The sequence below is a fragment of the Medicago sativa genome, chromosome 7, assembly GCF_051527215.1.
Source record: "Medicago sativa cultivar Bolivia chromosome 7, Bolivia_mono, whole genome shotgun sequence".
Classification (NCBI taxonomy): domain Eukaryota; kingdom Viridiplantae; phylum Streptophyta; class Magnoliopsida; order Fabales; family Fabaceae; genus Medicago; species Medicago sativa.
In genome coordinates, this window is record NC_140755.1 from 17,743,723 (window position 1) to 17,815,811 (window position 72,089).

The 72,089-nt window shown below is 36.9% G+C and overlaps 2 protein-coding genes and 1 pseudogene across 2 annotated transcripts; 1 reads left to right on the top strand and 2 right to left on the bottom strand.

Annotated features, from left to right (window-relative positions):
- Positions 1-318: 318 nt before the first annotated feature.
- LOC146904719 (uncharacterized) lies at positions 319-8,546 on the bottom strand. Its single transcript, XM_085727293.1, has 2 exons — positions 8,018-8,546; positions 319-5,444 (listed from the first exon to the last, which is right to left on the bottom strand). Exon 2 carries the CDS (start codon positions 5,395-5,397, stop codon positions 3,907-3,909), a length of 1,491 nt encoding a protein of 496 aa, XP_085583419.1. The 5' UTR covers positions 5,398-5,444; positions 8,018-8,546; the 3' UTR covers positions 319-3,906.
- Positions 8,547-22,958: 14,412 nt separating this feature from the next.
- LOC146904720 (uncharacterized) lies at positions 22,959-25,135 on the top strand (annotated as a pseudogene).
- Positions 25,136-45,850: 20,715 nt separating this feature from the next.
- LOC146904721 (uncharacterized) lies at positions 45,851-49,618 on the bottom strand. Its single transcript, XM_085728351.1, has 4 exons — positions 49,390-49,618; positions 48,616-48,804; positions 47,089-47,573; positions 45,851-47,012 (listed from the first exon to the last, which is right to left on the bottom strand). The coding sequence occupies exons 1-4, from the start codon at positions 49,616-49,618 to the stop codon at positions 45,984-45,986; spliced, it is 1,932 nt and encodes a 643-aa protein (XP_085584477.1). The 3' UTR covers positions 45,851-45,983.
- Between the last annotated feature and the right edge of the window lie 22,471 nt (positions 49,619-72,089).

Consider the following 72,089-nt stretch of genomic DNA (forward strand, 5'->3'; position numbering starts at 1 on the left):
GCCACAAATGTCAAATTTATGCTGACAAAATTCATGTGTGTCGCGTCATTTTTCGGAGGTCAAGGCTATTTGATTAGCTTATTGACTCACTAATTTATTTCACGACCGAACATTTAATTTTTAAGAAAAAGGGAAAAAAGTTCAAACACCCCATATTGAAAAGATTTAGGGTTCGGGGGTTAGTTACATAAAGGGAAGGTGCTAGCACCCTTTATGTCCGTAGTACTCTACGGGAACCTCTTGGTTTTATTTAATTAATGTGCTATAACTTGCTTATTTTGAAAAAATTGAATTTTGAATAGTTAAAAAAGGAAAGACCTAATTATCTACATTTTATTGATTTGGAAGGACGAGTGTCCTCTGCCTACGTACCCATGAGGGATCAAAACCTCGTAGTTCGGGGTTAAAAAACTGACGTTTGATTGGTTGTGTATTTTTTATTAGTTTGAAAAAGGTCAAAAATTGGGGGATGACAGATGCCCCTATTTAAGTTTCTTCGTCCGGAGATTTGAAGATGGAATCTTTGATTCGATCGGACCGGAGAGACTTAAATATAAAGTACACCAATTTTGGACCTAAGATGCTATGAATGCTCGTGAAATGCTTGTATGAATGCAGGACAACAAAGATGACTTGACTGGGATAAGAAAGAACAATGGGATACCCAAGTTCGTTGAAGAAAGGGATCCGACTTTGCTGGGGAATGTAGTTTTACTGGGGAAAAGATTGTCTACTACCGTATTGGTTGTGTGGAGACAAAAACTTTGGGGTGACATCTCTTGAACGATAAACTAGGGACGACACATTTGAAATTGAATTTGAAATTGATTAGTGACATCACTAGAACAGCCACGCTGGGGATGACACTTTTGAAATTGAAATTGATTAATGACATCACTGGAACAACTAACGTTGGGGACGACACTTTTTTGAAATTGAAATTGAAATTGAAATTGATTAGTGACATCACTAGAACAGCCACGCTGGGGATGAAACTTTTGAAATTGAAATTGATTAATGACATCACTGGAACAACTAACGCTGAGGATGACACTTTTTGAAATTGAAATTGAAATTGATTAGTGACATCACTAGAACAGCCATGCTGGGGATGACACTTATGAAATTGAAATTGACCGGTGACATCACTAGAACAGCTAACGCTGGGGATGACACCTCTGAAATTGAAATGGAAATTGATTAGTGACACCACTTGAACAGCTAACGCTGGGGATGACACTTTTTATAAGACAAGAATTTTTCGCAAGCTATTCGCTTGACACACAGGTAACAAAAGATGTTTGCAAGCTATTCGCTTGACACACACGATGACAAAAGAGGGTTGCAAGCTATTTGCTTGACACCAAGGTAACAAAATAGGTTTGCAAGCTATTCGCTTGACACCAAGATAACAATAGAGGTTTGCAAGCTATTCGCTTGACACCAGGATAACAGTAGATGTCTGCAAGCTATTCGCTTGACACCAGGATAACAATAGAGGTTTGCAAGTTATTCGCTTGACACACATGATGACAAAAGAGGATTGCAAGCTATTCGCTTGACACATAGGTAACAAAATAGGTCTGCAAGCTATTCGCTTGACGCACCATGAGTGAAGATCAAACTGAAGGGATACGACAAAACCAGACTATGGGTGACTGATGCTACCATGTATGAATGATGTTATGTATATATTGTGTATATATGAATGTATGAATATGTTAAAGTATTAATGTATGAATGTATGAATGTATGGATGTAACTTGTATGACTGTGACAGGTGACTCGATGAAACAAGACAAGACATGTAAGATGAGAGGTGGACTGACATCGCAGTACAAACACTCGGCAAACTTCCTTGGAGATGATACTATTGTGAACAAATCGAGCCGTTGATCGGGTGAAGCTCGATAAAAGGTAGCAACTGATGCCTCCTAGGGAGCAAACCCATTGTTTAACCAAAAGTCTGGAAGAAATCGCCATTTGTAAATCAGCGCGGAGTGCTTTTCCCCTGGCATGCTTCAACAGTCATGTTTCTTGTATATATATTTTTTTTTTTGAAAAATCCCTAACTTTTGCCTGGACCACCCTTTCGGGTTTTCAGTCCACCGGGAATATATTTCTTTTTTTGTGCCCCTAATTTTTGCCTGGACCGCCCTTTCGGGTTTTCAGTCCACCGGGACGCTCTCTATTGCCTAAGCCGTCCTTTCGGGTTTTTCAACTTAGCGAGCTTTTTTTTTTGTATTTTTTTTTTTGTATTTTTGGACTGTGACAGCATCTTGCACAAAGCAAAGGTCCTCTTCATTGTGCTTAGCCATGTTTCCCTTTCGGAGTGTAACCGTTATCGAAGCAGATGCTGATGTACGTTTCAACTACTCATGAGTTCAAATAGGGTGTGTTTGTTGTTCACACTTTTCAAAAGATGTAAAAAAAAAAGTTTTGTATTTTGAAAATTTTTGCTTCAAGTATTGTAATCAAAAATAGAAGAAAATTTTGCAAATAAAATAAACGAGAGTTCCAAATAAATGGTACAGGCTCAAATTTGATGAATTGAGTGGTGGCCTACCAATGGCGTGACTCCACAGATCTTTGAAAAATTTGGAAAATGGTAAATATATTGGAAGGTACATTAAACACAATAACCGTTATGCTCCCTGACAACTTTGAATGCCCCAGTTCCAAGTCTTTGATCTGCAGATACTTCGAATCGGAGGTTCTTTTGACGACTGGAATGCCCCAAGTGGATTGTACCTGACCGGATGCAGTTACTTTGTCTTTTGATCCTTAACTTTTGCATAGAACGCCCTTTCGGGTTTTCAATCTATCAGGATAATCATTTTTGTTCATGTCTCTAATTTTTGCCTGGACCGCCCTTTCGGGTTTTCAGTCCACCGAGACGCTCATTTTTGCCTAAGCCGCTTTTTAGAATTTGCAACTTATCGAGCTTTTATTTTTGACAAAGTATTTCTTGACTGCACCGACATTCATAGGACGTGTGAGTTTGTCACCATCCATAGTTGTAAAAGTCACTGCACACGAGCCTTCATAATTAGGCGTCTACTTGCCCCTGGAGTCTGGTTGGAAAGTAGTACAAAGTTACCTTCTTGAAATTCATGGGGGACGAACCTTTTTGTTAGAAGATTGTTTCAAACCTCTTTTGATATATTCATTCAAGGTCGTCATGCCTTTAAATTCGATCAAGCTTGGACTTTAGCAGAACTCCTATTGACGGGACTTCGACCTTCACGGGAAGCACGACCTCCATGTTGCATATTGGGGAAGGAGGGGGGGTTGCCCCTGTTGAAATGTGTACTGAAGTACGATATCTGAGCAAAGAGAATGGTAGCACTCCGAGCCAATCTTTGTAATCGAATGTCATCTTCTGGACAACCTCCTTGATATTTTGTTTACAGCTTCAATGGCTAAGATGCCCCAGTATGTGAGAGATCTCGTCGGGAATCTCTTCATTCTCCTTCTTCAGCTTCGGACAAAGGGAACTCACGGTTGGAAGAGAGTACATGGTTAATGTGTTCAACGGGTTTTTTAATGCATGATTTGATTATTGATATAAACATTATGATTATGCAGATACGTGGAAATGATTAAAGGGAAATTTTTTTGGTTTTTTGTATTACCATTTTTCCAGAAAAAAAAGCACAAAATAAAAACAAAGTCGGGATCAAAGCGACTTTTTTAATGATGAAAATACATAAAGCAAAAAAAGCCCTAAACAAGTTCACTTCCGTCTCGGGTGGGACGAAAGGATTTTTTTTTTTTGAAAAACATAAAGCAACAAACAAACATATTAATTGAACAGATGAGTAATAGAAATAAACATCAGCAACGACCCGATTGCAGATTAAACATTTCATGTGTCAACCTTAGATACCAAGATCCGATAGCGGATTAACTTTCACATTCAAATTCAAACTCTTCGAAAGGTATAAGGTTTTTTCGGATCAACTTCTGAACTATCTTCTGCAACGCAAAACAGTGCTCGATATCATGACCTGGTGCCCCTTGATGGAAAGCACAACAGAGATCCGGCCTGTACCGGGATGTCAATTTTGCTGGCACTGGAGGAGGTGCCTTAGTGTAGACCAAATTCTTTTCGAGTAATTTTGGAAACAACTCTGCATACTTCATGGGAATCGGATCAATCTGTTTCCTTGAAGCCTGTTGTCGAGGCTGTTGTTGACATTGTTGAAATTGGGGTTGATAACCCGGATTTTGAACAACATTTATGAAAGGAATATCAACGACAGCAGGGTGATAAGCCAGATACTGTTGTTGAGGCTGACTTTCCACTGCATTCATTTCTTGGTCTTCCTCCTCTGAACGGTCAGCGGGAACACTTTCTTTGACCAGACGTCCTTCTCGAACCCCTTCTTCAAGACGCATTCCCGTAATCATCATCTTTGCAAAGTTGTTGGGAGCATTTCCAACCATTTTCTCATAATAAAACTGATCCAGAGTCTTCAAGAAAATCTCAGTCAATTCTTTCTCTTCCAGAGGTGGACGAACTTGATCAGCAAAATCTCTCCATCGCTGGGCATATGCCTTGAAAGATTCATTATCATTTTGGGTCATGGCCCGGAGTTCGTCTCTGTCTGGGGCCAAGTGCAAGTTGTAGTTGTATCGTTGGACGAAAGCATTACCCAAATCTTTGAAAGTTTTGACATTAGCACGGTTTAGGCCCATGTACCATTTCAAAGCGGCACCAGTCAGGCTATTTTGAAAGCAGTAGATAAGAAGCTTATCATTGCCGACTTGAGGAGACATCTTTCTGGCATACATTGTCAAATGGTCCTTAGGGCAAGTATTCCCTTTGTACTTCTCAAAATCAGGGACCTTGAATTTGCGTGGTATCACGACATTTGGTACCAAGCAGAGATCATAAGCACTTTCCCCAAACAGTTCTTCCCCACGGAGAGCTTTCAATTCCAACCATAATGCATCAAACTTCTCTCTCAGTTCTTCTACCTGATTATATGCAACCACGCTTCCTGGTTGATAGATAGGTTCATGAACCAAAGGAGTTGAGTAGGTCATAGCAGCTTGAGGGAACAAAGGATCAGGTTGAGGGATGGGCATTGTTTGTTGCACAAAAGGAGCTTGAACCTTAGAGACACCAGGACAGAATACTTCACCAGAATTCAAAGGTGTGCTCGAGAGATAACCTTCCAGCATAGCATGTTGAGGAGTACTAACAAACACTGTTGAAATCGGGGTAGTGGAAGCAACCGTCTGAGCTTGAGTACTGACAACTGGAAGAGACAATGGCTGACCCTGTGCAACCGTCATCAAAGATACTAAGTTCTTCAAAATCTCATTTTCGGCCCGGAGGGTTGTCACCTCTTCACGAAGCTTGTGGTTCTCTTGTTTAAGATGATCCATTCTGATTTGCTCGAGTGTTGTAGATGTGAGTAGACTGATGGATTGACCTTTTGTACGCAGAAACAAAGTATGAGACACGGACTAGAAACTATGATTGCAAAATGATGCATGATACTTATGCAGAAATATTTATTTTATCGAAGGATTTGTCAAAGTAATTGTAAACATCATAAGGAACATTGTTTCATTTGATGATTGAAAATATTACAAACAGTCCCTTTTTGAGAGCAAAAGCAAAACTGAGGAAAAAGTTCCTAGCAAAGCTAAAGACTAGTTAAGACTTTTGAAGATGTATTTATTGATGTTAATACCTTTATCTAAGTCCTTCGATACTGATTTTTTTTTTAATGAATGAATGCATGTATGCATGGTTATGCTAACACAAACGGTGAAAATATGGTGAGTTTAAGTCCACATGTTGGAGTCAAGGGTAACAACGCCATTTTGTAAGGACTATGGTTTCATTTGTAATTGTAACAAGGGTTCTACCAAGTTCCCAAATTGCAACTACCCTTATGAATATATTGGTGTATAGGAATGCTCCTAGTCCAATATCATCCACAAGGAAGTCTAGTTTGAACGTAGTATCTCGTGACAACTAAAGTCAAGAATGCTCTTGGTTTAGCCACCGCACTACGTCCTAAAAAGGCCAAGATGTGTTAAGGGTTACTAAGGTCCACGACTTCACGGGACACTCACATTGAAAGTAATAACGTCGACATGAATGCTCATGACAACAAGAGTACTACCTTCCGTGAGGCCTCCGCCGAGTAGGGTTATCACATGTACACATGGTCCAAGAATGCTCTTGGTATGGCACTATGATTATACCCCATCCTATCTTATGTTTCTCTCAAGTCCGGGTTAGGACTTATCTCACCACTCACGTTAAGAAAAGAAGAAAGAAAGAAGAAGAAAGAACATATGTACATGTATTTCCATCTTTTATTTTTTGATTTTTTTAAGCAAGTTATAACACAAAAATTAAATAAGACCAAGTTAGGCTCAACCCTCTTAGGGGGTATCCCCCAGCGGAGTCGCCATTTCTGTCGCGTCATTTTTCGGAGGTCAAGGCTATTTGATTAGCTTATTGACTCACTAATTTATTTCACGACCGAACATTTAATTTTTAAGAAAAAGGGAAAAAAGTTCAAACACCCCATATTGAAAAGATTTAGGGTTCGGGGGTTAGTTACATAAAGGGAAGGTGCTAGCACCCTTTATGTCCGTAGTACTTTACGGGAACCTCTTGGTTTTATTTAATTAATGTGCTATAACTTGCTTATTTTGAAAAAATTGAATTTTGAATAGTTAAAAAAGGAAAGACCTAATTATCTACATTTTATTGATTTGGAAGGACGAGTGTCCTCTGCCTACGTACCCATGAGGGATCAAAACCTCGTAGTTCGGGGTTAAAAAACTGACGTTTGATTGGTTGTGTATTTTTTATTAGTTTGAAAAAGGTTTTAAAATGGAGAAGCCAAATGGCAAAATGAATTTGTTTGTATTTTTTATGTTAAAGAAAAATGACTTGAAATATGATTAAATTGATTGAAGTTTGATTAAGGAAAGAAAATAAAAAAGACGTCACTTGATTTAAGATCAAGGTTTATTTAAAAAATATTTTTGTGTTTTGAACTATTTGCATGTTTTTTTTGTTTTTTTGAATAACTAGAATAAAATTAAACTAACGGAGCATAAAGAAATAAAAGCGTAGGTACCCTATGGTGGCGTTGGACCACCACAAGGACCTTTTACCTAAAATCTAGCAACATAAAGAAAGGCATACACGCACACACGCACACATGCACCTAACTATTACATTAAACCTAAAATACATGTTATGGTCTGCGAGAAAATAAATATGCATGATAATATTTACATCGAGGCCTAAATATACATTCTAAAATATGCGACAAAATAAATATGCATGAATTATTTACATCAAACCTATATGTACATTCTAAATTCCATATGATAAGAAATAAATGACACAAACTAAATATGTATGCAATAGATAAATGAATGATAGATATGCAGCCTAGTCTAATAAATATAAGAATAATAAAACGCAAAAGAAATAATAAAATAAAATGCAAGACGAAATTAAAATGCATGAAGAAATAAGAATAAAATGATATGATGCAAGACGGGGGGTGTAGGGATTAAAAGGGGGCGTACAGAATAGTAAAAAAGGGAAGTTGGGGCCTAAAGAAGCAGATAAGCGCACTGGGCTTTAAGAGGAACCGGTTTTGGGTTTAAAAGCGGGTCGGGTTTATGGGCGGTTCGGTCAGGGCCATCAGATTAGGATCTGACGGCCTAAGGGAATGAGAGTGCATGACAACACCTACACTAGCATGCATACAATCAAAAGGACCTATAAACATGTGGTAAGAACACGTTTCTACCCATTTCCCTTGGTCTTTCTCTCTCTTCTCATATTTTCTTTGTCTCGGCTCTCTCTCTCTGTTCTTTCCTTCATTCTTTTCTTATTTTTTTTTACGATTTTCTTCCTTCTCCTAAATCCCTTCTATTTCCTTTTGTATCCTAAATTCCAAAGTAATTCACAACCACGCCTAAATCTACAATACTGAAAAAAGAAAAAAAAACATATATATACCCTTTTCTTAGATCCGGTTTGACTAATGGTTGTGGTGATGGTGTTGTTTGAACGCCGGCTGAACTCGTCGACGGTACTGCTGCGTTCGTCCGTGATCTCGGCTTCGTCCCCGTTTGAGTCGGTTCGTGTTGCTGGGTTGCGGCTTCGTGTACGGTGGGATTGATGTCTGTTTGCGTCGTTTCTCGATCCGTTCCCTTTGTGGCTGAGATTGCCGAAGTAAGCTGTGGTTTGGAGGCTTGTACGACCTCTGTTTGTGTGGCCTGCGCGAGTTTGGTGATTGGTTGGACTGATTAGGATTTTGTTTAGGTGTAATGCGATTGCTTGATGTGGTTTTGAGTCACTGGGTTTTGATTGGAAATTTGAAAAAAAGATTCTAGTTTTGCGATGAATTGTGCGTGAAAAACAAATGTTGTTTTGCAGGTTTATGTGTCGTGAAAAGATGTGTGTGGAGATTGTTGGGAGAATTGCAGGTTGATGTATTGAACTGTGTGTGTGGATTGGTTGTAAATTGTTGAAGGTTATTGTGAGTTTTTGGCCCCCGAATAGCGTCTGGCTTTATAGTGACATGGTTTTAGGTTAGGGTTTGTTCAAAAATGCATAAACTTGTGCTTGGATTGAGGATTGGGATGAAATTTGGTTCCTGGATTTATGTTGCAGATGAGGCCGTGGACTTGGATTGGATGGGGGGAACGCGTAACAGCTATTTTTGGATTGAAACTTGGACTTATCATGGACAAAAGAACTAAGTAATAATAATAAAACAAAAGGAAAAAAAAACAAGATAAAGGCTAATCGTAATAAAAAGGTGAGGTTAAAAAAAATGAAGACTAATAATAATAATAAAATTAGAAATAGAAAGACACTAATAACAAATAAAAAAATACTTTTTTTTTTAAAAGCAAAATTAAAGTTAATTTGAAAATTGGGTAAAAGATGGAAATTTAAACTAAAAAATAAAGAGACCGACTCGGAACCAAAATGAGGTATTTTAAAACACCTCTCTGCCGAAATTTTTACCGAAAAGTCAAAGACTTAATCAGGGTCAAAGGGCGTGTGTCGGTGTATCAATGTACGATCTTTAGGTCAAAAATTGGGGGATGACAATGTGCCTCCGCATGCCCTCAATGTTATCTCTTCCCCATGACCTTTCTCTATGTGGGGCATTGACATGATCGGAAGAATTGAGCCAAAAGCTTCCAATGGGCATCGTTTCATTCTAGTGGCAATTGACTATTTCACCAAATGGGTTGAAGCTGCTTCCTATGCGAATGTGACCAAACAAGTGGTAGTGATATTTATCAAGAATAACATCATCTGTCGATATGGTGTTCCTAACAAGATCATCACTGACAACGGTTCCAATTTGAACAATAACATGATGCAAGCTTTATGTGAAGAATTCAAGATTGAACATCACAACTCTTCTCCTTATAGACCTCAGATGAATGGTGCAGTTGAGGCCGCTAACAAGAACATCAAGAAGATTGTTCAGAAGATGGTCACTACTTACAAAGACTGGCATGAGATGCTACCCTTTGCCTTGCATGGTTAACGTACTACAGTGCGCAGTTCAACCGGGGCAACACCATTTTCTCTGGTATATGGAATGGAAGCTGTTCTCCCCCTGGAGGTGGAAATTCCATCTCTTCGAGTGATCATGGAAGCAAAATTAACTGAGGCTGAATGATGTCAAAGTCGGTATGACCAGTTGAACTTGATTGAAGAGAAACGCATGGATGCTATGGCTCATGGACAGTTGTATCAGGTGCGAATGAAGAATGCTTTTGACAAGAAAGTCCGGCCTCGTGAATTCAAGGAAGGCGAGCTTGTATTGAAAAGAAGGATAAGTCAGCAACCTGACCCAAGGGGCAAGTGGACACCTAACTATGAAGGTCCTTATGTTGTCAAGAAGGCTTTCTCTGGTGGTGCTTTGATCCTTACACACATGGATGGTGTTGAAATTCCGAATCCTGTAAATGCCGATATAGTCAAGAAATACTTTGTCTAAAAATATGAAAAGAACAGCGTGGTAGGTCGAAAACCCGAAAGGGCGGCCTAGGCAAAAATGCGCTTCCCGGTGGATCGAAAACCCGAAAGGGCGATCCAGGCAAAAGTTAGGGACAAAAAAATATATATGAAAAAGCTCGCTGAGATTGTACGCAACTCAGGCAAAAATGAGCGTCTCGATGAGCCGAAAACCCGAAAGGGTGGTTCATGCAAAAATGAGATTGATAATGAAAGACAAGTAACTATATCTGGCAAATCACCATCACCCCTTGGGACATCTGCAGCTGTCAATGATCGTCTTCATCAGAGGCTTCTGTACTTGTGAATTCAAAATTTCTATGAAATGTAGCGGTCATCGTGTTCAATGTACCACCAACCAATAAAATTACCATTTTCCAAGCTTTGTAAATCCGTGGAGTTATGCCTTTGGCTGACTCTCACTCTTCTACATCAATTTGAGCCCGTGCTGTTATTTGAAACTCTACTTTCTTTCTACTTTCAATGTTGTGTACAAAATATTTTCTTTCTATTTGATAATGTCAACGTCTGAAACAAACATTTTTGAAAATTGAAAAATCTTTTCCGTCTATTTTGAAAGCAAACCTGAGCAATAGGACACATTCCAGTGAAACATGCATGAATAAATGAGTGTCAATGTCTATTTCAACACATGTTACAAGCAGGTGGTTCCCCAGGATGATCTGTGGTCAATGGCAAGAATGAAAAAACAGAATGAAAATGGAAAAATTGAAAAATTCAAATGAAAAGCTCGCTAAGTTGAAAACCCGAAAGGGTGGCTTAGGCAAAAATGAGCACCCCGCTGATTGACAACCTATGAAGGCAATTCAGGCAAAAATGGGGCAATGAAAAGAATTTATTCCCGGTGAATCGAAAACCCGAAAGGGCGGTTCAGGCAAAAATGGGATTGAAGAATGAAAAATGAAAGAATGAAAGAATGAAAAGCATTGACCACAAATGCGAACATCCAATGTTTACCCAGAGCTGACACGCCTAGCAATGGCGACTTGTATCAAAGAATCTTCCAAAGTTCCCTCTTCTGCAAGCGTTGTATATGTAATGTGAGATATTGCCCTCAGCCATGGTTTCGATACGTCTCTCAACGACGGTCTCTCCAAAGAGGATTCCTGTGTACATGTTATAGCACGAGCCACTAAGTGCCCAATATTCCAATATTTTGTCTGTCTCTGTGAAACTTTCCCGCCAAACTCTAAACCAATCATGCATTTCCAAGCATTCATACATGCATAATCACGCATTTTATGTGCTCATATATTCAATGGTCTTGTTATACCATAAATACATGTTGCATTTCCAATCTCAATTTTAATTCAACTCAATCTCAATTTCCAATTCAATTCAATTTCAACTCTCAATCCAATGTCTATGTCTATGCCTATGTCTATGTCTATGTCTCTGTTAAACTCTCAATTCAATACCATGTCTATGTCTATGTTTGTGTCTCTGATTATTCTCAACTTTCAATGCCTATTTCAATGTCAACTTTCAATTCAATTCAAATCAATGCTAATCCACTCTCAATTTGCTTTTGGGCCAACAATAATGGTCATGTCTATCTTCAAATTAAGTCAATGTCAGTCTACCCTCAATTTGTATCTTGTTAAATCCAACCTCCAATGTATCTTGCTATATGTCTTCTAATTGGTCAAGTGGCTAGTTCGATCCAAAGAACAGCTTGTACCTGCTTATATGCCTGTGTTTCTGGTCAAACGACAAGTTCGATCCAAAGAACAGTTTGTACCCGGCTTATGTTTTGTTATCGGTCAAACGACAAGTTCGATCCAAAGAACAGTTTGTCCCTGCCTGCATGTTGCGATATTGATCAAGCAGCAAGTTCGATCCAAAGAACAGCTGGTATCTGCCTTTTTGCCTATGCCTCTGATCAAGCAGCACGTTCGATCCAAAGAACAGCTTGTATCTACCTTTTTGCCTATGTCTCTTGATAGATATCTGGCAAGTGTACCAAAAACTATCGAAGTAGTAATAAATATCGATCCACAAGGACTGTGTTAGTTTCAATTATAACAAGTACGTTATACGTTAGGATGTGTAAAATTTATATTTGGTTGCCCTAGGCAGAAAAAGTTTGTTTTAATCAGAGTTGATTAAAGTTGAAAGAGTTTGAAAGAAAATTATGTCGAGATGAATGGTTAAGCCGGTGAATCCACTATTGCTTTATATGAAAAAGTCTACCTCTCTCTACTCTCAATTACTACTCAGTTTTTACGATAAATTAACTAAGTGACTTTGATCAATCTCTCGCATCAAAGCCCTTTCCTAAGTTATAACCCTATTAATCTCTTAACGTGATTGAATAACCGCGGAAGCAATATTGGAACGGTAATTCATGTATCATAACCCTCAATTTCCTATCTCTAGGTTCCTAGTGTTGAGTTAAACAAAATTACTATTTCAGGATTAAAAGCTAGGGCTAGTAGTCATTCAATTCCTAAGATCAATTCATGTGATTGCAAGAAGCTAGGGCTAGTAGTCATACAAAACAATAATCATGAAAAGCAATAAACACAAGTAATTCTGAATAAAAACTGAATTGCATTGATTATAGAGAGAGTTCAACTACAAAATCATATATTACAAAAGTTTCATCATGGCTTAACCAAACTAAAGGTTTAGCTACTCATAGCTAAACAATCATAAAAAATAACAAGAGAAAACATACATAAATCTAACCAACGGAGTGTTGGTATGAGATTCAGGGCTCGTTCCTTGGTCTCCTGTCGTCCTTGATGCTCAAAATCGTAATAATAATCAGTACCCAAAACCCTTGCTAGCAGCTGGATATTTATAGAAAGAAAATTAGGGTTTCAGAAAAGCCCATCATCGTGCCACGTTACGGGCTGGTCGTGGCACGATGCTTCATTAATCCTACGTGGCAGCAGACAAAATCAACCATCGTGGCACGTTGCATGTTTCTTCGTGCCACGAAAATTCCAGTGCTGAATCCTTTGTCCCACGCTTCTTTCAACGTGCCACGAACGTAACCAACGTGGCACGATGCTTCATTCTTGGGCAATTTTCCTTGGTTTCTTGAAGTTTCTTCTCTTGAGCACTTGTTCCTGTTTTAGCTTGATTACACCATGAAATCATTGCAGTTGACTCTCTAAATGCTATAATAAAGACCTAATTATGACTAAATAACTAGTGTTGATGCACTGTCATCATCTCTGATCAAGTAGCAAGTTCGATCCAAAGAACAGCTTGTATCTACCTATATGTCTATGTTTCCGGTCAAGTGACAAGTTCGATCCAAAGAACAGCTTGTACCTGTCCTGTATTTCTATTCCCAGTCAAGCAGCGAGTTCGATCCAAAGAACAGCTTGTACTCACCTTCTGTTTGTATTACATGGTCAAGTGGCTAGTTCGATCCAAAGAACAGCTTGTACCTATCTTTTGTCCCCTGGTTTGTCTACCTTGTTAATGTCTACCTAGATCCCCAGTGATATGACATGCTCTGTAGACTCGAGTTGTTTGTCTTGCATTCATAATCAAAATGTTGCATGGCATTCATGATTTTGCAAATGTGAGAGCGTATTTTTATGTCCAAAAACAGTGCAAATGTTAATATTTAAGTATCTTCGTCCCGTCAAATCAAAGACTTCGTCTCTTGACTCTCCGGACAAAGAAACTTAAATAGGGGCAGCTGTTATACCCTAATTTTGGACCTAAAAATACTTGCTCAAAATGTTTTTTTCTCTGACATGTGTCTATTACTATTGAATGATTGCCAATTTGATACCCTAATATTTTACTATGTTTTAGCTGCATGTTTTACTGTCTTTGTTTTGAAGAAATTTTCAATTGTGACTTTGTCTATGTTTTCTTGCATTTCAAGCCATCCGAAAGGTTTTCTTGCATTACAAGTCATTGGAAAGTCCCTCTGAACAATTGCACCTTTCTCTGCATCTTATTTCAATGTTATTTGCAAAAAATTCATAAAAAGGGCATTTTAGTCATTTCATGCATTCAAATTCACTTTAATCCCTGAAAATTGTCTCTGAGTCTTTTCAATTGGTTTGAATAAACTCTTGCTTTAATTCCTTGTCAAAAACCATTTTAAAATTGCATTTCAGTCATTTTGAGTCATATTAGTCCCTAGGGGCATTTTGGTCATTTCACACAAATTCTTGACAGAGAGAGGTTACTTTGAAGTACCTCATTTATGTAGTTGGTTCATTTTAGTCCATTTTGTGTTTTTTATTGGTTTCACTTTACGTTATTTCCCATTTACCAATTTTAATTCAATTTTATTTTCAATTTTCATTTTAGTCCTAAAATTTCTAATAAGTGCATTCTTAGTTTTTTTTAGTTTTGCAGTTTGGTCCTTTTATTTTCAGAAATTGCATATTAGTCCTTTTTCATTTTAAGTCCTTTTTCGTTTTTAATTGCAGTTTTGTCCTTTAACCAGTTTCGCATTTTAGTCCTTAAGTTTCAAATTTTTGTTTTTAGTCCTTTCTTAAAATTGCAGAATGGTCCTTTTAGTTTTTAAAATTGCAGAATGGCCCAAGTCCAGAATTTAGTCCAAGGTAAGTCCAGAATACGTGGCAAGCATCCATTGGCTATCAAGTACACATGTCACCTATATAAAGGCCCAATCATCACAATCCCAATCATTCAGTGCCAAATCATCACAAACACAAAACTGTTTCTCTCTCATCTCATCAAAGATCAAAACCCTAACCGTTTCAGAAATCATCAAGAACAGTGAAGAATTCAACCAAACCCTAACTTTTCAGAAACAAAATTGAACTGAATTTGCAAGAATGCACAACAGTTCTCAGTGATTCGTTGCTGAATCTTCATCATCGAACTGGTTTCCTTCGCAATTCCAGTGCGAATTCATCACCAACGGTGACGAACTCAAGCACGATCACGAAGGAATCAAACTTGAGAAGAAGAGGAATCGAAAAAGAAGAATCAAATCAGAGAAGAAGAAGAAGAATTTCACCGGTTCATTTTCAGTTTTCAACAACAACAAATCACTTACCAGAAGCTCAGAGAAGATTCACGAAGGTTCTCTTCATCTTCTCACTCGAATCTCCGTTCAAACTCAGGTAAAACTCATAAAACCTTCTCGTTTTTGTTTCAAAGCTTCATCGAAGGTTCACAAACACAAATAAACGGTGAAACGAAGTAGATTAACAAGTTCTAAGACTTGTTCTTTCGAAAAAGATTGAAAAAGATTGAAAAAAGAAGGAAACCGAAGCTTCAAACGTAGATCTACAGTGTTTCACCGTTTATTTTTCAAATCTGAGTTTATATTCATGTTCAGTGTGAAAAATAGAGTAGTTTAGGGTTTAGATTCATGTAGATCGAAGGAGGTTAGGTTTCCGTCACCGGAATCTTCATCGGCGGTGGTCAAACCCGCCGGAGAAGACGACCAGAATTCTAGAGAGAAGGGAGAGAAGTCTGAGACTTAGAGAGAGAAAGAGAAGTGGGAAATGAGGCTGGACCGGCCTCTTGTGCTTATAAAAGGAGCGTGAACCGGACCGGTTCGTTTGAACTAGTCTGGTTCACCTCTGGACCAAGCGTTTCCACCCTTAGATCTAGGGTTTAGGCAGATTCGGATCAATCCAACGCTCCTGAGCCTTTCTGGATAATCCAGATCCATTTCCCCTTTGGGCTTGGGCCTCTTTCTGTGCAGACCTTATGTTTTTGTAACTTTCTTGCTATTCACACACTGTATCCTACTTTTTACACCCCTGCATGCTTGTTTTTGTACTATAAAATTCCTAAAAAATTTGTTCAATGTTTTCTTGTTATTTTCAATAATTTTTGATGTGCTTTACATGTCAATCTTGATAAAAAATACATGAAAATAATTTGTTCCTTGTTGATTCAATTCTTTTCCATTTCTTGATAAAAATCTTGTTAAAAACTTCTAAAATTTTGTGAACTTCCTTGCAATTAGTTTTGACACTTAAAACTTGTTCCTTATGATATTTTGGCATGTTAAAATTGATAAAAATATATGTGTAGCTTGCTTGTGATTTTTGTGTTACTTTATGTCAATTTTTTGTGATTTTTTTGCATGTTCTTGATTCTAAAATCTCACTATGATCTATTGATCCTTGATATGTGAATTTACAATGTGTATGCCTCTGATTTGGTGCTATTCTTTACTGTTTTGAGGATTGATTTGTTAGTTTCTTGTTTTACAAGTCATGTGAATATCTCTATGTGAAAACAAAGTGTGAAATGTGCTTGAAATGTGTCATAATTCTTGGTTTAATATTGTCTTATAACTTTCATGTCATAGTTGAAATAAAACATTTTGAAAATTGTCATGGCATGAAAATTATAGGCCTTATGTTTATGTGAATCTTATGACAAAGTTTAAGCACATTTTACCACTTTTGTGTGCTAGGAACTTGTTACTTCTTTGTCAAGTTTCATTGCTTTACTATGCTATTTTACTTGCTTCTATTTCAATTCCTATTATGTCTTATGCTACTAACCCTTTCATTTCATGTTTCATTCATCCATGAGCATCTCATCCTCCATCTTATATTTTTAGTTTTTGTTTCTTGCACTTTAAGTTTTGCCAAGGCTTAGCATGTAAAACTTAGGGATTTTGTAATTTCTTTTATGCAATTTAAATTCTTGCAAGACCATAGCATGTAAACTAGGGCATATGTAAAGGACAATGGACTCTAATGATGTACACCGACACAAGCACCAACACATGCACACACATCACATGGATACTTTAGATGTATGCTTAGGGAATGTATGCTTTAGATATATGCTTAGGAATCACGATACTTAGAAAAATTCTCTTTTCCAAAAAACATGAACAACTTCACTCAAATAATTTTCCAAAGAAACCTTGGGATCAGAATCCCATTAAATTTTCCCTTTATTTTCTTAAACAAAAACCTTAATGAATTTTTAATCATACTTGAACTTCATTTTGCAAAATAACTAAACCCACCTCACATTTTCCAAATCTTATGCCCTTGAGGCCTCTCTCTCTTATTCTTCAAAATCCCATTTTCAAAATTAAAATCAACCAACAAAAACAAAAACATTTTTTGGAAGAGAACTACATGGAGTTTGATCCCTTAAAAGGGTATGTAGGCAAGAAGTCAAAACTTCTCCAAGTCCAATAAAATAAAAATCCAAACACATTCCTCTCCCTCCAATTCTTAAACTAGCAAACCCATAGGTGTAAATAACATTTTCAAATAGCATTTAAAAATAAAGCGCGCGCGTAGAAAGTAAAGACGGTTCCTATAGGATACTATAGTCGTTATGGGTGCCTAACACCTTCCCGTAGCGAAAACAACTCCCGGACCTCGATTCTCAAGGGTTTTTCTTATTTTTCCCTTCCCAAGAAAAAATAAGACATCAAAGGTTAAAAATGTTCAAACTTAATCAATGTTTGACACCCGAAAAACCAAGATAAAACAAAAGTAAATAAAATAAGTACGTTAATTTCCATTGCATTGCATATATTCTCTTACTATCATTTTTAATTTTTATGACAAAGACAGAAATGAAAATAGGCATGTTTCAAGACATAATGATATGTTTTTTTTAACGCTAGAACATGTTGTAATTGTCGTTGATGAGAATTAGAACAAATGACGTGTCATTATGCAACTTTAAAAGGAAAAGCTGCACTTAAAATGCATTAAGAGGTAACATTAAACTTCAAAGTAAAAACATGTCTCCAGTGAGATACGCTTTGTTAGTGTTGTCTCCACTGCACTTCTCTATTCATAGTCTTTTGTTGTTGTTTTTGAAGCAACACAAGTCAAAATTGCTTGGAATTCTGTGATGACGAGTTTAGCATCAGGGTGCAAATGACATGGACGAGGCAATTATTTTTATAAAAGTTTCTTAGACAAATAATTTATTTCAAATGGTTCTGAGATCAGTTATCTCTCTTTTTCTAAAAATGAAAAGCTTATGCAAAGGAAGTGGAGAGAAACTACTCATGTTATTGTTGAAGATGTGAAGAAAAACAGTACTTCACTAATAAAAAATAGGGATAAGGGTGATACATTTGAAGACTATTACACATTAAGAAATTTAGCACATTCCAACCTTGATGACAATGTTGTTTTCGAAAGGTGTGTCTTTAAGGATATAGTAAAGGCTGAGTAGAGTAGTTTAAGTAGTTAAGAGGTACTTTTTTAGGATATAGTAAAGAACAAACTAAGAGTTACTAACTCTACGATACCATTCAACATTTTCCATATTTTTTAGGCTGATATGTTTAAATATAAAGGATTCTCATATAAAGCTAATATTTTTTCTTTCTCTTCAACGTGCACACATATGCATGCAAGGGTGTTAATATTAAATTCGTGACTTTACATTTAATATGAAGATCTGCATATCGGTGACGATGACTTGAAGAACCTTTGTTTGATTGAAATTGAAATGCTGCTTCAGGAAAACAGACAGTCGCTTAATGATTTCAAATCTATGCCCAGGCCAAACGCAGCAGACATGCCAACTTTCACAAACAAGCTTATCGTTGATGATATAAATTACAACAAAGATGAACTGGAAAAGACACACATTGATATGTTACTGATGCTGATTGATGAAAAAAGATGTGTGCATGACAAAATCATGGAGTCCGTTGATTCTGATGACGGTGGTTTCTTTTTCTTATATGGTTACAGTGGTACTAGAAAAACCTTTATATGGAAAACATTGTCGGCTGCTGTTAGATCGAAGGGGATAATTGTATTGAATGCTGCATCCAGCGGTATAGCGACTCTTCTATTACCAGGTGGAAGAACCGCGCACTCGACGCTGATAGTCCCTATTGAGATTAATGAGGCATCATCGCTTACGATGGAAAATGATAGTCCTAGGGCAGACCTGGTGCGTGCTGCAAAGTTGATAATTTGGGATGAGGCTCTAATGCTGCACCGATAGTGTTTTGAGGCAGTTGATCGATCAATGCATGATATCATGTCCAAGAATGATCCCCTAAACGAGTTTAGACATTTTGGTGGAATGACATTAGTTTTAGGTGGTGATTTCAGGCAGATATTGCATGTTGTCCGAAAAGGAACGAGGCAGGATATTGTTGATGCCTCAATCAATTCATAAAAGATATGAGCTTATTGTAATGTGTTGAGGCTTACTGTTAATATGAGGTCGGGTGCATCTTCGGTACCTGCATAGGAGGACGAAATTGTTAATTTTGGCAATTGGAGATGGCAACGACGCTTCGGATGAGAATGGTGAAATGAAGGTAGAAATTTTTGAAGGTTTGCTCATATCGGACACAACAAATCCGTTGATGTCACTTATAGACTTTGTGTATCCCGATTTGAATGATAACCTTGGTGACCCGCTATTTTTCCAAGAAAGGGGAATACTCGCACCAACGCTTGATTCAATTGAGAATGTTAACGAATATATGATGTCACTGATTCTAGATGAGGAGAAAAAGCATTTAAGCTCTGATTCTGTTTGTCTATCGGGTGAAAATTCTGATGTTCAAAGCGAGTGGTTCACAACGAAATTTATTAATGGTACTAAGAGCTCTAGAATTCCAAATCACCGGTTGAAACTAAGGGTGGGATGTCCAATTATGCTGATGAGAAACATCGATCAGGCCAATGGACTGTGTAATGGTACGAGGCTGACAGTTACACATCTAAGGAAGAGCACGATAGTTGCTACCGTAATTACAGGAAAAAGGGCAGGTACCAGGGTATTCATTCCCAGGATGAATCTTATTCCGAGTGATCCACGTCTACCCTTCAAATTCAGGCGCAGACAATTTCCATTGACGCTTTGTTTTACAATGCCAATAAATAAAAGTCAGGGTCAATCTTTATCTCGAGTGGGAGTTTATCTTCCTAAGTCTGTGTTCACGCATGGACAACTCTATGTCGCTGTCTCTCGAGTTACTTCTAGAAAAGGTTTGAAGCTGCTCATCTTGGATGAAGATTATAATGTTTGCAAGGAGACCATAAATGTTGTGTATCGTGAAGTTTTTCAAAAAGTATGATCATTGGTTATGTTTAGAATTGTTGTTGCTATAATTTAGAAAACAAAAGTTGCAAATTGTTTAGAAGCCTTTTTTTTTAATTTCTTTGTAACGCGTACTGGTCATTGCAGGAAATGCAATTTCAATATAAGCAGATCCTCCTGCCATTGACTTTTAATTGACGCACTTTTCAGGTATAACAATACGTGGAACTTTTTTTTACATCGTTGTTACCCTAAAATACAATATTTACATTAGACCATTGATTTTGTAAAAAATAAAAACAAATAACAATCGGCGTTTCTGTAGCCCAAACTATACTTATACACACCCGTAAAAAATTTAACGTTTGCATTCACAGACTAGGTGTATACATCTGACACTGACTATTATATAAAAAAAATACAAATTTTTTAGTTTTTATCATTAATAAAATACATTATGTCAACAAATAATAATATACAATACGTTGACGTATTTTTGCAAAAATATTACATATGCTAAGTTTAACAATTAGTACCTCTTATACTACAAATAATTAGTATAAGTATAAATCCAAATACTTTAATCGTTATGTGCAATGTTTAGATATTTCAAAATATATACAAAATTAAGATGATATTTTTTTTCCATATCAAATTTAAATTATAACCACACTTATAAATTTAATATAACATAATATAAAATATATACATTTGATCAAAAAAGTTTTTTATTTCCCGTGCTTGGCACGGGTCACTATACTAGTTGAGATAATTAACTACATATCAGCATGACAGCATGTGATTGCATATCACATTTACCTCCTAGAAGCTTTCCTGAACATATTTAGCTTCTGTAATATCTTTTGTACATAATTAGCTCCTAGAATATCTCTTGTGCATAATTACCTCCTGATTCTTTGTAACGGTAGTATGTGTACACTGTGTATAAATGACTCTGCTCACTGTCAATGAAAAACACAACTTTGCCTTCTACCAATTTTTTATGGCATCAGAGCTGTTGAGGCAAAATCCCTAATTAATTTTAAAGATGATAAACTTTAAATGATTAAAGGATTAAATGGACTTTGATTAATTCCTTGGTATTTAACTTGTGCTCTTGAGTGTTTTACTAAGACAGGAACAGGTTTAAATCATACCAAATCAAAGGACATTTAAAATCATGAACTAAATCTGAGTTCAGAAAGTTAGTTCAGAAGGTTGTTCAGAATGTTGATCAGAAAGCTGAACGTTCTGATGGAAACCCAGAAGGGTGTTCATAAGCAAACCCAGGTTCATCAAGAACGTGAAGAACATGCTAGTACATTTGACATAAATGAAAGGTCCAGAAAAGTACATTTGCATGGGCCTATCAACAAATAAAGGCATGAACAAGGAATCATGTGTAAAGGATCTTTAATGTTCATCCAAGACTATGAACATTAAAGTACTAGGAATATTCCAATGTGAATTTAATCCTAGATGTTGCATTCATTGCACTTCAGTTATGTCCTTACTATTAGGATTGATTACATTAAAAGCTAGTCTTACAAATCATCCTAAAGTAAGCACAAATGGAACATTCTGATGGTCAGAATGTTCATGTCTGCGCATGCTTCAGCCAATGAACAGTGTAGTTGGTGAAAAGTTAGCAAGCAAAGCAAAAGAGATCTTGCATCAGAGATAACCTGACCTCTGAGCTGTAAACAAGCATATTTCTTTGAAGCATGGGCCTGAAGTTGCAGATCCACTGCTCTCTCTCTCTCTCTCTCTCCTGCACAAAGTCCAAGACAGATTTGGTGTACTTTATCCCACCTTTTCCAGCAAAACTGGATGCATATGGAAAGGCTACTTTTTGGAGGATAAAACTCATACAAATCTCATACCACGTGCTGGGCAAGCCCAGATATTCATCCAACATTCATCCATGATGAACCCAGATGAAGAACATCATGAATATCCAACATTCTGATGAAGAACACAGCAACATTCTGATGTTCATCCTGGGAACTCAACAACATTCTGATGGTCAGAATGTTCACCCAGATTTTCTAGTAAAAGCTTGTGGGGCCCAGGACACGTGGCATAACACCATTGGTCACCTTACAACGGCTATATGAGCCCAAAAACTCTATAAATAGAGATCAAAGGCTCAGCATTACTTGCACCATTGCAAAGCATACAAGAAAACAACTTAATTTGTTTGAAGCTCTTGCAATTCAATTGATCATCACTGAAGGCTTTCTTCTTACCTTCTTTATAGTGTAAATCAATTTTCTCTCTTCCTCTCTGTTATCTTATTCACAGATAACTTCTTCCTTCCTCTCTTCTTCTGTTTGTCTGATTCACAAACATTCAAACTTTCACACAAATTGTAACAAAGTCTCATCTAGCTTTAGGGGTACTAAAGTGTTAGCTTGAGCAAGAATTGTAAAAGTCTAAGTGGGTAACTTAGCAACAAGGTGCAAGCCTGCTGAGGCTTAGAGAATACAGGTTGTAAGTGTTCAGGTGAACACAGATTGTAAGGTGCAGGATTTGAGAGGTTATCTCAAGCATCATAGTGGAAAAATCTCACAAAAACTGTGAGGAGTAGACTAGCCCACATTGGGTGAACTACTATAAATCTCTGTGTGTTCTTTCCTTCTTCCTTATACTCTTTTACTTACTGCAAACACAAACACACACAAACACAGTTACTTTGCTGAAACTGTTTTTACACTCAAACATCAGAACGTTCTGAAGTCTGCTGTTAACTTAACCATTCCAAGATTTCTCTTGAGAATTATTTTTTAAGTTACAGGTTATTTTTAAAGGGTCACAGTTCAAACCCACCCCCTTCCTTGTGACTATTTTATCTACTTCAATTGGCACCAGAGGCTGGTTCTAAGGGTTTGAACACTTAAACAAGTGTTAGAGAAAAGATTCAGGAAGTATGTCTAAAGTCAAGTACATAGCTGAAGGAGGATCATCAAACAGACCACCTCTTTTTGATGGCTCAAACTACTACTTCTGGAAAGGACAGATGGAGCTCTTTCTCAGATCTCAAGACAATGATATGTGGCAAGTCATCACAGATGGAGACTTTGTTCCAACAACCAAAGAAGGAGCTGTCAAAGAAAAGAGTTCATGGTCAACAGATGAAAAGGCTCAGGTATTGTTAAACTCTAAAGCTAGACTCTTTTTATCATGTGCACTAACCATGGAAGAAAGTGAAAGAGTTGATGAATGTAAGAATGCTAAAGAGGTATGGGATACTATGAGAATACATCATGAAGGTACATCTCATGTCAAAGAAACTAGAATTGACATTGGTGTCAGAAAGTTTGAAGTCTTTGAAATGAGTGAAAATGAAACCATTGATGAGATGTATGCTAGATTTACTACAATAGTAAATGAAATGAGATCTCTTGGAAAGGCATATTCCACTCATGATAGGATCAGAAAAATCCTAAGATGCCTTCCTAGTGTGTGGAGACCTATGGTCACTGCAATCACTCAGGCCAAGGATTTAAAAACCATGAACCTAGAAGATCTCATTGGTTCACTAAGGGATCATGAAGTTGTACTTCAAGGAGACAAACCAGTAAAGAAGGTAAAGATACTTGCCTTGAAAGCATCTCAGCAAACTCCATCAGTAGCTGATGATGATGTGCAAGAACCACAAGAATTAGAAGAAGTTCATTAAGAAGAAGCTGAAGATGAACTTGCTCTAATCTCCAAAAGAATTCAAAGAATGATGTTAAGAAGAAATCAGATCAGAAAGAAGTTTCCAAACACCAACAACAGCACCAGAACTGAAGCTGACAAAAGCCAAGTCACTTGTTATGGCTGCAACAAAACTGGACACTACAAAAGTGAATGTCCTGACATCAAGAAAGTGCAAAGGAAACCTCCCTTCAAGAAGAAGGCAATGATCACTTGGGATGACTTGGAAGAATCAGAACCTCAAGAAGATGAAGAAGCCAACATGGGATTGATGGCTCAGTCAGATGATGAAGAAGAGGTAATTATCTATAAAACTGACTCTTTTTACAAAGATCTTGAAAGTAAAATAGATAGTCTTTTATATGACTCAAACTTCTTAACTAATAGATGTCATTCTTTAATCAAAGAACTTTCTGAAATAAAAGCAGAAAAAGAAACACTTCAAAACAAATATGATGAATCTAGAAAGACAATACAAGCTTTGCAAGATTCTCATTTTGAAATGTCAGAAAAACAAAGAGAATTAAACAAAAAACAAAAAGGCATTTTATCTATACCTTCTGAAATGCAAAAGGAAAATAAACTTTTGAAAAAGGAAGTTGAAAGATTAAAAAATGATCTTACAGTTTTTATAAAATCTACAGAAACATTTCAAAATATTTTGGGATCCCAAAGTAACATTGCTGAAAAATCTGGTTTAGGTTTTAAAAATCCTAGCAAAATCATTGAAAGTTTTGTACCTAAGAAAACTGAGATTAAAATGAAATGTTCTTATTGTGATAAGCTAGGACATAATGAATCAGTATGTCATGCTAAGAAAAGACTTATCAGGAAAAAATAAGATTAATCTTAGTTCAGAACGTTCTCATCTCAGTAGATCAGAAAGTTCACAAAAGGCTGAGAAGGCTAAGAAGATATGTTCCTACTGTAACAAATCTGATCTTACAAGACAAAATGTTACAATAAGGAAAGATCTCTTAGAAGAACTAACCCTCAAGGACCCAACATTACATGGGTACCTAAAGTTTTTATCTTGTCAAATGTAGGTCCTGCCTCAGGGTGCTAGAACAAAGGCATGGTACCTGGATAGTGGTTGTTCTAGGCACATGACAGGTGACAGGAACTGTTTTCTGACCTTTGAAAAGAAGGATGGAGGACTGGTAACATTTGGAAATAATGACAAGGGTAAGATCAGAGGTAAAGGTACTATAGGTAAGCCTAACTCTGCTAAAATAGAAAATGTTCAGTATGTAGAAGGTTTAAAACACAATCTACTTAGCATAAGTCAATTGTGTGATAGTGGATTTGAAGTGATCTTTAAACCTAACATATGTGAAATAAGACAAACCTCCTCTAACAAACTGTTTTTCACTGGATCAAGAAGAAATAATTTGTATGTTTTAGAACTAAATGACATGCCTGCTGAATCCTGTTTTATGTCTCTTGAGAAAGACAAATGGATCTGGCACAAAAGGGCTGGTCACATAAGCATGAAAACCATTGCAAAACTTTCTCAACTTGATCTAGTTAGAGGATTGCCAAAGATTAGCTTTGAAAAGGACAAGATCTGTGAAGCTTGTGTTAAAAGTAAACAAGTAAAAAGCAGTTTTAAAACCATTGAATTTATTTCAACTCAGAAACCTTTAGAGCTTCTTCACATTGATCTCTTTGGTCCAGTTCAAACTGCAAGTCTAACAGGCAAAAGATATGGTTTTGTTATTGTTGATGATTTTTCCAGATTTACATGGGTTCTGTTTTTAAAACACAAAGATGAATCTTTTGAAGCATTTCAACACTTTTGTAAAAGAGTTCAAAATGAAAAAGGTTCTAATATCATTACAGTAAGGAGTGATCATGGAGGAGAATTTGAAAATGCATCCTTCAGAGCATTCTTTGATGAAAATGGTATTAAACATAATTTTTCTTGTGCAAGAACTCCACAACAAAATGGAGTTGTTGAAAGGAAAAATAGGACTTTGCAAGAAATGGCTAGAACAATGTTAAATGAATCAAATGTTGAAAATTATTTTTGGGCAGAAGCCATTAACACATCTTGCTACATTTTGAATAGAGTTTCAATAAGAAAGGTCCTCAATAAAACCCCATATGAACTCTGGAAAAACATTAAACCTAGCATATCTTATTTTCACATATTTGGCTGCTATTGCTACATTCTGAACAATAAAGAAAAATTGGGTAAGTTTGATCCTAAATCAGATAAAGCTATCTTTTTAGGATACTCTACAACTTCTAAAGGTTATAGAGTGTACAATCTAAAAACCAGACAGTTGAAATTAGTATGCATGTCATATTTGATGAATATGATGAACATTCTCAACCAAAAGAAAGTGAAGACACAGAAGTGTCAGCACTTCAGAATGTTCCCAGTCAGAACACTGAAACTTCAGCAGAGAAAGAAGATGATCAGAATGTTCAGGATTAAACCTTCCAAAGTCCACCCAGAAGTTGGAGAATGGTAGGAGATCATCCTGTAAATCAAATCATTGGAAGCACAACTGATGGTGTGAGAACCAGATTGTCCTTTCAAGATGCCAACATGGCAATGATCTCTCAAATGGAACCCAAGTCAATCAATGAAGCTATTATTGATGACTCTTGGATTGAGGCCATGAAGGAAGAACTTTCTCAGTTTTAAAGGAACAAAGTTTGGAACCTGGTTCCAAATAATCAAGAGAAAAGCATCATTGGAACAAGATGGGTTTTCAGAAACAAGCTTGATGAAAATGGTAAGGTTGTCAGAAACAAAGCAAGGTTAGTTGCTCAAGGTTACAACCAATAAGAAGGTATTGACTATGATGAGACATTTGCACCAGTGGCAAGGTTAGAAGCCATCAGAATTCTTCTTGCATATGCTGCACATAAAAGCATTAAACTTTTTCAAATGGATGTTAAAAGTGCATTTTTAAATGGATTTTTAAATGAGGAAGTTTATGTAAGCCAACCTCCTGGCTTCTTTAATGAAGAAAAACCAAATCATGTTTTCAAACTCACTAAAGCACTCTATGGTCTTAAACAAGCTCCTAGAGCTTGGTATGACAGACTTAGCACATTTTTGATTGAAAATGGTTTTTCAAGAGGAAAAATTGATACCACACTTTTCAGAAAAACACATAACTCTGATTTACTTATTGTTCAAGTTTATGTGGATGATATTATTTTTGGTGCCACCAAAGAAAAAATGTGTGAAGAGTTTTCCAATCTTATGCAAAGTGAATTTGAGATGAGCATGATGGGTGAACTTGGTTTCTTCCTTGGTTTACAAATCAAACAACATCCAAATGGAATTTTCATTAGTCAAGAAAAGTATGTCAAAGACATTCTTAAGAAATATAAAATGAATGAGGCAAAAATCATGGTCACCCCTATGCATCCATCTTCAAGTTTAGATAAGGATGAGAGTGGAAAATCTATTTCTGAAAAAGAATATAGAGGCATGATAGGTTCATTATTATATTTAACTGCTAGCAGACCTGACATAGTGTTTGCAGTAGGATTATGTGCTAGATTTCAAACATGTGCATGTTGGAGTAAGCCCTAATAGCCAATCTATATTGATTGGGTTTGGCTTTGTATCATGATATTGATATAAATATATATATATATATTGTGAAAATATAAATTATAAGGCGTTTCTTTATTTATTTTGTTTTGTTTCAAAATAATAAAGTCCCTAGAATAGTTAGTCCGTTTAATGGAACATTAAGTATAACTTAATTGTGAGACCCCGTTAAACATAAGGAAACTATTCTAAAAGTATCCGTAGTCAAGCTTTATTGAGAAGTGGGATATCATTAAAGCATAGAGACTATTATGTGGGTAGACTGATGATCACATCTCACATATCATGGATAAAGAGTTATCAAGTCTTCACATAGATATAAATATTAGGAGTAATATTTATATTGGATTGACCCGCCGTGAGAATACTACATAGTAAGTTATGCAATTGTCATAAGATATTCTCACAATGATAATAGTGTATATCGCTCTTAGACCTGAAACCACTATGATCCCTAGATGTGGACTCAAGTGCTTTGTTGCCATTCTAACGTTGTCTGTAAAAGGATAACCATAACGTTGGTTGATGGGTACTTGATGAAGCATGCTGAGGGACATGAGTGTCCTAGATGGGATTTGTCCCTCCTCATAAACAAGAGATATATCTTTAGGCCTCTTGATGAAATATGACTGTAAAACTGCATGGCCATGCCGAACTAAGTCAATATAAGATATTGGACTTATTCGTTATTCAGTATATTTCGGAATCAAGGAATATAAATATTGATCTATACAAGGGTGACAATATCTATGCCTTGGGATCAATAAAGATATCGAGACAAAGGAGTAAGTGTACACATGAGTATTATCATGGAAAGGTTTCGTCAGATCACTTGACATTCTTGTCACTTGGGTAGCAATGATGTGTTGCTAGATACCGCTCATTGTTTATAATATTAAATATTAGATTTAATATTATTGCCAACGTGACTAGAACCTATAGGGTCACACACAAAGAACAGTCAAAAGAGAAATATATAAGTATGACTTACATAAGGGGTGCGTTTAGTAAATAACGCTAATTAGTTAGCAAAATTACTAAACTCGTTGTTGGGCTTACGGAAGCCCAATAGTGACTTATGACTTGCAGAGCACACTAGAAGTTCTATAAATAGAACTCTGGTGCTGAAGTTTTTGGTTACACGTTTTTGAAGCAACCCTTTTCTTCTCTGCACTTCCAATTCATTGGCTAGCACTGAGTTTTGGAGGAGCACTGTTCGTGTGGACTTGCTAGAGGCTTTGCTGCTTGCTGCTTGCTTGGCTGTGATCGAGATTCCAGTTTCCATTTCCAGCTTTCAGATTCCACAGTTCAAGGTAACAATCGAATCACTGATTCATGTTTGAATTTCGTAATGATCCAAGGAAAGAAAATCGAAATTCTTCTTCTTCTTCTTCTTCTTCCGCTGTGTATGATATCTTTCGATTTTCCTTCAGTGGTATCAGAGCCAATTACGAAACCATGAATCGGATTGCTTTGTTACTGCTTTATGTTTTAATATGATTAAACATTTTGAATCGGAATTAAATAATAAAGAGAATTAAAATTGGCATCGTATCATGTTTTCTGTGCATGGCTTTTCGATTTGTTTGATGTTTCAGAAACCGTTTCTGGTGAAGTATCGACATATCGATTATACATATCGACGGGAACATGATTGGAAACAAATCAAATTAGATTATCTTTTAAAATTGTTTTAAGAGATAATAATATTTTCGCAAATATTTGATTTGCTAATATTTTGATATTCTATAAGGAATTAATTTGGAATGCAAATCCGTTAATAAAATAGAATATTAAGTGTTAATATTTTATTATTTAAATTTAAATATTAATTAAAATTGATTGATCAATATCATATATGTGATATATGATTTTAATACAACATCATTATATGTGATATATTGATGATATCATTCGTTCAATAGGTTTTATATAATTGATTGTGAATTTGTAGTCAACTCGTGAGATTGAGCTTCGAATACCGATTCTGGTGAAGCATCAAAGATCCGGTTGTCCATACTGAACAAAAAATTGTTAAAACTATTGATGTTTGATTGTTGTATTAGGATACCTAACTATACAAGCGTTGTATTATTATGGTTGTATCATTCGATCAATTGTTTTCAAAGAGATTGTTGTGAATTTGAACAATTCGTGAGAGTGAGCTTCAATATCCGAATCTGGTGAAGCATCATAGATCCGGTTGTTCATGCTGAACAAACAATCCTTGAAAATATTTATGTTTAATTAAATTTATTTAATTGAAGAAAGGTAGTAAATTTAAAAGATCATGATTTTGAAAGAGTTTCAATATCAGATATGATTTTTGAATTTGGTAATAAAATATTTGCTTAATTTTAGCCCTGTAATTTGTTTTGGAAACAAATTGATTGCCTAAATAAAGCAGATTTAATTATAATAATTATTGAGTGTCAATATTACTATAATTAAGTAAATAAAAATTCTACCTTTTCGATTGTTTTTCAAAAGTTGTTTGAAAGGTAATAAACGATCCTAAATTGATAGTTAATTTAAAAGATCATGATTTGAAATAGTTTCAATGTCATATATGATCTTTTGAAATTATTTAATCGATTTGCATGACTTTAACTTGATTTGTTTATAATTTAAAAGAATCATGATTTGAAAGAGTTTCAATATCATATATGATCTTTTGGATTTGATCATAATATTTGCCGAAACGATTTGGGTGTTCATAAACGTGTCAAGTGTTGATGCGAAATACGCAATCTAGAATATTTTGGAACACAATCTGAGATATTTTGGTATGCAATCTAATATATTTTTGTACTTGATCTGAAATATATTTTGGTACATAATATAATATATTTTGGTACTCAATAAAATATATTTTGGTACATAATATGAGATATTTTTGTACTTAATATAATATATTTTTGTACTCAATATAATATATTTTGGTACTCAATTAAACCCCTAGCTAATCTGCGTAGTGTGATCATATGTCAAATTTTAATTTAATTTATTTAATTATAAGGTATAATTAATAATAATAAAAGTGTGTTTGTTATTATTATCATGTGAATGATTATGGCCTTAGTCCTTTTATTTTATTTCTTTTGGATATTAAAATACGGCCTGCGTGTCGTGCCTCTTTCTTATATCTCTATTGTACATTCTCTTCTCATCCACTCCCTCGTATGTAAAACGAGTTTCTTTCATATGTAATGTAAATAGAATGCAAAGAAGTAATAGGGCTCATTACGTTAGGATAGTCCTGGAGGTCAAGCTTGGAGAAGCAGGGCCGTTTCAAGGATTAGTTTAGATTCTCTCATTGGCTTGAGAGAGTCATAGCGTTAGGATGGCCATAATCATGTCACTTTTATTATTGTATAATCGTTATGCATGTTATGATTGGAGTGCGAATATATATGATATATAAGCCATGGTGAGGTGAGATCAAACTTAATAAAAATCCTTCAATTCAAAATATTAAGTTTAATGCTTTCCAAAAGTTTAACACCCTTCAAGACTAATATCGAAATGTGTAGGTTTCGCCTCCGCGAGGTGCACTTTCTATACTAGTAAGTTGCGGTGCGGTAATCCAATTTACCCAAGTGTTATTCTTTTGGGTTTAACTTAACTAAATTAATTTTAATAACATTAAAATAAATTTAGAAGCAATGTTTGGGAACATCTATATGATAGATTAGAGTAAGCAGTTATTCACTCAAATGATTTGAAAGTTGTATGAGATACAATTGGAAGGAGTTCCTACCTAAATAACTGAGTTTTGAGTACAGCCCCTGTTGAGTTAAAGCAAGGTGAAATATGGATTTCAACCCACTAGAAAATCTTCCAATGAGATTTTCTGATTCAAATGTTGAAGGTCATTTGTTTTGAGTAAAATAGTGGGAGCATATTTAATTAAAGACCTAATTAATTATGTTTTTATATCATGATACAATTTCATTTTATTTTCTGTATTTAGAATTTCTTCGGCATATATAATTTTATTATACTGTTAAATGTTCTTATGAAGAACAAAATCTTCAGAAAAGAGTTTCTGAATTGGTACAAAATTTAAGAATTGTTCTTAAGAATGAGAAAAACTGTATATTCTCGAGCAGTTATTTCCTAGCAACTTTCTATGTCTATATTCGAAAAACAACGCTTATCAGAAGCATTGGGTCAAATGAGTAGATATAGGATATCTCATAGTGGTAACGACGATGGAGAATGATATGATCATTCAACCTCAATGTTATAAGATGAATAGTTTAAGCCTATCAAGTAGATGTACATGGATAAGAATAAAATTCAAATTCTGTTTTTTCTACCTTTGAAAGGTTAAACACGGTTGCAAAAAGGGGAAGCAATTATTTCAAAAGTTGAAAAACAAAAATTGCTCGTAGTTTTGAAAGGGTCAAAATATAAGAAAGAAGTAAGGCTTCTTATTTACCCATGTAGTTATAGAAAGTTAAATTTCTACTTCTTCATCATAAGTATATGATACTTGATGATTAATCTCATATTTGTTGAAATATAGAGAGTTTTAAAGAAGCAGAACATTAACTGTAAGTGAAGTTCACCTACGTCTGGAATGGAACAAATTGTTTCATTGACTATAAGAGCTTATGCTTGGACTTAAACTTAACTTGATATGGAACCAAATAATTGTTATTAAATTCCATATAAAATAGAAGCATTAAATCATAAATCTTGTATTGACAAGAGAATGATTGTGTAGTTGAATAATAGACAAACGTTGTCCTTGTTATACCCTAATTTTGGACCTAAAAATACTTGTTCAATTCTTCCTTTCTTGTATCTTAAGTCATTTGAACTGTCTCTGATCAATTGCATCTATCCTTGCATTTTATTTCAATATTGTTTGCAAAATTCACACAGAAGGGTATTTTAGTCATTTCCTATGTCAAAATCTCTTTCACTCTTTAAAAATTTGCTTGAGTCCTTTCAATTAGTGTGAATAAGTCCTCATTTCAATTCTATGTCAAAATCCATTTCAAAAGATTACAGTTGAAGTCATTTTGAGTCAGTTTTGCCCCTAGGGGCATTTTGGTCTTTTCAAGTGCCAAAGCTCTGTTTAAACTCTTAAAATTGTCTCTGAGTCTTTTAATTTCGTTTGTATAGGCTCTTGCTTTAATCCCTTGTTAAAAATCCATTTTTAAATTGCATCTGAGTCATTTTCAGTCGTTCTAACCCTAGGGGTATTTTGGTCATTTCACGCGAAATTTCGGCAGAGAGAGGTTACTTTGAAGTACCTCATTTAGGCCATTGGTTCATTTTAGTCCGTTTTGTCAGTTTTAATCATTTCACTTTACGTTTGGTCAAATTACCAATTTTAGTCCAATTTTTATTTTAGTTTTTTTTAAGTCCTCAAAAGTTCCAAAAATTGCATTTAAGTCCTCTTTTCTAATTTCAAGTTTTATTCTTTAAGTTTTTTTGTCTATTTCGATTTTTTTTTAGTCTTCTTAAGTTTTATTTCCAGATTAGTCCTTTTTCGTCCCAGTCACAGTCCAGTACACGTGTCAGTGTCTTATTTGTCCAGAAAGTTTGTTACAAAGTTATGCCACATGTCATGCTCATATTGGTCCAGGAATTTACACATCAGCTATAAAAGCTGACTCAATGGTCAAAGTCAAGGATCACCATTCACTTTCTGCCAACTCAATAACACAATCACGTTTCTCTCTCCCAGATCAAAAGGATCAAAACCAGAATTTCACAAGAACACGATGAAGGTTTGAGCAATCTTCAAACCCTAACCGCTTCTCAACAACGCAATCCAACACAAATTCGTACAGAATTCATCATCAATTACACCATTCAACAACAAATTTCACCAGAAAACGAATCAAACAGCCTCAATCCAATAATCACGCAGCAAAAATCATTTCGAATTGGATTCTTTTTCGAAGTTCTCAGAGGTTCTTCGCAAGAACCTTCATCATCGAACTAGTCCCTGCAATTCCAGTGCAAATCCAGTGGATTCACACGATCACAAGGACGAAGAGAGTGAGAAGAAGAAGGATCAGAAATTTTCTCAAAGATTTTCGTTCGAATCTCCACTAAATCCAGGTATATTCAAAAGAATCTTCTCGTCTGCACTTTAGATCATCATCGAAGACTCAAGATTAAAAATAAACGGTGAATCGAAGTGAAAATTTCGAAGAAATTCAAAGAAAATTCGAAACGAAACCCTAGATTGAAAAAATCATGAAGATTCACCGTTCGTTTTTCAAATACGAGTTCAATTTCGTAATCAGAGAAGAGAATAGAGTATGTTAGGGTTTCGTTTCATGAAAGTTGAAAACATAGAACCGAATGATTCAATCCTAGATCTACTCCGATCTAAGCTTGTTTTCAAGAAAACGTTTTCAAAATCATAAAGAGGAGAGAAAGAGCTTTAAGAAAATGTATTTAGTTCTCAGATCGGAGAAGGTTGAAGCTCCGACGCGGCGGCGCCACCATGGGCCACCACGTCGGAGGAGGAAGGTCTCGTCGGAGAAGAGAGAGTCATTTGCAGACTCTCTCTCTCTAGTTTTTGTCTTAGAGAGAGAAGTGGAGAAGGGAAATGGGGGATGGACCGGTTCAAGGCCTTATATAGGCCAACGAACCGGTTCACCCATAGTTCAACCCATGGTTCCACCCTGACCCGTCCTTAGGCCCAATTCCATGTCTGTTTGTGTGATTTGCTATGCGCCCCCCCATTCCTGCATGTTTTTGCAATTTTCTTGCTATATACACCCCTGCTTGTCCAAATTTGTTCACAAAAATTCTAGAAATTTTTATGTGTTCTTGATATTTTTTTCTTAACAGTTTTGTGACTTTTTTTTGTGCTAAAGCCTGAGAAAAATATTTGAAGCTTTTTTACCATTCTTGATAAAACTAGTAATTTTCTTGTACTTTTTAGTCCAAAAAACCTTTAAAAAATTCCAAAAAAATTCATATAGGCTTCTTGATAGTTTTGTAGCATTTTGTGATAATTTTCACATATTAAAATTGGTGACAAATAATGTGGTTAATTTTCTTACTATTTTGTGATATTTTGTGCTAAAAATGAATGAAAATTTGCTTGATTTCAATCCCAATTGCTTGATGAATATTTGTGACCTATACCACTTGATCTCATAGAGTTTTAGCCACTGTTTGTGTTCGATATTAATGCATGAGTGTGAATCTTGATTAGTTACGTAGCTTACAAGTTATTTGTGTAGTTAAATAATGCAAATATACTTAAGTTTGCTTCCAAAATGTCAAGTTAACCATGTTGCCTTAATTCCTATTCCAAAATTTAATTCTAAACCTTTAAAAATGTGTTGGAGTGTGAGAATTATAGGTCATATGGCTCTTGCATTCTATGAGCAAATTTTAGTCATGTTTGCACCCATTTTGCCTTTATTTTGAGTTGTTTTCTATGCTTTGTGCTATAGTGTCTTTCTTGCTTTATTCCTTTTGATATTATCATGTGTTACTAACCATTTCATTTCATGTCTCATATTCTTCATAAGCATCCCCATTTCATTCCATCTTCATCTTATTTCTTGCACTTTAAGTTTCACCAAAGATTAGAATGTAACACTTAGGACTTCTCTTTGTACTTTACTTTTATGCCATTTTTAATTCTTGCAAGACCATAGAATGTATCTAGGCCAATGATGTAATAAGGACAATGGACTCTAATGATGTACACCGACACAAGCACCGACACATGCACACACCTCACTTTAGGTATATAGTTAGAAGATGCATGATTAGATGTATGTTTAGGATTGTATGTTTAGATGAATGCCTAGGTTTTACATTTAGAAAAATCATTTTCCGAAAAATGTGAACAACATCACTCAAACCATTTTCAAAATAAACCTTGGGATCAAAATCCCATTGTATTTTCCTTTTTCATTTTCTTAATCAAATTTCAATGAAAAATAATCATACTTTGACTCTCTTTTGCAAATGACTAATTCAACCCCACTTTTTACAATCTCATGCCCTTGAGGCCTCTTTCTATTCTTCAAATTCCAATTTTCAAACTTAAAATCAACCAACAAAAACAAAAACATTTTTGGAAGAGAACTACGGTGGATTTGATCCCTTAAACGGGTACGTAGGCAAGGAACCAAAATTCCTTCAATTCAAATAAAATAAAAATCCAAAAACATTCTTCTTCCTCCAATTCTTCACTTAGAATATTCTTAGGTTTAATAAGCACTTTCAAAATAGCATTTAAAAATAAAGCGCGCGCGTAGAAATTAAAGACGGTTCCTATAGGATACTATAGTCGTTATGGGTGCCTAACACCTTCCCGTAGCGAAAACAACTCCCGGACCTCGATTCTCAAGGGTTTTGCTTACTTTTTCCCTTTCCAAGAAAAAATAAGATATCACCGGTTTAAAAGGTTCAAACGTAATCAATGTTTGACACCCGAAAACCAAGATAAAACAGCTGGCGACTCCACTGGGGATATTCGAGAGTTACGCCTAGTCTTTATTTCCACGCTTGCGCTTTCATTTTTACTTGCTTCTTTTACTCGCTTTCCTATGTGAATAAATGTTTAAATTCTTGCAAACGTGTGGGGTGAGAATATCAAAAGTCCTGCACCCGGGCTGAGTGAACTTAGGATTTAGGAGGGATATAATCGACAATTCATTCCGGGGGTTGCCTCGTGTTTTGCATTATGCGATCAATCCCACATAGCTGAGGCATTTTGGGGGTGATGTTGTCGGCGCGTGTTGTCGCGTTTAGGCACTTTACTTCTAATTGTTCTATGACGCTATGAACCGTAGATAACCGAACCCATCCATGGCCATTTTCTAGGATGTAGTGCGGAGACTAAACCGAGTGTTGTCTCGAGTTTTAGTTGTCACGCGATACTACACTCAAGTTAGACCTTCCGCGGATAATCTTGGAGCGAGTGTTGTCTCGTGACACCATGATATACGTCGGAGAGGTTGCAACTTGGGAACCTTTTTAGAACCCGGTTACTATTTCCTAAAGCCCTAGTTTCACCGGACACCGTGTCCACCCATGACTCCTCGACTTTGAACTTCAAACCCACCATGTTTTCTCTGAACTTGAACATAATCATGCATTCATGCATACATGCATACATGCATAATTTTTTTCCATGCATTGTTATCGAAGGGCTTAGATAAGTTGAATTTGTAAACATTGTAGGAATGAAGAAAACTAAGTCCTACAAGTTCAAGGAAGTGGATTTGGCTAGTTTGAGAGATTTGGCACTCAAGGTTGAGGATTCGACTGGTTTCCAACGCCGTTACGGGGCTTTACTTACTATTCTCCAGACTAATGTGGATGAGAAGCTTGTGCACACTTGTTAGCCAATATATTTTACTAGCTGTAATAAATGTGGTCAAAGTATAGTTGACCTAGATTTAAAGAAGATTCGAACAGAGTGTTGTATTGAAAGCAAATTTAGGTTCGAAGATGGTAGAAGACTTCGACAAAGCAGTTTTCGAAGGTGGTTATCAACAGTTATTCTTTAAGTCAGTTTGTATTTTAAGTTTGTTTTCAAATAAGCAAAACTGTCGACTTGTGGCAGTTGTAGTTTGAATTTCAAAGAAGTGTAGTTATTTCTAGACTTAGTATAAATAGTAGTTTTTCATAGGAAAAACGGGTCACAATTCCATCATACAAACTTACACTCAAAGTATCCGTATGGAAGCGAGAAACGAGTCACAAGTTGCAATGTATGAATCTGTGTACCAACTTTTGTTTAATCAATACAATTTACCTTTTTTTCTTTAAGTGTTCTTGCACTTTACTTTATTAAGTTCGATTGAGTTCAAGTGGATTGAATTCGATTATTTTTATCATATTTCTTATATTTTCGACACCAAAGACACAGAATTTCTAACAACAAGAACAAACACAATATGTCCTAAGATTTACTGGTTGATCTTGCAAGTTACCATTTGTAAACCAGCGGTTGTTTACGAAAATCCAACGTAAACAAATTGGCACGCCCAGTGGGACTGTTTGTGCTTTTTGTTTATAGTTTTTGTTAGAGTTTCTTTTAATTCTGGTTTGTTTTGTTGTGTATGCAATTAAGAAACAAGAAATTGCTTTTTAATATGACACGCGCTAACAACCAAAAGAAAACAAATCCAACATCTTCAAATGAAGATGTGGATCAAGTGACGGTTGAAGATGATGTTCCATCCCCAGGGAATGTTAGAACATCACAGGCTGTTCCAACTAGTAATACAGCCACTCAAACATCGTCTCAGGCCATGCCTTCGATGGCCACAGTAATTTCTCAAGCCATGCCTTCGATGGTTACCCAAACTTCCCATGATTATCCAAATAATACTTCTATTCAAGGAGTTTGGGATCATAGATCAATGCCATATGGTATGCCATCGTCATTGATGCAAGACTTACAAACTAGTGGTAATATGTTTTCAGAAAATTTAAATGTTTCATTACCACAACTTTTTGGTCCTGGGGTATCTACCACATATAGAAGTCCCCAACAAAATTTAACCAATGCTTCTATGGCTGCCATTAGGCAAACTATGGAAGAAACTAATCATGATATGGTTAATATGATGACCCAACAAATTGGTACTGTCATAAATCCTTTAATTCGAGACACCAACACTAGTTATCAAAGGTTGTCTGATCAAATGGAAAGAATTGCTAATTTCTTTGGCGCTCCACCAATCCAAAATACCCAATTGCCTCAAAATCGAAATTTGAGGGCAATTGAAATAATTGCTGATGAACCAGTGGTTCGAAATCATGAAAATATTGTCCAACCACAAGTAGTACAACCACAAGTTTAGGCAGAACCTGAAAGACAACCCATTTTGGTTAATAGAAACCAAGATGCCGATCAAGTGGTTTTACAAGCCCGTCGAAACAATTTCGATGGTCAGAATAATATAGCGGGTATTGTCGAGGCTTTGTTAGCCCAAAATGGTTTTAATATGGGTTTACATAGACCAAATTTTGTGTCTCCTTTGTCTGAGTATGTTTTAGACGCTGAATTGCCTAGAAATTGGAAAATTCCAAAGTTTACCAAATTTGCTGGAGAAACTAATGAATCTACTGTCGAACACATTGCTAGGTTTCTCATGGAAGCAGGAAATATTGCAGAAAATGAAAATTTGAGAATGAAATATTTCCCAAGTTCTTTGACAAAAAATGCTTTTACTTGGTTTACAACTTTACCTCCTCATTCAATTTATAGTTGGAACCAATTAGAAAAAGCCTTTCATGAACAATTTTACATGGGTCAATCTAAGATTAGTTTGAAAGAATTGGCCAGTGTTCGACGTAAAAGTCATGAGTCAATTGATGATTATCTCAATAGGTTTCGTCTCCTTAAGGCTAGATGTTTTACTTCTGTTCCAGAATATGAATTGGTCGAAATGGCTGCTGGTGGCCTCGATTATTCTGTTCGAAAGAAATTAGATACCCAGTACTTAAGAGACATGGCCCAATTGGCAGACAGAGTTCGACAAGTTGAAAGACTTAAAGCTGAAAAAACTAGAACTCATAACAAATTTCCTAAAAAGGAAAAAATTGCCTATATAGAAACAGGAGATAGTGAACCCGAATTCGATTGGGGTTTAGATATCGTTGAAGACAATGATATAAACCTAGCAGAATTAAAAGATGGACCTCCATATGCTTGTAAAATGTTGAGGCCATCCAATGGAAAAAATCCTGAAGATCCCAAGAGTGACAAATATCCTTCTAAAACTTATACTTTTGATATTACTAAAAGTGAAGAAATTTTTGATCTTTTAGTTAATGATGGCATAATATTAGTGCCACCTAATATGAAGTTGCCTCCTTTGGAACAAAGGAAGAAAAGAGGATTTTGTAAATTCCATGGTTTTTTAGGTCATAACCTATCTCGATGTACTCGTTTCAGGGATTCTGTACAAAAAGCTCTTGATGAAGGGAGGCTGAAATTTGGAGAGAAATCAAAACAGCAAGTGGATGGAGATCCTATGAAAAAGGCAGAGTCCATGTTTGCTGATGTTTCTGCCAATGTGGCAGAATCCATGTTTGCTGGTATTTCTATCAATATGGTGGAAATTTCAGAGAATATTGATGCAGAAATGGTTACTGAGGACCATCAAATTGAAGAGCCAGTGGTTACTGAAGATCAATTGGCCAAGGAAATGGAGAAAGCATATCCAAAGGCTGAAGAAGATTTGGTTGATTTTTTAAACCGATGTAAAATATCTAACACCAATGCTATGCTTTGTCCTCGATGCAGTGCAGTGTTCGATAAAGAAGCTGCGAAATCAGTTGAAGGATATCAACCTCAAACAAAACGTAAAGGAGGGTGGTTCGAGAACCGTTCTAAATTTGGCTTTAACAAAAGAGGTGTTCCTTACAAGATGAAAACTTCAGAGAAGTATCAAGTGAAGAACCATAAGAAGACGTTCGTTCCTTCATCGAAGTCTCCTATTGATACTTGGGTTTTCTCTGGGGGCAAGAAAACTGGTCATTCTGCGCCTCCAGCACCACCAACAAAATGGGTAAAAAGAGCTGTCAAAGTTCCAGACCAACCAGAGAGTTCTAATCCTAACAAGTATGCTTACAAAAATAACTATAAAGGTAAGAATCCTATGACTAGAACTCAATGGCGCCGTTTTCAACGCCAGAAAAAGGAAGGAGTTTTGAAAGATGTCACTAATGATGACAAAAGTAAGGGAAAACAACCAATAGTTTTCGAAATGGTTAAAAAACCAGCTACTGAAAGAATTTTCCCTCCATTATCTTCTGCTTTAAACATCCCCAAAGGGGATGATGATATTCTAACTTCTACTTTTTCAGATTCTGAACCAAGTCTTGACATTATATGTGTGGTTTCTGTACTACCAATTGAATATGCATATGATGTATCTTCGAAGGCCAATCATGATGATGAATGTGATTTCACTGAGGAAATGGCTCGTCATAGGCCTCTGTGTTATTATGTTATGAACAATGGCTGCATCGAAGATCAACATGCAGTGTTCGAAAAACCTGATGATAGCATGAAGCTTCATTTAAAGCCTTTGTTTATTCAAGCTAAATTAAATGGTGTTGGAATTAACAAAGTGTTAGTAGATGGTGGTGCTACTGTTAATCTCTTACCACAATCTTTTCTAAGGAAACTTGGTATTTATGAATGTGATTTGAAACCACATAATGTAGTGCTCACTAATTATGAGGGATCTACTGGACAATCTCTTGGTGCTATCGAACTAGAATTGGTAGTAGGAAGCATAACCAGAGCAACTGTGTTTTTGGTAGTTCCTTCTAAAGCCAATTTCAATGCATTATTAGGGAGGGAATGGATCCATGCTGTAGGTGCAGTTCCTTCTACAATGCATCAAAGGATTTTGATTTGGAGGAAAGATGGTTTGGTAGAGAATATTGAGGCTGATCAGAGTTATTATTTCAAAGCTGAAGTTGATAATCAAGATATCAACAAAAAGAACTTTGACAAACAGCTTCAATATATTGCACCATTCATGGAAAATGATGCATCAAGTTCTATGACTAAAGAAGAAAAATTCTTTGTAAAACTTGCACCAGAATGGGGTTTTCGTTGGAAAACTGCATTCGACGATGACTTCGTAGTGGTGAACAATGAAGATTGCTATGAGAAGATACCTGTAAAGGAAACAGATTTGCTGAAGACAAGAAGTACTTCGTACAAGCGGGTTACTGATGACCAAGGATATTCAGCAAATGGAATCTCACCAACTGGGTGGGATATCAATAATTGATCAATGGTTGAGCCCAACATATGGGAAAAGATTACGGCTTATGTAGCCGAGAAAAACTTCGATTTGGCTGAAACAGCCAAAGAAGAAGAGGTCTTCGATGCTTCAGTAGAAAATAATTCTGATGACCTCGTTGATGATCAAAAATTAGACTGTATTTACGATGATGAACCTTTGGGTTTTGAAGAAGATCCAATGGAATCTACAATAAAAATGAAGGCCCAAGATCCTCTTGAAGAAGTGGATATAGGAGATGGTTCTGTAAAAAGACCAACATACATAAGTTCAAAGATTCCTAAGAGCTTCAGAGATCGAATTGTGGCGCTTTTGAAAAATTACAAGGATTGCTTTGCTTGGGATTATCATGAAATGCCTGGTTTGAGTAGAAAGGTTGTAGAGTTGTAATTGCCAATCAGGACAGACAAGAAACCAGTGAAGCAAATTCCAAGAAGGTTTGCACCAGAGATTCTACCAAAAATAAAAGAAGAGATCGAAAGACTCCTCAAATGTGGCTTCATCAGACCTGCAAGGTATGTTGATTGGTTAGCTAATATAGTTCCTGTTAAAAAGAAAAATGGAAGTATAAGAGTTTGTATTGATTTTAGAGATTTAAATCTCGCCACTCCTAAAGATGAATATCCTATGCCAGTAGCAGAAATGTTGGTAGATTCTGCAGCAGGTTTCGAATATTTGAGTATGCTTGATGGTTATTCAGGTTATAATCAAATATTTATTGCTGAAGAAGATGTTTCTAAAACAGCATTTCGATGCCCAGGGGCATTAGGATGTTATGAGTGGATAGTAATGCCATTTGGTCTTAAAAATGCTGGTGCTACATATCAAAGAGCAATGAATTCAATGTTTCATGATTTAATTGAAGATTTTATGCAAATTTACATTGATGATATTGTTGTGAAATCATCTTCTGAAAACAAACACTTAGAACATTTACGTTTATCATTCGAAAGGATGAGACAATATGGATTAAAAATGAATCCATTAAAATGTGCGTTTGGTGTTTGTGCAGGTGATTTTTTAGGATTTGTTGTCCATAAAAAGGGCATCAAAATCAATCAAAATAAGACTAAAGCTATAATGGAGGCTAAAGCACCCTCTACCAAAAAAGAGTTGCAGTCTTTATTAGGCAAAATAAATTTCCTCAGAAGATTTATATCTAATCTAAGTGGCAGAGCACAAGCATTCTCGTCATTACTTCGATTAAAGAAAGAGGAAATTTTTAGATGGGAGCCTGAACACCAAAAGGCATTTGAAGACATAAAGTCATATTTATCTAATCCTCCTATTCTTTCACCTTTGTTGAAAGACAAAAAGATGAAGTTATATATAGCATCATCTGAAAGAACTATAGGGAGTATGTTAGCACAAGAGGATGAAAATGGTGTAGAAAGAGCCATTTATTATCTTAGTAGAGTTTTAAGTGATGTTGAAACAAGATATCATCCTAGTGAAAAATTATGTCTTTGTTTTTATTTCTCATGTGTGAAACTTAAGCATTATATAAGACCTTTTGATGTTTATGTTTATTCCCATTTCGATATTATTAAGCACATGTTATCTAAACCTATTCTGCATAGTAGAGTTGGTAAATGGGCTTTGGCACTCACAGAATATTCTTTAACTTATCAATCTTTGAAAACTGTGAAAGGCCAAATAGTGGCTGATTTTATTGCTGATCATTCCATTGAAGAACCTGTGACTGGGGGCATCGAAACATTTCCATGGACATTGTATTTCGACGGGTCTAGTCATAAAAATGGTTCTGGAATAGGTATAGTTATTGTTTCACCAACAAATGAAGTAACCAAATATAAATTTCGAATTAGCCAATATTGTTCGAATAATGAGGCAGAATATGAAGCCTTAATAAATGGTTTAGAGATTTTGCTCGAACTGGGGGCAAAATGTTTAATTATTAGAGGTGATTCTGAATTAGTAATAAAGCAAATAACAAAAGAATATAAATGCCTCAAAGAAACTTTGATAATGTATTACACTATAGTTAATGCATTACTTAAACATTTTGTTCAAATTGAAGTTCAACATGTTCCTAGAGCAGAAAATCAAGAAGCTAATGATTTAGCTCAATTAGCTTCTGGATACAAACTTTCGAAGGAACAAGAGCAAGAGGTTATTGAAATTAAAACAAAGCGTAATTCGATAGACATTGTGCCTAACAAATTGTTAAGACCAAAACTTGGGGGCATGGAAGCATCTCAAGGATACCTTCAGAGTGCAAATTTTTTTGAAATTTTGGTCATTAACAATTTGGATGATAATGATTGGCGAAAACCCATAGTCAATTTTTTGGAAAATCCAGATGGCACAACTTGTAGAAAAGTCAAATATAGAGCCTTGAGTTATGTGATAATAGGCAATGAATTATTTAAAAAGACTCCAGAAGGAGTTTTACTTAAATGCCTTAGTGAAGCAGAAGCATATTTGGCTGTATCGAATACTCATAGTGGTGCTTGTGGTACACATCAAGCAGGCCATAAAATAAAATGGCTTTTGTTTCGACAAGGTGTTTATTGGCCAACCATGTTAAAAGATTGCATAAATTTTGCTAAAGGTTGTAAAGAATGTCAAGAACATGCTGGAATTCAAAAAGTACCAGCTAGTGAATTACATTCAATAGTGAAACCTTGGCCATTCAGAGGATGGGCTTTAGATGTAATTGGGGAAATCAAACCTAAGTCATCCAAAGGCTACAAATATATTTTGGTTGGAATAGATTATTTCACTAAATGGATAGAAGCTGTTCCACTAAAAGATGTTACTCAAGATGAAGTTATAAACTTCATTCAAAAATTTATTATTTATAGATTTGGCATACCAGAAACTATTACTACAGATCAAGGATCTGTATTTACTGGTCGAAAGATGGTAAAATTTGCTGAAGAAATAGGATATAAATTGTTGACTTCAACACCATATTATGCTCAGGCAAATGGTCAGGTAGAAGCAGCAAATAAGAATTTGATTACTATAATCAAAAGAAAAGCTAGCCAAAAGAAAAAACCCAAAGAATGGCATGAGTTTCTTTATGAAGCTTTATGGGCAGTTCGAACTTCTCCTAAAGAATCTATAAATACTACTCCTTTTCGATTAACATTTGGCCATGATGCTGTATTGCCAACATAAATCTTACTTCAATCTACTCGAATTCAAAGACAAATCGAAATTCCAACAAATCAATATTTGGATATGATGTTGGATGAATTAGTAGATATTGATGAAGAAAGATTAATGGCTTTAGAAGTGCTTACAAAGCAAAAATAAAGAATAGCAAAAGCCTATAACAAAAGAGTTAAATCGAAATTATTCCTGCAAGGGGACTTAGTTTGGAAAGTTATCTTGCCTATGGATAAAAAGGATCGATGTTTAGGAAAATGGTCTCCTAGTTGGGAAGGACCATGGAAAATTCTAAGAGTTTTTTCGAATAATGCGTATGAGATCGAAGAACTACAAGAAGATCAGAGAATTCTACGCATAAACGGTAAATATTTGAAAAAATATAAACCGATGTTACAAGAAATTAAAATTACACAAGAGTAATTTGATTCGAAATAAAAACTTGGCATTAATTTAAAAATGCCAACTGATGGGCAGGTTACATTGAAATGCTTAAAATGGGAAAACCATTACAAAAGAAAACATAAAATACCATTGACCAAGTAGTATTCATGATCTGGCCCAGGTAGAAGTGCATACCAGCCTCCAATTCTCCCATCTCCTGCACAGTTGTGGTAGTTGTTGCAAAAACGATGCCTAGTAAGCCAAATAGGCATGGGCCTATTCCACCAAGGACAGCGAAATCGATAAGTTGAAGTCCCTCCCAAAATGTCGCTTCGAAATTCTGCCAATCGATGTGTCCATGCAAGATCTTCGAAGTCTTCGAGGATGTTTTCTGGCATAGGCATGGGGAGTGCATTGATGAGAAGACGGTAGTACCTTGCACTCAGAGAGCCAGTGGCGTTGATAGCAGTAGTGAGGAGGCGTTTCATTTCTTCAATGTTTGGATTAGCATCCAACATGTGTTGAGTGCTTCGAAGAATACAGAACATGGCGTTGCCATGATTCCAGAGTCTAAGTTTAAAAGCAAACTTAGAATGAGCCACCATAGCATTGTTGTACCATTCATTGGGGTCGTAGAGGAAGTAGAGGACATCATTTCCAAAAGCCCTAGAAACTTCAGAATCCTCACTGACACGCCAATGCCTGCTACTGGTATGGCGAAAGGCGAAAAGATCTTTCCTGCTTTGAGCAGCAATCTTTGCAGCAATCTTGACTAAAAGATCATCACTCAGATTATCAATGGTGGTCATGATGATTTGGGAAAGAAAGCTTTGAGTAAGAAGGATTTTTCAGACGAAGACGAAACAAAGAAAAGAGTGATTTTTATAAAAGGAAAATCATATTTATAGGGGAGGGAAGTTGAAAGAAGTGGTTCAATCAGACGGTTCTTCTTGCTTTGAAGATGATGACACGTGGGAACAGTTATTCTGATGGCCAATGGTTACTTAACTTTGTAATCTGAGGGAAGTTTTAAAGGTTTTCTTTTAAAAGGATTAATCTGTGTTAAAAGGTCATTTATTTGTTTTATTTCTTTTCAACTTCCTAGACAAGTTTAACTTGTTGGGTTAAACAAAAAAGTTACTTTTTTGTTTCCTCATCATTAAAATGTCTTGGAAATTGTTCCAATCTTATTTGGATTTAAATAAAATTTGAATTCGATATAAGAAAATAAGAAAGGAATTTCGATGATTGAAAAGAAATTGTCATTCGAAACAGAAAATGGTCCATAAATTGTTATAAAGACATTACAGACCAAGATATTCGATAAGGCTGAAATAAAATAAAAGTCTTAGAGAATAAAATAGAAACAGAACTAAATCTCAAATGATGAGATGAGTTTCTCGATTTGGCTCTTGTATTCAGCCAGTTGAGTATCGAGAGCATGGTTGTCACTTGCAAGTTGAGCAATGGTAGACTCTAGTTCCTTGGAGAGCTTGAATTTGTTAACAGCTTCATTGGCTTCTTGATTTCTGGCTTCATCCTTAGCCAAAATTTCAGCTTTCTGAGCTTCCAGCTCTTTAATCTTGGCATCGATGTCAACCACTTGCTGCTTCGCATTGTTTCTTTCTTGCTGAAGAGTTTTAAATTTCTCTTGGAAGGATGACAGTTCGATCACAATTTGATCATGATACGCTTTCTTCTCTTCCATTTGAGCTTGATCAGTTTTCCTCTTCTGGAAGTTTTGATTAGCACTCTCCAACATTGGTTCAAGATAGTTAAACAGGTTTCGAAATTTCCAACCAGTTGGGAGAGCACCAAGCTTTTCAAATAAACTCCTGATTTCAGCAAGAGCTCCAGCATCCTTTTCAATCAACTCTAGCAAGTTGGCTTCGATGATCTTCTTTTGAAATTCTGCTAGCAGGTTGTTCTTTGAAGTCTCAGAGGGATTTCCCTTGGATGAATCAGAAGTTTGGCCAGTGCTAGTTGAGAAAAGAGTATTACTCTTAGCTATCAAGGCAAAAGCGTTGAAAGGATCATCTTTGGCCAATCGATCGATTTCTTCCAGATCGATCATAGGAGTATCTTGTTGAGCAATCATCTCTGCATCACCAGGAGCATCTTGTCGAGTAGTGATTTTTGTATCTTCAGTAGCAAAGTTTGATACATTATCTCCAAGGGTGGGTGCAGAATAAGATTGATCATTGTTGAGTGATTCATCATTTACCAAGTCATCAGTGGGTGTTTCTGTTTGTTGTTGTTGAGAAAGATTCACTTTAAGACCTTCTGGACTGCTAGCATCATCATGCTCATCTTCTTTGTCTTCAGCAATTGGTGAAGTGGTCTTCGAAGAAGGAAGGTCTTGCCCATGTTGTGATGGATTAGCTTGTTCTTGTTCGATACCCTAAAAAGAATAAGATAAATGCTTAAAACAAGACACTTAGAAATATTTCGTATAAAATATGATTTTGATAAAATACCTTCGAACCATTATCACCAACATGTGAATGAGCACTAGAGTGAGAATTCTTTCGAAGACGTTTGAATGGTTTAGATGGTGAGATGGTGGGAGAACCTTCAGAAGCTTCCACTTCGACTTCCTTTTCTTGGACAAGTGATATTTGTTCTTGTTTTCTTTTCCTTCTTCCTTCAGTATTGACTTTGGGAAGTGTTACTTTGGAAGCTTCGATCTGTTCTTTAGTTATCTCCACCTCGTCATCATCATCAGAGAGATCGACAGTTGCTTGTTCTTTCTTGTTCTTCGATCTAGAAGGTCTTTTCGATGAAGTTGTTTTCACTTTGGGTTCCTTTGATTTAGGAGGTTCCTTCGATGCAGCCTCAGATTTCTTCGATTCAACTTCTTTAGTTTGGGAAACTTTCTTTTTCTTCTTGTCAGACTTGCTTTTTGAGGTGTTCTGGGTGCTGGCATCATCGAGCTTTGTTTCTCCTGGAGTTAAAGGCAAAGCTGAAATATGTGATTATACAGATAAGTACTATTTTTTCTAAAAATAGTATTAATATATTTTAGTAAAGGAAAAAATCATACCCATGATACTGGGAGTTTCGATTCGAACTTGGGATAATTCATAGCCAAGTTCACCACTATATTGATATAAATTGCATTTAGCATAGGTTACTAAATTATTCTGTGGGATTTTGAAATTATAAAGTAACCATTTTGGGTATGGTGGCCTAAAGGCCAAAGCAAGATTACAAGATGGAAATTTTGCTAGTCTCATTTTCTTTTCTAAAACATAAAGATATTTATTGGGTGTTCCAGGGGGAAAAATTGTTTCTGGAATTTTTTTCTCGAATTTTGTCTCTCAAGGTCTGAGCAGCATAATATACTGTCCTCCTTGGATGTAAAGGGTTATATGCTGTTTGATAATATCTTTGAAATTGCTGAATTTCTTTAATGTGCGTACCTCTAGTCTTCTTGTCTTTGTTCTGCAAAGTGTGAAAAGTACTGGTCAGTTGAGGCAGCAATTCATCAGGATTCCCTCGATTGGATTGGCGTATGTAATAATTTCGCCACCATCGAAAGAATGTTTCAGAGCATGCAAATGATGTTGAGAAATATGTAGGCTCGAACACAGTTGTTCTCTTGGCTTGAATTATGGATTTCCACACAGGTTCGATCAGAGGAATTTTCCATTCACTTATACTTTTGAACAAAGAGCTAGGTTTCGATTGAACCATACCAAACTGTCTAGCTACATGGTTAGGTTGGTAACCATATACTCCATAAGGGCTACCAGGTGTAAGTCTGCTAGATAGATAGGTAGGGGTCAAATAAGCTTCCCATATAGCATTGATTTCTGTTTTGTTGGCTGTTTTCGAAGTAGTGGGAAAATCCTCTTTGAACCAGTTAGGTCCATATTTCCTAGTGGTAAATGGTGCCATTATAGGGGTGAAAATGGGACAATCAAGCAAGGTTTTGTAAGCATTCTCAAAAAGTTGTTGCGAAGATTTGTTCCCATCAGGGTGAAACATAGCTATGCCTATACCTTCAGTGGTCCTTTCTGAGTATGCTGATGTGTAAGAGGAAGGTAGGATCGAAGCAAGTTTTGATCCAAAAATGGCTAAAAGCCATAGTTGGAACAACCATATGGGTCCTGATACAACTAAATTCCCACCAGTTCGGGGATAATCTCTAAGATTATTAGTTGTATGGTTAAGGGTTTCATACAAAGAACCTAGAATCAGTTTGCTTAAACAGATATCTGTTCCTTCATGTAACTGATTAGCTAGACACATGAATTTCTTAGGGACTTGTACTGACCTTGAGCAAAAAACATGCATAAATAACCAGTAGGTCAAGAAAGCTACATGTTCATCTGCAGATACTTCAGCACATTTGGTATCATGGTTGTTAGCTATAAACAAACCATAGGCAGGGCTATCGAAATTTACTGAGTATTGAGAGGTGGTAACATCTGGATTAAAGGTGTATCCAGTTGGTTTTAAGCTAGTAAGGCCGGCCACATCTAAAAGGGTAGGAGTGAGCATTCCACATTTCAAGTGAAGGCTGTTGTTCGATGGGTTCCAAAAATGTAAAGCAGCAAATATCAATTCATTATGGTATTTTGGACCATATCGAGATATTTGGATGAGATCAAAAATCCCTTTCTCCTTCCAGAATTGTCCCTTTTGTTTTTGAACTTTGTCTAACCAAGCAATGTATTCTGGAGAAGGTTTTGGTTCAGTCCTAATTTTGGATTTTACAAAACTTAGGTCAAAAGGACCTTTTGTGAAAATTAAAGGAGGTTGAGTTTCAATACATGGAAAAAGAGAGTTAATTTCTGGAGTTTCAGGTTCTAGAGAAATGGGGCCTAAGAATGCATGTGGAGTATCAGTACAAGGGATGATTACCTGGGTTTTCCAGATAGCTTTTTCAGCTTCATTGATCTCTGGTTCGTTCACAAAAGCAGGAGCAGCATTGGCGATTTCTTCAGTGAAATCAATGGGTTCTTCGCGATTCACATGAGAAGTTCCTGCTGCGTTTGTCATTGTTTCAATGTTTTTGTGAGAAGTTGATGAATAGTGAAGATTTCGTGTTTAAAGATAGGAGTTGCAGAAAATTCGAAGCTTTTTCTTTGAGAGAATTTTGGCGGAGAAGAGGAACAGTGAAAGTGAAAATGAAATGGTGAAAAGTGAGAAGAGTAAAGGTGAGTTTGTTTCTATATGGACCTTTGATCATGACACATGTCAAGATCTTATTTTGACAGTTTTACCATTAAAAATGGCGTCTTTTCCAATATTAGAGAACGTGGCCCACTAACTAAGATTGTGGGGTCAGTATTTAAAGGAAATTTGAATTAGTTTTGAATTAAATACTGACATCATTCATTTCGATGGAGAATGTTAGTTATTTTTTTCAAAAACGTCTTTTTCTTCTTCGGTGAAATCGAAAATGGCGTTTCTGGGGGGCAATTTGTTAGCCAATATATTTTACTAGCTATAATAAATGTGGTCAAAGTATAGTTGACCTAGATTTAAAGAAAATTCGAACAGAGTGTTGTATTGAAAGCAAATTTAGGTTCGAAGATGGTAGAAGACTTCGACAGAGCAGTTTTCGAAGGTGGTTATCAACAGTTATTCTTTAAGTCAGTTTGTATTTTAAGTTTGTTTTCAAATAAGCAAAACTGTCGACTTGTGGCAGTTGTAGTTTGAATTTCAAAGAAGTGTAGTTATTTCTAGACTTAGTATAAATAGTAGTTTTTCATAGGAAAAACGGGTCACAATTCCATCATACAAACTTACACTCAAAGTATCCGTATGGAAGCGAGAAACGAGTCACAAGTTGCAATGTATGAATCTGTGTACCAACTTTTGTTTAATCAATACAATTTACCTTTTTTTCTTTAAGTGTTCTTGCACTTTACTTTATTAAGTTCGATTGAGTTCAAGTGGATTGAATTCGATTATTTTTATCATATTTCTTATATTTTCGACACCAAAGACACAGAATTTCTAACAACAAGAACAAACACAATATGTCCTAAGATTTACTGGTTGATCTTGCAAGTTACCATTTGTAAACCAGCGGTTGTTTACGAAAATCCAACGTAAACAACACTCTAGTACAATTCTATGATCAGGAGTATCGGTGGTTTACTTTCCCCGACTTTCAGTTGGTGCCTACTCTAGAAGCTTATTCTTCCTTGATGGGTCTATCTATTGCTAAGGGGGTACCTTTCTCAGGACCTGAAAATCCTCCTACTCCATTGGTTATTGCTAAAGATCTCTATCTCAAGACCACCGATGTCTCCAAGAATCTTGTCACTAAGGCACGCATCCGAGGGTTCACTTCAGAGTATCTTCTTGGGAAAGCCAACCTCAACACCACTTGTCAGGACACTCTTGAGGCCATTCTTGCACTTCTCATCTATGGGCTTATTCTCTTTCCGAATCTTGATGACTTCGTGGACATGAATGCTATTATGATCTTCCACTCCAAGAATCCGGTTCCTACTTTGCTAGCTGACACATACCATGCTATTCACGATCGTTCCGACAAAGGTCGTGGATACATTCTTTGTTGTGTGCCTCTCCTCTATAGGTGGTTTATTTCGCACCTTCCGCAGTCTTTCCACGACAATCCGGAGAATTGGTCTATTTCACAGAGGATTATGGCTCTCACTCCTAATGAAGTGGTTTGGCTCACTCCTGCGTCTAGAGTTAAGGAAATCATCTTTGGTGGTGGAAAGTTTCTTAATGTACCTCTTCTTGGTACCCGGGGTGGAATCAACTACAACCCGGAGCTCGCTTTGCGACAATTTGGTTTCCCGATGAAAGATAAGCCCATCAATCTTGCTACAGCTCCTTACTTCTTCCACTACTCCAATGCTCCCACGGGAATTAGAGAGGATTTCATAGATGCTTGGTCTAAACTTCGGAAGAAAGAGGTGAAGCATATGGGTGTAAGGTCCGGTATTGCTCATGAGGCCTATACACAGTGGGTGATAAACCAAGCGGAGGAGATTAGTATGCCTTACCCCTCTATGAGATATGTGTCTGCATCTGTCCCTACTATGCCTTTGCCTCTACTTCCACCTACCCAGGAGATGTATCAGGAGCATCTAGCTATGGAGAGTCGGGAGAAACATCAGTGGAGGGCTAGATACTATGAGGCTGAGAACTTGATCATGACTTTGGATGGAAAGGGTGAGCAGCAGACTCAAGAGGTCTTGACACTGAAGAAAGAGTTAGCTAAGGCTAAGAGAGAGATTGAAGAGAAAGATAGGTTGCTTATGAGAGACTCCAAGAGGGCTAGGGGTGCCCGTGACTTCTATGCCCGATACTGCAGCTATGAGTCTGAGTCTTAGGATGACGCCTCCACTTCCTATGCTTGAGGATTTCTTTTTTCTGTTGTTATTTCCATTTGTTTATGTTGTTCTACGTTGCAAAGTCTATCCCCTGGCTTAGCATTTCAAAGGGAATCGTCTTGTAAAACTATACGTTGGTTGTTTGTTTCCCGTTTATGTTTATTGTTGCTTAGTAATGTTTACAAGTTTCTAATTTGTCTAAAACCCTTCGATAACACAAAAAAGAGTCTTTTTGCATATGCATTAACACATTTCATGCATCATATGCATTCATTGGTCACTAAAGACTTCTCTCGTGCTCATTGACTCCTGGTTTTGTCCGCCGCAGTCTGAAAATTGGCTCTTGTTCGCAAAGTTTATCAACCAGATAGAGTTCATCAAACAAGATTTCACAAGAGAAGAATGATGGCTAACTTTGAAGAAGAAAATGCTCAGCTCCGTGCCGAATTGGCTGCTATGAAAGAAGACTTGGCTAAGGCTCATGACGCTATGTCCACTATGATGGCTGCACAAGAACAACCAGCCACATCTATTCCAGCTGCTACTGAAACAATTCCGTCTATCCCACTATCTACTGTGACTACTGATGCTCGGTTTGTTATGCCCAACGGCCGTCCTTATGGTCTCTCAGCTTACTACTCTCCTAATACTGCTGCTGGTGTCTCTGGTGTCGCTGGTCAAGGACAGATTCCTGTATCCACTGCTATGCCTCAGGTGACTACTGTTGTTACCGACCCTATTGTACACACTGTGCAACAAGTGATTGATGTCGATACTCCGCGTGGACAAGATCCCGCGATGGAAACTATGAAGAGACAGTTGAAGGAGTTGGCTGGAGAACTCCGTGAAGTCAAGGCTAGCCGGGGAAACAACGGTGTTCCTGCTAAAGCTCGTGATCTATGCTTGGTATCCCGATTTGAGGTTCCTAAGAAATTCAAAGAGCCAGAATTTGACAAATACAATGGAACTTCCTGTCCACACAACCATGTCATCCGGTACGTCCGAAAGATGGCTAACTACGCAGATAATGACGCACTGATGATCCACTGCTTCCAGAGTAGCTTGGCAGATGATGCAGCAGATTGGTACACTAGTTTGAGCAAAGACAACATCCATACTTTTGAGGAACTCGCTGCTGCTTTTGAAGGTCATTATGAATTCAATACCCGTCTGAAGCCAAACAGGGACTCTCTTAAAGCCCTATCTCAGAAATCAGACGAAATCTTCCGTGAATATGCTCAGAGGTGGAGAGGGGCAGCTGCCCGTGTTTCTCCTCGACTTGATGAGGAAGAATTAACACAGACATTCCTGAAGACTCTGAAGAAGGAATATAAGGAGAGAATGATAGTCTCTGCGCCGAATAACTTCTCTGATATGGTTACAATGGGAACTCGTCTAGAGGAGGCTGTCCGAGAGGGTATTATCGTCCTTGAGAAGGGTGAATCTTCAGCCAGTGCACCGAAGAAGTATGGTAATGGCCACCATAAGAGGAAAGAAGCTGAAGTAGGGATGGTATCTGGTAACCCATCTGCAGCTGCTAATCAAATACCTTTGCCCTATCAATACATGCAATACTCTCAACATCCTTTCTTCCCGCCATTCTATCAGCAGTATCCTCTGCCACCGGGTCAACCACCAGTGCCCGTCAATGCCATCACTCAGCAAGTACAACAACAGCCTCCTGCTCAACAGCAACGGCAGCAACAACAGGGTCTCCGACCCAAACCCTCTTTTCCACCAATACCAATGCGGTATGGTGAGCTGCTCCCAACCCTACTGGCTAAGGGACACTGTGTCACCAGACCAGGCAAGCCTCCGCCTAATCCATTGCCTCCCAGGTTCCGTCAGGACCTAACATGTGAATTCCATCAGGGTGCTCAAGGCCACGATGTTGAAGGTTGCTTTGCTCTGAAATATATTGTGAAAGACCTGATAGAAAAAGGACGGTTGACTTTTAAGAATAGTGTTCCTCATGTTCTTGACAATCCGCTTCCAAACCATGCTGCTGTTAACATGATCGAGGCCTTCGAAGGAATCCCCGTTCCTCAAGATGATCCCATGCTGGATGTCCGCAATGTCGTTACTCCCTTGGTGCCATTACATGTCAAGCTTTGCCAAGCTTCTCTGTTCAAACATGATCATGCTTTTTGTTCAGAATGTCTTTGGAATCCTATGGGCTGTTGTGTGGCGCAAGATGATATCCAGAGTCTGATGGATGACAAACACTTGATTGCCAGCGATGTATGTGTGATTGTGCCAGTGTTCCATGACTCTCCTGTTGAAAGTGTATCTCAGACAAGGGATGTTGAGCCCTTGGTGATCAGGTTACCTGGTCCGGTATCTTATACCTCTACCAAAGCAATTCCTTACAAATACAATGCAACCATGATTGAGAATGGAGTGGAGGTGCCTCTGATATCCCCAGCTACAGTTGACAATGTTGCCGGTGAAATTACAACTCTGAGAAGTGGAAAAGTCCGTCCACCCTTGTTTCAAAAGAAGGTGGTCACACCTATTGCCACAATAACACCACCAGTTGATCCTCCTATTGACAAGAACACTGGCCCATCAGGCCAATCTATTGAAGAGTCTAATCTGGATGAGGTTCTGAGGCTTATTAAGAAGAGTGATTATAAGATTGTTGACCAGCTGCTGCAAACCCCGTCAAAAATATCCATCCTGTCTCTGCTCATGAGCTCAGAAGCCCACAGGAAAGTGTTGATGAAGATACTGGAGCAGGCTTATGTTGATCATGAAGTCTCTGTGGATCAATTTGATGGGATAGTGGGTAATATTACTGCCTGCAACAACTTGGGGTTTGGTGACGATGAACTCCCCGAAGCAGGAAAACACCACAACTTGGCTCTGCATATCTCAGTACATTGTAGATCTGACATGATATCCAACGTGCTGGTGGACACTGGATCATCGTTGAATGTAATGCCTGAGTCCACACTAAGACAATTGAGTCATCATGGAATCTCCTTGAGGGGAAGTAGCTATTTGGTTAAGGCTTTTGACGGGTCTCGCAAAGATGTTCTTGGGGAAGTAGACTTGTCGATTACCATTGGTCCTGAAACATTTCAGATTACTTTCCAGGTCATGGACATCAATGCTTCTTACAGTTGTCTCCTCGGAAGACCGTGGATTCACGACGCTGGAGCAGTAACTTCTACTTTGCATCAAAAGCTCAATTTCATGAGGAACGGTAAGATTGTCACTGTGCATGGTGAAGAAGCATATCTGGTTAGCCAAGTGTCATCTTTCTCTTGTGTTGAAGCAGGGTCCGCTGAAGGGACGTCATTTCAAGGCTTAACTGTTGAAGGTGCAGAGCCCCGGAGGGCTGGTACTGCTATGGCTTCGTTGAAAGACGCCCAGAAGGCTGTTCAAGAAGGGCAGCTGCTGGCTGGGGCAAAGTGATTCAGATTCTGGAAAACAAGCGTAAAGAGGGCCTTGGATTCTCCCCAACCTCTGGTGTTTCAACAGGAACTTTCTACAGTGCTGGGTTCATCAATGCTATTACTGAAGATGCTGCTGAAAGTGGTTACGTGCCTACATTTGTTGTACCAGGAGGCACTGTGAGAAATTGGGAGGCCATTGATGTTCCTTTAGTCATGCATGCTTCCATGTAATGTGTCTTGTTGCTCATGTTTTTCTTTGTTTTCAAAATAACAATCCTTTCGCTCTGCCCAAGGCGAAAGTGATATCATTGTAAGGGCATGTTTGTTTCGGCATTGCCGTTATCAATAAAAGTTGTCGTCTTTTTTCACGACTCTTTGTTTTTTACTTTTAGTGCCTTTTTCTTGGAAATAATGGTAATGCCAGAAAAAACCAAAACATCTGTATTTTCTTATTAATTTTAAAAAAAATCTGCATGAAAAAAACACTTTTCTAAAATCATCCCAATCATGTTATGCAGATTGAACCACAATAAACCCGTTGAACACAATGACCCTATGGTTCCTCCAAATTTTGAATTCCCTGTATATGAAACTGAAAATGAGGATGATGATGAAGAGATACCGTATGAGATCACTCGACTGCTTGAGCAAGAAAGAAGAGCCATTCAGCCTCACCAGGAAGAGATTGAGCTTATCAACCTGGGTACTGAAGAGAACAAGCGAGAAATCAAGATCGGTGCTGCACTTGAGCCAGAGGTGAAAAAGAAGATCACTCAGCTTCTCCATGATTATCCAGATGTCTTTGCATGGTCCTATGAAGATATGCCGGGCCTAGATCCCAAGATTGTGGAACACCGGATTCCGACAAGACCTGAATGTCCTCCTGTCAAATAGAAATTGAGAAGGTCTCGTCCAGACATGGCTCTTAAGATCAAGGCTGAAGTACAGAAGCAGATTGATGCAGGTTTCCTCATGACAGCTGAATATCCTGAATGGATTGCCAACATTGTACCAGTATCAAAGAAAGATGGGAAAGTCCGAATGTGTGTTGATTACAGAGATCTGAATAAGGCCAGTCCAAAGGATAACTTCCCATTGCCTCATATTGATGTGCTTGTTGACAGTACTGCTCAGTCTAAAGTATTCTCCTTCATGGATGGTTTCTCTGGTTACAACCAGATACGGATGTCACCTGAAGATAGAGAAAAGACGTCCTTTATCACCCCATGGGGAACATTCTGTTATAAAGTGATGTCGTTCGGCTTGATAAATGCTGGTGCTACCTATCAAAGGGGTATGACCACTCTGTTTCATGATATGATTCACAAAGAGATTGAAGTATATGTTGATGATATGATTGTGAAGTCAAGTGATGAAGAGCAACATGTTGTGTATTTGAAAAAGATGTTTGAAAGATTGAGAAAGTACAAGCTGCGATTGAATCCTAACAAGTGCACATTTGGTGTAAGATCCGGAAAGTTGCTAGGCTTCATTGTCAGCCAGAGAGGCATTGAAGTTGATCCTGACAAAGTCCGAGCCATCAGAGAGATGCCGGCCCCTCAAACTGAGAAGCAAGTCAGAGGTTTCCTCGGACGTCTGAACTATATTTCAAGATTCATATCTCACATGACTACTACCTGCGCACCAATTTTCAAGTTGCTCAGAAAGAATCAGCCTGTTGTATGGAGTGATGAATGTCAGAAAGCTTTTGATAGCATAAAAGAATACCTGTTGGAACCACCTATCCTTGTCCCGCCAGTGGAAGGAAGGCCTTTGATTATGTATCTGTCAGTGTTAGATGATTCAGTGGGCTGTGTTCTTGATCAGCAAGATGAGACTGGTAAGAAAGAGCATGCTATCTACTATCTGAGCAAGAAGTTCACCGACTGTGAGACTCGGTATACAATGCTTGAAAAGACATGTTGTGCCTTAGCTTGGGCTGCCAAACGCCTGCGTCATTATATGGTGAATCATACAACTTGGTTGATATCCCGAATGGATCCAATCAAGTACATCTTTGAAAAGCCTGCTGTTACTGGAAAGATTGCACGTTGGCAAATGTTGTTGTCTGAATATGATATTGTGTACAAAGCTCAGAAAGCAATTAAAGAAAGTATCCTTGCTGAGCATCTTGCTTGTCAACCTCTTGATGATTACCAGCCGATTAAGTTCGATTTCCCTGATGAAGAGATCATGTATCTGAAAGCAAAGGACTGTGAAGAACCACTGATCAATGAAGGGCCGGACCCCAATAGCAAATGGGGATTGGTGTTTGATGGTGCTGTTAATGCTTACGGTAAAGGAATTGGAGCCATCATTGTAACCCCGCAGGGGCACCACATTCCTTTCACCGCTCGGATAACTTTTGAATGCACAAACAACATAGCTGAGTATGAAGCATGCATCTTGGGCATTGAAGAAGCCCTTGATCTGAGAATTAAGCACCTTGACATCTATGGAGATTCTGCACTTGTTATTAATCAGATAAAGGGTGAATGGGAGACTCATCATGAGAAGCTGATCCCTTACCGTGACTATGCAAGACGTCTGTTGACATACTTTACCAAGGTTGAGCTGCACCACATCCCTCGGGATGAAAACCAGATGGCTGATGCTCTTGCTACTTTGTCTTCTATGTTTCGTGTCAACCACTGGAATGATGTGCCCGTAATCAAAGTACAACGTCTTGATAGACCCGCTCATGTGTTTACTATTGAAAATATGCCAGATCAAGTTGATGAAGATGTGAATGATAGAAAACCTTGGTATTACAACATCAAGCAATTCTTGCAGAATCGTGAATATCCACCTGGTGCTTCCAACAGGGATAAAAAGACTTTGAGACGATGGGCTAGCAAATTCCTTCTGGACGGAGAAATCCTATACAAGAGGAACTATGACATGGTTTTGTTGAGATGTGTTGATAAACAAGAAGCTGAGAAGTTGATGCATGATGTGCATGATGGCACTTTTGGGACCCATGCTTCGGGCCACACTATGTCAAGGAAACTGTTAAGAGCCGGCTATTACTGGATAACTTTGGAACGTGATTGCCACAAACATGCCAAAAGATGCCACAAATGTCAAATTTATGCTGACAAGATTCATGTGCCTCCACACGCTCTCAATGTTATATCTTCCCCATGGCCTTTCTCTATGTGGGGCATTGACATGATCGGAAGAATTGAACCAAAGGCTTCCAATGGACATCGTTTCATTCTAGTGGCAATTGATTATTTCACTAAGTGGGTTGAAGCCGCTTCCTATGCAAATGTGACCAAGCAAGTGGTAGTGAAGTTTATCAAGAATAACATCATCTGTCGATATGGTGTTCCCAACAAGATCATCACTGACAACGGTTCCAATCTGAACAATAGCATGATGCAAGCTTTATGTGAAGAATTCAAAATTGAACATCACAACTCTTCTCCTTATAGACCCCAGATGAATGGTGCAATTGAGGCCGCTAACAAGAACATCAAGAAGATTGTTCAGAAGATGGTCACTACTTACAAAGACTGGCACGAAATGCTACCTTTCGCCTTGCATGGTTACCGTACTATAGTACGCAGTTCAACCGGGGCAACTCCCTTCTCTCTTGTGTATGGTATGGAAGTAGTTCTCCCTCTGGAAGTGGAGATTCCATCTCTTCGAGTAATCATGGAAGCAAAATTAACTGAGGCTGAATGGTGTCAAAGTCGGTATGATCAATTAAATCTGATTGAAGAGAAACGTATGGATGCCATGACTCATGGGCAGTTGTATCAAGTGCGGATGAAGAATGCTTTTGACAAGAAAGTCCGACCTCGAGAATTCAAGGAAGGCGAACTTGTATTGAAAAGAAGGATAAGTCAGCAACCCGACCCAAGGGGCAAGTGGACACCTAACTACGAAGGTCCTTATGTTGTCAAGAAGGCCTTCTCTGGTGGTGCTTTGATTCTTACACACATGGATGGTGTTGAACTCCCAAATCCTGTTAACGCCGATATAGTCAAGAAATACTTTGTCTAAAAAGAAAAGAACAGCGTGGTAGGTCGAAAACCCGAAAGGGCGGCCTAGGCAAAAATGCGCTTCCCAGTGGATTGAAAACCCGAAAGGGCGATCCAGGCAAAAGTTAGGGACAAAAAAAATGAATATGAAAAAGCTCGCTGAGATTGTACGCAACTCAGTCAAGAATGAGCGCCTCGATGAGCCGAAAACCCGAAAGGGCGGTTCATGCAAAAATGAGGTTGATAAAAGACAAGTAACTATATCTGGTGAATCACCATCACCTCTTGGGGCATCTACAACTGTCAATGATCATCTTCTTCAGAAGCTTCTGTACTTGTGAATTCAAAATTTCAATGAAATGTAGCGGTCATCGTGTTCAATGTATCACCAACCAATAAAATTACCATTTTCCAAGCTTTGTAAATCCGTGAAGTCATGCCTTTGGCTGACTCTCACTCTTCTACATCAATTTGAGCCTGTGCTATTGTTTGAAACTCTATTTTTCTTTCCACTTTCAATGCTATATACAAAACATTTTCTTTCTATTTTGATAATGTTAATGTCTGAAACAAACATCTTTTGAAAATTGAAAAATCTTTTCCTGTCTATTTTGAAGGCAAACCTGAGCAATAGGGTACATTTCAATGAAACATGCATGAATGAATGAGTGTCAATGTCTATTTCAATACATGTTACAAGCAGGTTAGTCCCCAGGATGATCTGTGGTCAATGGCAAGAATGAAAAAACAGAATGAAGATGAAAAAGAAAAGATGAAAACAAAAGCTCGCTAAGTTGAAAACCCGAAAGGGCGGCTTAGGCAAAAAAGAGCACCCCGCTGATTGACAACCTATGAAGGCAATTCAGGCAAAAATGGGGCAATGAAAAGAATCTTATTCCCCGGTGAACCGAGAACCCGAAAGGGCGGTTCAGGCAAAAATGGGATTGAAGAATGAAAGAATGAAATATTGAAAAGCATTGACCACAGATGCGAACATCCAATGTTTACCCAGCACTGACACGCCTAGCAACGGCGACCTATATCCAAGAACCTTCCAAGGGTCCCTCCTCTACAAGTTTATATTGCCCTCAGCCATGGTTTCGATACGTCTCTCAACGACGGTCTCTCCAAAGAGGTTTTCCCCTGTGAATATGTTGCAGCACGAGCCACTACGTGCCCAATCTTCCAATGTTTTGTCTGCCTTTGTGAAACTTCTCTGTCAAACTACAAACCAATCATGCATTTCAAGCATTCATACATGCATAATCATGCATTTTATGAGCTCATACATTCAATAATCTTGTTATACCATACATACATGTTGCATATCCAAACTCTCAACTGTCAAATTCAATTCAATTTCAACTGTCAAATTCGATGCAATCTCAACTCTCCAATCTCAATTTCTAATCATTTCAACTGTCAAATTCGATGCAATCTCAACTCTCAATTCCAATGTCAATTCAATGTCAAATTCGAAGCAATCTCAATTTCAATTCAATGTCAAATTCGAAGCAATCTCAATGTCAATTTAATGTCAATTCGAAGCAATTTCCAATCTCAATTTCAATTCAATGTCAAATTCGAAGCAATCCAATTTCAATTTCAACTCAACCTCCAATGTCAATCCAATGTCAATGTCAATTTTCAATTCAATTCCAATCCAATCTCAATGTCAAATGCAACTCTCCAATCCAATGTCAATGTCTATGTCTCAATTCAATTCCAATTTCCAATGTCTTTTTCAATTTCAACTCTCAATCCAATGTCTATGCCTATGTCTCTGCTCAATCTCAATTCTCAATCTCTCTTTCAATGTCAACTTTCAATTCAAATCAATGTCAATCCACTCTCAATTTACTCTTGGGCCAACCAAAATGGTCATGTTTATCTTCAAACCAAGTCAATGACAATTTACTCTCAATTGGTATCTTGCTAAACCAGACTTTCAGTTTGTATATTGTTACTGGTCAAGTGCCAGGTTCGATCCAAAAAGAACCACTTGTACCTGCTTATATACCTATACTTCCGGTCAAACGACAAGTTCAACCCAAAGAACAGTTTGTACCCAGCTTATGCTTTGTTATCGGTCAAACGGCAAGTTCGATCTAAAAGAACAGTTTGCACCTACCGACATGACGTGGTGATAATCCAACAAGCAAGTTCAATCCAAAGAACAGTTTGTATCTACCCGTTTGCCTATATTTCCAGCCAAACGACCAGTTCAATCCCAAGAACAGTTTGTGTCTACCTACCTGTTTGTATTTTCAATCAAGTATCAAGTTCGATCCAAAGAACAGCTCGTATCTGCCTATATGTCTATGTTTCCGGTCAAGTGCCAAGTTCGATCCCGAGAACAGCTTGTACCTATCTCTTGTTTTGTATTCCTTGGTCAAGTGACTAGTTCGACCCAAAGAACAACTTGTACCTTATTCTCTGCTCCCTGGTTCGTCTACCCTGTCAATGTCCACCTGAACCCCCAGTGACATGACAAGTTCCATAGACTCCAGTCGATTGTATTGCATTCATAATCAAAGTATTGCATGGCATTCATGTTTCTGAAAATCTGAAAACGTATTTTTATGACCAAAAGCAGTACAAATGTCAATATTTAAGTATCTTCGTCCCGTCAACTCTAAGACTCCGTCTCTTGACTCTCCGGACAAAGAAACTTAAATAGGGGCAGCTGTTATACCCTAATTTTGGACCTAAAAATACTTGTTCAATTCTTCCTTTCTTGTATCTTAAGTCATTTGAACTGTCTCTGATCAATTGCATCTATCCTTGCATTTTATTTCAATATTGTTTGCAAAATTCACACAGAAGGGTATTTTAGTCATTTCCTATGTCAAAATCTGTTTCACTCTTTAAAAATTTGCTTGAGTCCTTTCAATTAGTGTGAATAAGTCCTCATTTCAATTCTATGTCAAAATCCATTTCAAAAGATTACAGTTGAAGTCATTTTGAGTCAGTTTTGCCCCTAGGGGCATTTTGGTCTTTTCAAGTGCCAAAGCTCTGTTTAAACTCTTAAAATTGTCTCTGAGTCTTTTAATTTCGTTTGTATAGGCTCTTGCTTTAATCCCTTGTTAAAAATCCATTTTTAAATTGCATCTGAGTCATTTTCAGTCGTTCTAACCCTAGGGGTATTTTGGTCATTTCACGCAAAATTTCGGCAGAGAGAGGTTACTTTGAAGTACCTCATTTAGGCCATTGGTTCATTTTAGTCCGTTTTGTCAGTTTTAATCATTTCACTTTACGTTTGGTCAAATTACCAATTTTAGTCCAATTTTTATTTTAGTTTTTTTTTAAGTCCTCAAAAGTTCCAAAAATTGCATTTAAGTCCTCTTTTCTAATTTCAAGTTTTATTCTTTAAGTTTTTTTGTCTATTTCGATTTTTTTTAGTCTTCTTAAGTTTTATTTGCAGATTAGTCCTTTTTCGTCCCAGTCACAGTCCAGTACACGTGTCAGTGTCTTATTTGTCCAGAAAGTTTGTTACAAAGTTATGCCACATGTCATGCTCATATTGGTCCAGGAATTTACACATCAGCTATAAAAGCTGACTCAATGGTCAAAGTCAAGGATCACCATTCACTTTCTGCCAACTCAATAACACAATCACGTTTCTCTCTCCCAGATCAAAAGGATCAAACCCAGAATTTCACAAGAACACGATGAAGGTTTGAGCAATCTTCAAACCCTAACCGCTTCTCAACAACGCAATCCAACACAAATTCGTACAGAATTCATCATCAATTACACCATTCAACAACAAATTTCACCAGAAAACGAATCAAACAGCCTCAATCCAATAATCACGCAGCAAAAATCATTTCGAATTGGATTCTTTTTCGAAGTTCTCAGAGGTTCTTCGCAAGAACCTTCATCATCGAACTAGTCCCTGCAATTCCAGTGCAAATCCAGTGGATTCACACGATCACAAGGACGAAGAGAGTGAGAAGAAGAAGGATTAGAAATTTTCTCAAAGATTTTCGTTCGAATCTCCACTAAATCCAGGTATATTCAAAAGAATCTTCTCGTCTGCACTTTAGATCATCATCGAAGACTCAAGATTAAAAATAAACGGTGAATCGAAGTGAAAATTTCGAAGAAATTCAAAGAAAATTCGAAACGAAACCCTAGATTGAAAAAATCATGAAGATTCACCGTTCGTTTTTCAAATACGAGTTCAATTTCGTAATCAGAGAAGAGAATAGAGTATGTTAGGGTTTCGTTTCATGAAAGTTGAAAACATAGAACCGAATGATTCAATCCTAGATCTACTCCGATCTAAGCTTGTTTTCAAGAAAACGTTTTCAAAATCATAAAGAGGAGAGAAAGAGCTTTAAGAAAATGTATTTAGTTCTCAGATCGGAGAAGGTTGAAGCTCCGACGCGGCGGCGCCACCATGGGCCACCACGTCGGAGGAGGAAGGTCTCGTCGGAGAAGAGAGAGTCATTTGCAGACTCTCTCTCTCTAGTTTTTGTCTTAGAGAGAGAAGTGGAGAAGGGAAATGGGGGATGGACCGGTTCAAGGCCTTATATAGGCCAACGAACCGGTTCACCCATAGTTCAACCCATGGTTCCACCCTGACCCGTCCTTAGGCCCAATTCCATGTCTGTTTGTGTGATTTGCTATGCGCCCCCCCCCCCATTCCTGCATGTTTTTGCAATTTTCTTGCTATATACACCCCTGCTTGTCCAAATTTGTTCACAAAAATTCTAGAAATTTTTATATGTGTTCTTGATATTTTTTTCTTAACAGTTTTGTGACTTTTTTTTGTGCTAAAGCCTGAGAAAAATATTTGAAGCTTTTTTACCATTCTTGATAAAACTAGTAATTTTCTTGTACTTTTTAGTCCAAAAAACCTTTAAAAAATTCCAAAAAAATTCATATAGGCTTCTTGATAGTTTTGTAGCATTTTGTGATAATTTTCACATATTAAAATTGGTGACAAATAATGTGGTTAATTTTCTTACTATTTTGTGATATTTTGTGCTAAAAATGAATGAAAATTTGTTTGATTTCAATCCCAATTGCTTGATGAATATTTGTGACCTATACCACTTGATCTCATAGAGTTTTAGCCACTGTTTGTGTTCGATATTAATGCATGAGTGTGAATCTTGATTAGTTACGTAGCTTACAAGTTATTTGTGTAGTTAAATAATGCAAATATACTTAAGTTTGCTTCCAAAATGTCAAGTTAACCATGTTGCCTTAATTCCTATTCCAAAATTTAATTCTAAACCTTTAAAAATGTGTTGGAGTGTGAGAATTATAGGTCATATGGCTCTTGCATTCTATGAGCAAATTTTAGTCATGTTTGCACCCATTTTGCCTTTATTTTGAGTTGTTTTCTATGCTTTGTGCTATAGTGTCTTTCTTGCTTTATTCCTTTTGATATTATCATGTGTTACTAACCATTTCATTTCATGTCTCATATTCTTCATAAGCATCCCCATTTCATTCCATCTTCATCTTATTTCTTGCACTTTAAGTTTCACCAAAGATTAGAATGTAACACTTAGGACTTCTCTTTGTACTTTACTTTTATGCCATTTTTAATTCTTGCAAGACCATAGAATGTATCTAGGCCAATGATGTAATAAGGACAATGGACTCTAATGATGTACACTGATAGATCTCTGGCAAGTGCACCAAATACTATCGAAGTAGTAAAAATATCGATCCCACGAGGACTGTTTTAACTTCAATAATTCAATCGCGTTATAAAAATAGGATGTATAAAAGTTTATTTTGATTTGCCACTAGGCGGTAGATTTGGTTTGATTTTAATTAAATCAAGTAACAGAAAATAAAGATTTGGTTAAGAAAATATGGGAGAGATGAGATCAGATCCGTCGAATCCTCTAAGTTCCCCTAATTGGTCTACTGCACCTATTTGTTATGAACCCTCTTCTAGTTTACGATGATTAACAAATTAGCCCTAATCAATCCCTTGAGTTAGGACCCTCTTCTTAAACTACAGCCCCTAATTCCTTAGGTGGTCTAATAATTCTTGAAGGTTTTACCGAACGTTAACCTATTATCACTAACAAACGATTATCTATTCCTAGACTAACCCTGTTTATTAGAACAATTCAATTAGGTCTAAGTTGAAAGCCATGGTCAGTGGTCATTCATTCTCACAAAATCAAGTTATATGTGATCAAGATATAAAAAGCATTAAGAACAATTGAATTGAATAAACTAGAATTGAATTCATAAACAAAATAGAGTTTCACAGCAACATGTGTCAATTAGGGTTACAAAGATTCATCTCGGATCTAATCTCTAAGAGATTTAGCTACTCATAATCGAGTTTACAAATAGCATAATCAATGAAATAATTAAAACATACATGAATTGGTAAAAGGATGAAGAAATCGCCCTTCTAGCCGTCTCCGATGTCTCAAAATCGCACTTTGCTCTCCAAAATCGTAACCCCTGTTCTTCAGATTGAGTGCAGTATTTATAGAAGTCATGGGCCTGACCCATCAAAATCGCGCCGCGCCTTGTATAATGGCGTGCCGCGATTTCCTCTTTACAGGAAGTGTGTAATTTTGCTTCAAAAATCGCAGCACGGCTTGAAATTGGCGTGGCGCGATTTCCTTCGAACAGACTTCAAATTTTAAGCTTTTTGCACTCCAGAACAGTATAAATTGCATGAGAACTCTATCAAAATGTCACAATAAGTCCCTAATATTACGTAATGACAGGATGTCATCACAACCCCAAACTTAAACCATTCCTTGTCCTCAAGGAATTTGCTTGCAACAGTGACAAATGACAGTAAAATAACAGTTACCTGACAAAACGATAGTACCCAAAAGTTCATTCTCCTTCTAGCTAAAGATGAGCTAGTTTGACTTGTTCGCATCCACCAGTTCACAACTCCACGCATCAATATGAAATAGGGTTCTACCAGTCGACATGCAGGTCTACATATTACCATACGCTTGAAAAGTTTCTAAACATCAATCAAAGTCAATATCATTACACACTTTTGAGGTCTTTAGGGTTATAACGGGGCTTAGGTGAAAGGTGGGATATATTTGGATAAGTAGGCTACACAATATTTGAGTTAGGCATTCCTACGGAAGTTAAAGTACAAAATTCAATCCTTCATTCATTCACCTTGTGGAAATACAATCAATGCAAAGGTACTAGAGAACATTTTTAACATTTAGGGACAATCGAGTTTGAAGTTACTCGGATTTTCAATGTTTTGTCCCTTTTTCATCATTCAATTTCTCTTTTTTTTTTTTTGATACACCATTTTTGTGTGTATTTTGCATGTCAATTTCATATTTTTGTTCTCTTATTCTCTAGTACCCCCACCCCAAACTTAGTTGGTTGCAAATTCCAATAGCAACCCCAAACTTAATCTTTAGCAACATTCTACAATGCCTTAACTCAGAAATTCATTAAGGGACAAGTCCTAAAGTCTCTAGGCTTGTAATGTAGTTTGTCACCGAACAAAAAGTTCTAATCCTACCGGCTCACAATTGGTTAAGAAAGGATAAATTCAACAAATTAAAACAGGGTAGGATTCAAAAAGGCTCACAGGACCAAGCACTTTTGCCTCAGTGTGTAATTGACAAAGACCAATCAATAATAGAGAAACAATGCAAGTTCTAGAAATGTAGTTGCATGGAAAACTAATCTGAATATAAGTAAATTGAAAAACAAAATTTGGCAATGAACCTTATGGCTGAGATTTCTGGGAGTATGTGACTACCTAGCAACGCCGTACACTTCGCCTTTGAATCAAGTCACCCCTCCTTTAGAACTTTTGGAATACCGTTTCATCAAACAACTGTTACTAAACTGGAATAGGTCACATGAAACAAAACAAATTCATTAATAATACAAGTGCATGAGCAATTACAATAGGGAAATAGTTCAATGGACTTCGACATTAAAAAGAAAAGAAAGAAAATACATCAAAAGAAAAATGACTGAAAATAAAATACAAAGCAGAAAATGCTAATCCATCAGTAGATCAGCCCATGTTCACATCATCGTGGTAACATCTCAGCATAGGTAAGCATCCGGGACTTTTTCCAAGTAGACCCAGGCCTACACATCGTGGTAATGATGTCTTAAAATGTATCCTCTGTCATACCAAATCTCTCCCTCCTTTGTTTCTCAACCCAACACTCCTCCGGTGGTTGAACATTCAGCCATTCATTAAGCGCTTCAGGGCTGAAATCAATGGTCTTGCCCCGAACAAAAGATTGAAAGGGTGTATCGGAAACCCGTGCATTTGCAAAGAATTCAACGATCACGGTTTTGTTGTTCGCTTCATCGATCATCTCATTCAACTTCGTCCACCCTCTCCTTCGTAACTCAGCCTCAAAGAACGGATAATTCACAAGCTTTGTGAATATTCAAACTTCCTCTCCCCCACAATTTCAAAACTTTTCATGGCTTTGTGGAACTCTTGGGCTTGGTCATTGATAAAATGAATGGCGTTTTCCGGTGGTTCGGATGCGGTACGAGGGCGTTTGGCTTTGCTTGTGGATGGCTTGGGGTTGGTGGCTTTCTTTGAGCGGGTGTTTCGTTGGTTAGAGGCCATTTGTGGTTTAGGAAGATGGTGAAAGGGGAGTTTTGTGAAGTTTGGGAAAGTTGGGAATGATTGTGGTTTGATGGTGGTTTGGATTGATGAATTTGTGATAGGATTGTGATTTGATGATGTTTAGTAAGTGAATAAGGAGATGAATATGAGAAAAATTCGTGAATGGGAAGTTTAGGGAAGTTTTGGTAGAGAAAGGTAGGAAGAATGGAATGGGAAAAATGGTGGAAAAGCTGGGTTTTTATAGACTGGTAGGCAAAATCGCGGCACGCCATATAACAAGGCGCGGCGCGATTTTGATCAAACAGGGAGCATGCTTTGCTTCCTCAGGCCAAAAATTTTGTTTTCTTGAAAAATGCCTGAGTTCATTGAATTTTTGAAAAACTTTTGAGGAAAGAATCATGCAAGACATCAGTACCTTGCATGATTTTCTTTGCAGGAGGTATACTTGAACAAATTTTTTAAAACTTTCCTGCCTCGTATTAAAAAGAAAAGAAAAATATTTTTGTATTTTTGTATTTGAAAGCAATAAAATCATACCTGAAAAATAAATAGTGGGTTGCCTCCCACCAAGCGCTTTCTTTTACGTCATTGAGCTTGACGCTTCAACCACTGTTAGGGTGGCAAATATGTCAGAAAGAATATATCATCCTTCTTCTTCCTCTTGTTTGGTAGGAATTCCATGAATTTGTAGCAAAGAAGTAGATGCTCCCATGCTCTCACTGTTAAACCTTTAGAGTTTAAGCTCTCCCACCGTAGAGAAGGACGTGCATCCATCTGCACACGAGTGATTTCCTCACCCTCCGTTGGTTCAGACTTTGGGAATATATCAACACTCCTCACTTTGGGTTTTTCTTCCACCTCAACCTTGTGACACTCACTCTCCATCTGAACCAGCTTCCTCTGAGACTCATGTGCTTTCTCAACAAGATCACCACACTGAACATCAAACTTTTCAAATAAAACTTGATTTGACACCAAGAAATCATCTAAAATATTCTGAAGTTGAGTATTGTAATCGATGTTGATCACCTCTTTCTTCCCTTCACCATCACTACCTGGTTGATTCACCTCATAATGACCACAACTCGAGATTTTGTTGTCCAAAATTTTGATCTTAAAAGATAGCATATATTTTTCATACTGCAACTTAGCAATCTCTTCTGTGTCATAGAGGAGTACCCTGTCTATCATAGCTGCAAAACTTGGATAAACTTTTCAGTAGCACAGTACAATGAGAAGAAAACAAAGAGCATAATATTTTTTTTTTTTAATATATATATACAAAAATATAAAAGACAGAAATCCTAAATAATAACGTAATTGCCTTGTTGAAATGATTCAACAGTCCCCGGCAACGGCGCCAAAAACTTGATAGATCTCTGGCAAGTGCACCAAATACTATCGAAGTAGTAAAAATATCGATCCCACGAGGACTGTTTTAACTTCAATAATTCAATCGCGTTATAAAAATAGGATGTATAAAAGTTTATTTTGATTTGCCACTAGGCGGTAGATTTGGTTTGATTTTAATTAAATCAAGTAACAGAAAATAAAGATTTGGTTAAGAAAATATGGGAGAGATGAGATCAGATCCGTCGAATCCTCTAAGTTCCCCTAATTGGTCTACTGCACCTATTTGTTATGAACCCTCTTCTAGTTTACGATGATTAACAAATTAGCCCTAATCAATCCCTTGAGTTAGGACCCTCTTCTTAAACTACAGCCCCTAATTCCTTAGGTGGTCTAATAATTCTTGAAGGTTTTACCGAACGTTAACCTATTATCACTAACAAACGATTATCTATTCCTAGACTAACCCTGTTTATTAGAACAATTCAATTAGGTCTAAGTTGAAAGCCATGGTCAGTGGTCATTCATTCTCACAAAATCAAGTTATATGTGATCAAGATATAAAAAGCATTAAGAACAATTGAATTGAATAAACTAGAATTGAATTCATAAACAAAATAGAGTTTCACAGCAACATGTGTCAATTAGGGTTACAAAGATTCATCTCGGATCTAATCTCTAAGAGATTTAGCTACTCATAATCGAGTTTACAAATAGCATAATCAATGAAATAATTAAAACATACATGAATTGGTAAAAGGATGAAGAAATCGCCCTTCTAGCCGTCTCCGATGTCTCAAAATCGCACTTTGCTCTCCAAAATCGTAACCCCTGTTCTTCAGATTGAGTGCAGTATTTATAGAAGTCATGGGCCTGACCCATCAAAATCGCGCCGCGCCTTGTATAATGGCGTGCCGCGATTTCCTCTTTACAGGAAGTGTGTAATTTTGCTTCAAAAATCGCAGCACGGCTTGAAATTGGCGTGGCGCGATTTCCTTCGAACAGACTTCAAATTTTAAGCTTTTTGCACTCCAGAACAGTATAAATTGCATGAGAACTCTATCAAAATGTCACAATAAGTCCCTAATATTACGTAATGACAGGATGCCATCATACACCGACACAAGCACCGACACATGCACACACCTCACTTTAGGTATATAGTTAGAAGATGCATGATTAGATGTATGTTTAGGATTGTATGTTTAGATGAATGCCTAGGTTTTACATTTAGAAAAATCATTTTCCGAAAAATGTGAACAACATCACTCAAACCATTTTCAAAATAAACCTTGGGATCAAAATCCCATTGTATTTTCCTTTTTCATTTTCTTAATCAAATTTCAATGAAAAATAATCATACTTTGACTCTCTTTTGCAAATGACTAATTCAACCCCACTTTTTACAATCTCATGCCCTTGAGGCCTCTTTCTATTCTTCAAATTCCAATTTTCAAACTTAAAATCAACCAACAAAAACAAAAACATTTTTGGAAGAGAACTACGGTGGATTTGATCCCTTAAACGGGTACGTAGGCAAGGAACCAAAATTGCTTAAATTCAAATAAAATAAAAATCCAAAAACATTCTTCTTCCTCCAATTCTTCACTTAGAATATTCTTAGGTTTAATAAGCACTTTCAAAATAGCATTTAAAAATAAAGCGCGCGCGTAGAAATTAAAGACGGTTCCTATAGGATATTATAGTCGTTATGGGTGCCTAACACCTTCCCGTAGCGAAAACAACTCCCGGACCTCGATTCTCAAGGGTTTTGCTTACTTTTTCCCTTCCCAAGAAAAAATAAGATATCACCGGTTTAAAAGGTTCAAACGTAATCAATGTTTGACACCCGAAAACCAAGATAAAACAGTCCTATTATGCAAATTATGTTTTCTATATAAGTATGCTAATCAAGTAATGGATTTGAGTTCCATGATCTTGATAAGCTGTTCTATAACTTATGTGAAAAGAGGATCAAATGAGATTTGAACCTTGTGTAGATTATTGGCATCAACGTTTAGTACAAACAAGTGTGATTTACATTTCCGAAATCCATGGATATGGACTATTGGACTCATTTGATTTTATATCATTTGAAGGATGTGAGCCCCACTTTTCAAAATAGATTAGTACACCGGTCACCAACAAAGGTGAAAGGGCACGTAATTTATTTGAGTTTATATACATATGAGATGTATATGGAGAACTAAACATATTTGCTAGATATTGCTTCTATTACTTCATCTAACATTACTAAAACATTTAGTAGAGAAGCAAAGTGTATTGGACACGATTCAAGAAGACTTTGAAATTGTTCAAAGATTTTAACAATGAAGTAAAAGGAATAAGTTTGAAAAGTATAAAGACTATACGAGTAAGTCGTGATGGTAAATGCTTAATTAATGAGTATAATGATTATTTATATCGCTTCATGTTTGACATGACTCGATCTAAAATAGTTTGATTATAACTCAGTGACTCTTGAAATTAATTAAATTACAGTTATTCTTCACCCACAACAAAGTTCCACTTAAGTAATCATAAAGATACCATATTAGATATGGAGGTAAAAGTACCTATTCTTGACTTTATGATAATTTTAGGTTATATGGTTTACTAGATAAACTAAACTTCAAATTAAATGAATGTATACTTGTGGAGGTTCCCTTAGGAAACTAGAGGATACTATTTCTACATCTTCTCCCTTGACAAAAGTTGTTTGTCGCTAGAACTGAAGTATTCCTTTTCAAGGAATATAGCTTTGCAAGAGCCAGTGGGAGTGATGTAGAACTTGAATTAAGTCAAGTAACACAAAATACACATCTCTCTAAG

Bases quoted from the DNA above. Each gene is read 5' to 3' on its own strand.
- LOC146904719 (XM_085727293.1), bottom strand. From the start codon at position 5,397: ATGGATCATCTTAAACAAGAGAACCACAAGCTTCGTGAAGAGGTGACA.
- LOC146904721 (XM_085728351.1), bottom strand. From the start codon at position 49,618: ATGACAAACGCAGCAGGAACTTCTCATGTGAATCGCGAAGAACCCATT. The intron at 47,574-48,615 runs GTATAGGCATAG...CACATATTTCAG, and splicing joins CTCAGAAAGGACCACTGAAG to CTTTGCCTTTAACTCCAGGA. The intron at 47,013-47,088 runs GTATTTTATCAA...TATTCTTTTTAG, and splicing joins TTGGTGATAATGGTTCGAAG to GGTATCGAACAAGAACAAGC.